Consider the following 72089-nt stretch of genomic DNA (forward strand, 5'->3'; position numbering starts at 1 on the left):
CAAAAAGCAGCATCTTGAGACTTCATTGCCTCTTCATAGGTGAGGGGATCAGACTCTATAGTAGGTGTGATCATGGTCTGTTTTGATTGTGAGTCTCTTGTCCCTTCAACTAAATAGACTATAAAATCTTGTCCAAAAGATTTTATAGTCCTTATTCTTTTACTTCTTCTCAAATGATTTTGTTCATTATTAGCATCACGCTTTTGACCAATTTCTATTTGTTTATCATTCTCTTGAGAATCAATACTTTTTGGTATAGTGGAAAATCTATTTTCATAGAATATTGCATCTCTAGATTCCACTATATTATTGATCTCAACAAAGCTATTAGGTTCTGTTACAAGAAACCTTTAAGCTTTACTATGCTCTGCATATCCCAAGAATATGCATTCAATGCCCCTTTCTCCTAATTTCTTTATCTTAGGTTCTGGTAGTCTTACAATGGCTCGACAACCCCAAACTCTTAGATAAGAAAGATTAGGCTTTCACTTTTTCCATAATTCATATGGGGCCACCTTTGTTTTCTTATTAGGCACTCTATTTAAGATATGACATGTAGTTAAAATAGCTTCACCCCAAAAACCTTTACCAAGCCCAGCATTAAAAAGCATAGCATTAACCATTTCTATTAATGTCCTATTTTTCCTTTCAGCTACGCCATTTTGTTGTGGAGTATATGCAATGCTAGTTTCATGTACAATGCGAACAGATTCACAAAATTCAGAAAAAGCATATTCACCTCTTTTATTACTTCTAAGGCATTTAATTTTAGTGTCACAAAAATTCTCAACTTTATTTTTATAAGTTTAAAATTTTTCTAACACTTGATCTTTAGAATGTAATAAATACACATAGCAATATTTTGAAAAATCATCAATAAATGTTACAAAATATTTTTTACCACCTTTAAAAGGATTACTATGCATATCACACACATCGCTATGAATTAAATGCAATAAAGAAGATGTTTTTTCAATTTTTGAAAAAGGAGATCTTGTGATTTTAGTCTGTGCATATACTTTACATTTTTCATGCATATCATTTTCATGCTTAGGAATTAACTCTAAATTAGCCATATCATGCAATCTTTTAATATTCACATGTCCTAAACGATTATCCCACAAAGATAATGAATCAACCATATAAGCAGAAGAAACATTCATATTATTGATATTGAGTTTAAACATTCCTTCATACATGTATCATTTCCCAACAAAGGTACCACCCTTAGATAATATAAATTTGTTTGTCTCAAAAACAAGTTTGAAGCCAAACTTATTAAGGCTACCAAATACAAGGTTTTTCCTAACTTCAAGAACATGATAAACATCAGTAAGAGTTAAAGTTTTTCCAGAAGTAAACTCTAGTTGCACATTGCCTTTTCCTTTAACTATTACAGTGGAGGAATTTCTCATGTAAAGAACACTTCCATCATCCATTACTTTTTAAGATTTGAAAAGACTACGATCCTTGCATACATGCTTAGTTGCACCAGAATCTATCCACCATGCATTATCATCTTCAAGAGCATTAATCTCAGATATCATGGCCACAAAATTTGTGTTCGAAACTTCCTTTTGTTTCTTCAGAAGTCGACAATCTCTTTTGAAGTGGCCAGGCTTTCCGCAGTGGTGTCATGTACCTTTCTTTTTCTTCTTATTGTTTTGATTCTCTTTGGAATCAAACTTTCTCTTTTGATTATTCTTAGGGTGATTAGAATGTTTAAACTCCTTCCCTTCCTCTACGACATTAATTTTAGAGGACGTAGTAGTCTGATCCTTAAAACTATTAAGCTTAAGTTCCTCTTCAATACGAAGACTTTGGCCTAAGCCATCCAGACTAATTTCCTCTTTGTTATGTTTAAGACTTTTCTTATAGTCTTTCCAAGAGAGAGGAAGTTTATCAATAATTGAAGAGACAATAATAGACTCATCCATTTTCATGTTATGTTGGTTGAATTGATCAAGAATATGCAAAATCTTATTATATTGTTCAACCACAAGTCTATTATCAACCATTCTATAATTAAAAAATTTAAAAGCCAAGAATTTTTTACTTGTGGCATCTTCCATCATGTACTTAGCCTCTAATGAGTCCCATATCTCTTTTGATGTAGGTTTGTTGTGATATTGATCAAACAAAGTATCAGACATGGCATTGCAAATGTGTCCCTTACACACGTAGTCATCTTGCTCCCACTTATGTCGCACTCTGGTTTCCGCTAATGTCTCATTCTCACGTTCTTGAGGCTTTGGTGTTGTGAGAACATAGACTACATTGAGGCTTGTCAACAAGAAATGCAACTTTTTCTGCCAACGAATAAAGTTGCCACCATCGAACCGCTCTAATTTGACAAAATCTACTGCGAATTGTCGAAGAGATGAACTTGGTGCCATTGTTGTAGAAATAACGTCTTAAGAATGTTGGTGGTAAATTTGTGGGGAATGGCAAATGTAAAGAAATACAACAATAATGGTGGAACTTTATTATGTCTTGAGGGCCAAGTAATGATTGTATATTAATGCCTTACTCACTCTTAAAAACGGTCAACCTAAAATCATCTTATATGGGTTCTCTTCATCGACTACGATGAAATCCAGAATCATTGTCTTTTCAAATGGTGCAGAGCCTATTGTAATTGGCAGCTCGACCACGCCAAGGGGAGTTGTTTTTCCTCTACCGAACCCCTTTAAGGACATGCTAGTATGATCCATCCTCAGATATGCTATTCCAATTTCATTCAGAGTTGACTTGAACCGGACGTCAATTGAATTTTCGGTATCCATCAAGATTCAGTCAAATTTTTTGCTGGCGACAGTGGCCTTAATAACGAGGGCATCTTCATGCGGATACAACACTCCTTCTTCATCTTCATCTTCATCTGTCCATATAATGGGTACTTGTCTTGTCCTTGCTCGCTTGGTTGCCGGGGTGTTAAAGAATATTACTTTACTAGTGATAACATACCTTGCATAGTTCTTCCTTGATCTATTAGAATCTTCAGCCATCGTTAGGCCTTCAGCTATAACTCTGACAACGTGCTGCTTGTGACCGGCGTTTCTAGTATTTTGGTCTACTCCACATTGTGAGTCTGTAATCGGGAGGGCTCCTTTAATTAACTCATTTAAATAGTGATTCCTCACTAAGTCTTCCACCTTTATTTTTGAGTTCTCGACTTTGGGTTGTGGTGTGACCATAGGTGCTATGAAACTCCTAAAATTGGCCTTTATCTCGTCTGTTGGGTGTTTTTGCTATTGGAACTAGAGGATACAACAGACTACGATTCTTTATAGTGTGATGTGATTCGTCCAGGGATACATTCAAAGGAGAATACCGCCCATAGTCTGGCTCTAGTCAATCATATGCATTGCTTTTTCTTTGGGCACATTATTTTGTGCGGGAGTGGGGATTGATGGATCTGGCCTGCCGGCTCTCATAATCTGCTGGTGGTGTGTCATCGGGGCATAGTGATAAAGATGACTGTACATCTGGTCGGGCCCCCTCCACAAGTCTCTAGTCGGAGAATGAGGAGGTTGCATTCTGTTTCTTTGAAATTGGGGTGGCCTCTGATGATGTTGGTAAGAAGTGATTTGGTTTCCCACTCCGATACCCTGGGCATGGTGATCCTTCTGCTTAACTGGCCCGCTTCCTCCCAGGACTTTCTTTTCCTTCTTTCTCAGCCCCTCCAACTGCTCGCACTTAAACCTTGCTGTTTTTTCTTCTTCAATTTCTATATCCCTCTTGGCCTGGTCGTAGGCTATGGAATATGAATGCAGTGCAGGACTCTTCAAGTTGTACCATAGGCGCCCTATCCTCACTCCTTTCTTCAGCCCTCTTAGAGCTTGAAGATGGTTGAAGGCTTCAAGGTCAATGACAGCGTGATGGTACCTTTTAACAAACTTCAGAAGAGTCTTGTTTTCTCCTTACTTCATACTCATTAGCTCCATCATGTCAGCTTCTGGTTCTATTACTCCCCTAAACTGCTCTGTAAACTCCTGACACATCTACTCGAATGCCCTGATGCTTCCTCGAGGCAGCCTCTGGTACCACTCACATGCTCGTCCCTCTAAAGTTAACGGGAACACAATGTATCTCTGGGCTTGGAATAACCCCTGTACTCCGGTTATGTCATTAAAGCGCTCTATGTGCACTAAGGGATCAGTTCGTCCAGCATATTTGAGGTCGGGAAAGCAGAAGTCCCTCGAAACAACGGCACTCATGATCTCTGCTGAGAGGGGAGATTCGCTATTTAACATTATTCTTCTACATGACGCTCTATTATGCCCCTGCATATCATCTTCGTACTTCTCCCTCTAACTCCATGGCTCGACCAGGATCACGTGCAGCAACCTGATCTCGCTATTGTTTGACGTCATGTAAATGTTGTCGGAGCTTTCTTTCTTCAGCGTTTGCGCTTTTTCATTATTGCCCGTATTTTGCCTACCCTGAGGTTAATCCCCTACTCATGACTTCCCTCCCTTAAGGGTTGGTCATCGGCACCATCACCAAACTTCCTGGTAGTTCAACTTATCATCGAGGCGGTTTCTTCATCGTGGCTCCTCCTGTTAACAAGCCTAAGTGTAATTCTGTCGCTTCTTATTCCTCCTACGTGAATTCCTCTCTTCTCATTTCTTAGCTCGTGCAAGATGGTTGTTAAAGTCTCCATCTATTTCTCCATCCACTTCATCCATTCATGCATTGCCCTCTCTCGTACTTTATTCGCTATCTCCCTCAGTGTCATGGACTCATTGAGCCCCAGCTCCCCCCTGAACATACTCCCCCTACGTCCTAATCACCCACTTTCTCCTTCCCTTCATTCTTTCTATTGACGGCAGCTTTTTGTTTAGCTCCTCATAGACGGCGCCAAAATATTGATACAGGATTTTGAGCCTGCTCGTTCGTGACCAGAATCTTTCCTTAACAATTGAATTTGTAGTTGAATGGGGATAACTTCACGCTACTCTTTTTAGACGAGCAAGACTATAAGGCTTACCGCTTCTTCTTCGTGAACCCATACACACACAAAAATTGGTCAGAGAACGCCAGGAGTTTTCTCGACGTAAACCCTCTGATGCTCAAATCAGCAATCTGGGCTTACTTTGGAAAAAGCTTGCCACTGATCTTGTGGCTCTGTAATAATTTTTAAAACGTTGAAATCTCTTAGAATTTTCCTTGGGTCTCAAATAGAAATGCCCCAAGAATTTTTTAGGTCAATTTTTTAGTTTAAGTGTCTAACCAATTTTCCGTCATCGAAAGCCCTTTTTATAGCTTACTTGGGCGCTCAATCTCACTCTCCCACGTTCGTCACTAAGTAGGGTCTTCCGTTGTGGATGCCATAACCATTGCTTCGTGGGTTTCAAGTCCAGAACCTCTAGAACGGCAGTACGTGTTGATAACTACAATTGATTGGGTCCTTTGGCACTTGGATTCCTCAATGGGCCTTCTCGTACTTCGTCTATCAAGTGTGCAAGGTCACTCCTCAACTACGAGCAAGCGACCCTTTGCTCGCGACAATCCTGTAATTCCTCGCCTATGAGCACGCGACTCCTGCTGGGCTGCAACTGGTCGGGGTGTCATGCACCCCAAACACTTATGATAGTTAATAATGGTAATCTAAATATGAGTTGCTCAAAATTGTCAATTACAATGATTACAAAAATAATCAAATATCATGCCATTTTTTTTAGCTATAAAAATGGTGCCCCTGACTTTACTTGCACACTAAGACATATCACATAAACAGAAGGAACCTAAAATTTTTCAACTCCATACAACACAATATATGCGCAAATAAAACTGAAATTTTTAACATGAAGTTATACATGTATCAACTTCAAATATCTGAAACTATTGGTTATCTAAATTCAGTCTAAAACTTAAAATTAAATCAGTACCCATCAATCATTTTCCATACTAAAAAATAAAGCCAGCACTAGCATTCCTCTTATACAAGTCAGTCTGTAGGCAGAAATGTAGTTGTACATTGAACATAAGGCAATTTGCCGCTGCCGCGTGCTTCTCAGCCATTGTCATTATTGTCTCTGAAAAATCCTTTAAGCTCTAAACCCCCATTAATTTAAATTTAAAAAAATGTCATCAGACCGATCATTAGAATCCTTCAGGCCTTACACCTTAACCCAAACCCTAAACGGCCACCTACGCGCCGTCTCCTATGTCAAATTCTCCCACGATGGCCGCCTCCTTACCTCTTCCTCCGCCGAAAAAACCCTCCTCACCTATTCGCTCTCCAGTATTTCTAATTTCGATTCTACCCCTCCCTCTCCTCTCCAAAAATTCACCGGCCACGAACAAGGCATCTCTGACCTCGCAACCATCCGTCTATGGGACGTCCCCACCGCCACCAGTCTCAAAACCCTAATCGGCCACACCAATTACGTCTTCTGCATCAACTTCAACCCTCAATCCAATAGGATCGTCTCTGACACTTTTAACGAGACTATCAGGATTTGGGACATTAAGACCGGAAAATGTCTCAAGGTTTTGCCTGCCCACTCCGATCCTGTCACCGCCATTGACTTTAATCGCGACGGCACCATGATTGTCACGAGCAGTTATGATGGACTCTATAGGATTTTGGATGCCAGCACGCCAAATGGAAAGTTTATTCTTGTTGGAACTCTCGATAATACTTTGAGACTTTGGAACTATTCAACTCGCAAAATCCTGAAGACATACTCCGGCTATACCAATTCGAAGTACTGCATATCATCCACCTTCTCTGTGACAAATGGGAAGTATATTGTTAGTGTTTTGAGGATAGTTGTGTGTACTTATGGGAACTTCAGACCCGAAAAGTAGTTCATTAATTGGAAGGTCACAGAGATCCTGTCATATCAGTGGCATCTCACCCCGCAAAGAACATTATCGCATCTGGTGCACTTGACAATGACAGGACCATGAAGATTTGGACTCAGGAAAAGGAATGAATTGCTTCTCAGTTAAGAATTCTCTTAACATTATTGCATCTATCACACTAATGAAGAGCTGAGTTTCTCATCTGTGGTTCTTCTCAGCTTTATCTTTAGCTGAAATAGATTCTTATATTGTAGCTTAATACGTGAACTTCCCTTTTCGGTCAATGTATCTATGAACTTCCCTTCTTGGGACATCATATGGACACATATGCCAAGTATTTATATTTATGTAATCTTTCGGCAAATTGGAATCGGTAATATTGATACTGGGAAGCCAATCAAACCCAAACATTGTTAACCATGCTATTTTTATTGGACATGTCAAGGCCTGTAGCCGGCTTTTGCGTTCGTTTGAACAAGTTTAAATGTTCCATGTCCATGTTATAAACTTTTACTCATTCTATTCAATAGAATATTGCTCTGCGTGGTTTGGCCAAAAAATAAATAAATAAATAAAATCAGTCTGTAACCGTTTGTTGTGAGTGCTCTTTAATTCTAGCTGATAAAGCTTTAGTGATCCACTGCACTCCTCATTAGCCATTCTTAAGCAGTCACCTCGATCAAAACAATCAAAAGCATTATTAGATTTCAAATTAAGGTAGCCTAAGAGTGATGAAAAAGGTTGGAAAAATGAAGTCTCATGGATATTTTCCAGAAAATTTTGTCCAAGAAATTCTCTTTCAATGGCTGAGGTACTTGTCTCACTTTCACATTAAAGATAATATAGCTACGGTATTTGTCTCAAATCTTTAAGCACTTTTTCCGTCTTTTGCCCAACCTCTGTGTCACCATCATTGCTCATGTGTTTATCACATTTGACATTCCTCTCAACCGCCCAAGTTCCAGTTCCGGTGATTTTTTTGCATCCAATTGAATTATTTTGCTATGAAGCTCCTCCTTCTGTATCTGTATAAGATTAAAAGCTGCAATAATAGTTATATATTGTCTAGTTTCAGAGGAATTGATATGGATTCATTGTGGTCATGACCAAAGCATTAAAAAAGACAAACCTTGTCATTAGCCTTCTGTTGTTCCAGCGCAGCCAGTTGAAGTGAACTGTTCCTCATTGCATTCTTAAAAGAGCAATAAAGTTTATTTTGCAGCCACACCTTTGATCAGAGTCACAATATGAGAGTGACATAAGTAAGCTCATGAGAACCGTCATTAAATTCCCTCTCACTGGAGAAACAGAGTTACAGAGATCCACGAGAAACCAACCGAGGCCCTTAGCCGCTCCACCAAGCCTCAATGCAAAATCAAGAAAACCGTACAAATTACAATAGTAGCAACAATAATGATGACCGATATCATGATAATGATGACAGAAAAAAACAAAATTGACCTTGTATGAGGAATCTATGGCGAAGAACGTCATTGAACCGTCGATCAGAGCCATTACCAGCTTTGTTAGGGCTCAATTTCCCCTAACTGTCAAAGAAATAGCACTTGCAAAATGCACTTTGTGGAAACAGGTCGTAATGTGAAGCACCTACAACAACAATTATAATTACAACTGAAAATAAATGTATAAAGAGAAACTAAATAAATCGAGAACCTTCAGGTTCTCGAATTTCCTCTGAGTTTGAAAGCGTCCGATTCAGAAGATGAAGGCTCGGCATTTTAATATTAGCTGTGGAGAAAGTTTGATCGGAGACGAGAAATTGCGACGGCCGACAACGAGCTTTATGAATTCGTCGTTTTGTGCAGAAGAATTCGCGTTTTCCGTTTTGTGAATAAGAGAAATGGACAGAGGACAAGCAGATTGTTTATTTGTTTTATTTTTCACCTTTCCTTTAAGTAGTATTTTTTACTTAGGCCCCATTGAGGCTAAAATTTAACAAACTACTTATTTCATAATTTTTTTATAAAAATAGTGTTTGGTAAATTTTATAAAAGCAGTTTATTTTATAATTTTCTTTATTTTGTCAGCAGCATTTAAAAACAGGTGAGGGGTTGCTTTTCATAAGCAGCTTGTTCAATAAGCTACTATACCTTTTCTAAATTTCTATTATAATCTCAGTATTTTAATAAAGAGACAATTATATTTTAATTATCCATAACCCTAATATATAATTCATTAGATATCATATTACCGCCACAATTTAGTTACCATCATAACCACGTACGTTTTCTCCAATTTTGATCTAGTAAGTTCATATTCCAATTTCATAAATATGCTTCTATATATATTTATATTTATAAAGTTTAATCTATATATATTTATGTTGGAAAATTTTCAAAATAAATGCGTCTTATGGTAAAGACATGTCCTATTAATTGTGGCTTATAGAAAATGTACATTTCACTAAAGACATGTCTAATTAAATGATGTCTTGTTGTAAGGACATGTCCATTTAGTTGTGTCTTGTAGAAAAGGTATCTTTTTACTAAATGATATAACTTTTCATGGCAACATTTCACTTAGAGATGCATCATTTCATGGTGACATTTCATTTGAAATGGTGATGGTTCAATTTGGACCATTGATTAAAATTAAATCTAGATCCAATGGCCATGAATGAAGGGGTATCATGAAAGATGGTAACCCAAATGAGGAGGCACAAGTATATCTATAAATAGGGGTCATGTTTAAGCCATTTAGACATGAAATGAATGATCCTACACCACTCTTTTCTTAGCATTCCTTTCTAGTACGAATTTCAACACAAAACACCCATTTCTTTTGTGCATTCACATTCCAATATATTGTTTTCTGCAGGAACAATATATTGTTTCTTGGCAGGCTTGCAACATTCAAGAGTATTCTGGTTTGCTTTCGTCGATGCACAACTCAAGCAAACAAACAAGTGCTTCATTGTATCCTGGAGGCGTATTTGCTTAACCCATGTGCATCACTCAATTGGTGGGGGCAAATAACGTCTTAAGGAAAGCGACATTTGTAACGTGCCTTGAAGCACACAAAATTTCTGCAGTTTCTTCCTACATACAGAGTTAGTTGTAAATGGGGTAGTTGGCATAGTACACGGCGACCAGAGAATCACTCGAGGCTGCTACTCTACAACAGTAAAAGAGGCAATGCAAATTATCTCGCTTAATGCCCGAGCAGAACTTAGGAAGAGAAGACAGGAGCCAATTAAGGAGCTAGAAACTATTAGCTTAGAACAAGGCGGCTCAGGGAAAACCGTTAAGATTGGATCGAAATTGAAAGAAGAGCTGAAACGGGAGCTGGTGCATTACTTGCAAACTTGCTCTGATGTATTCGCTTGGATGCATGAGGACATGCCAGGAATCGGTCCCAAGGTGGCATGCCATAGTCTGGCGATAAAAAATGGTGCCTGACCTGTAAGGCAAAAGAGGAGATGTTTCAACCAGGAGAGATATGAGGCCATAAACAACGAGGTGGAGAAACTCTTGAAGGCAGGGTTTATCAGGAAAGTAAGTTACCCCGAAAGGATATCAAACGTCGTCCTAATAAGGAAGGCTAATGATAAATGGAGAATGTGCGTGGATTTTATTGACCTCAACAAGGCATGCCTAAAGGGTAGTTTTCCCTTGCCTAAGATTGACCAGTTAGTTGGCTCAACAGCCAAGCATAATTTGCTCAGCGTCATAGACGCATTCTAGGGATACAACTAAATTCCAATGTACGAGCAGGACGAGGAAAGCATGACGTTTTATCACTAACCAGGGTTTGTTTTATTACAGGGTAATTCCACTCAACCTTAAAAATACGGATGGGACATATCAAAGGTTAGTGAACAAGATTTTCAAGCCATTAATTGGGTGCACGATGGAGGTTTATGTTGAGGATATGATAACCAAGTCAAAAAAACCAACTGAACACACCAAACACCTCGAGGAGACATTCGGGCTTTTGAGGAAATATAAGATGAAGTTCAACCTAGAGAAGTGTGCTTTTGGAGTTGGATCAAGCAAATTCCTTGGATTCATGATTAATCATCGAGGAATTGAGCCGAATCCAGAAAAGATTCGAGCGATTGCGGGAATGAGATCTCCTTGTAATCTAAAGGAGACACAGAGCCTCATGGGGAAGTAGACAGTGCTGAGCCGATTCATATGCAAGGCAACATATAAATGTCACCCTTTTTTCCAAGAGATTCATAAGGGGAGAAAAACAGAATGGACCCTCGAGTGCTAGGAGGCCTTTAAGAACCTGAAACAGTACCTGCAACAAGCACCCTTGTTGTCCACACCACGAGAGGGGGATGTGCTGCTTCTATATTTAGCTGTATCTGATAACGCAACGAGCTCGATTCTGGTGCGAGAATAAAAATGAGTCCATTACCTATTGTACTACACCATCAAGGTCCTGCTCGATGCCGAGGCTAGGTACTCGACATTGGAGAAATGGGCGCTCGCCTTAGTTGTGGCTGCTCAGAAACTGAGGCCATATTTCCAGGCATTTCCAATTGTTGAAGTGATTGACCAACTGCTATGACAAACATTGCACAAACCAGAAGCCTCGGGTTAGCTAGTGAAATGGGCAATAGAGCTGAGCGAGTTCAATATAAACTACAAACCCCGAGCAGCGATCAGAGCCCAAGTAATGGCAGACTTTGTGGCAAAATTTACGGAACCCAAGGTGGACTCCAGCCAAGCTGATATTGCTACAAACAACAACAATGGTCAAGTCTGGCAAGTGATAATGGATGGATCTTTAGGCGAACATGGTGCTAGAGCAGGCATAGTCTTGGAGAGTCTGGGCGGGGAAGAAATCTCCTACGTTGTTAGATTGGAGAAGTTCCATATCAGTGAGAAGTTCCAACCATAGCAAGTCGCCAACTATATCAGTGAGAAGTTCCAGCCTAAAGGCGAGAAGATGGAACAGTACCTAAGAAAGGTAAGACAGATGACCGGGAACTTCAAATCGGTGGACGTAGTGCAAATTCCAAGGAGCGAAAATTATCGATAGACATCCTAGCTAGAATGGCTGCTACAGTGGACCCAAAAATGCCAAAGTTGGTCCCCATAAAGTGTTATGTGAATAGAACAGAAAGACTCGTGGATGGACCCAATAGTCTCATACATACGGGATGAAGTGTTATCAGCAGACAAGATGCTAGCACGAAAAATCATGTGCCAAATGTGTAGATACTCACTAATTGATGTTCTTGTGGTGTCTGGACGAAGATGACGCGAACTACGTATTAAGAGAAGTGCATGAAGGGGTTTGTAGAAATCACTCTGGAGCTCTTGCTTACAAGGTTTTAAGGCAAGGATTCTTCTGGCCAACGATGCACCAGGATGCCCAGGAGAAAACCAGGAGTAGCAAAAGTTGCCAAAGCTTCGCTAGCTTCCCCACGCAGCCGCAAGAAAAACTTACTACTATGACTTCACCGTGGCCGTTTGCTCAATAAAAAATCGACATGATCGGGCCTTTGCCAAAAAAAGGAGGAGCTACCACACATGCTATTATGGTAATAAACTATTTCACAAAGTGGGTCGAGGTAGAAGCACTCAGTAGGATCACGGAGAAAAAGACGACTGACTTTGTGTGGAGGAACTTAGTTTACCATTATGGAATCCCATACGCCTTGGTTGCAGACAATGGTAGACAATTCAACAATAATAACTTCAAGGAGTTTTATCAGAACCTCGGAATAGAACTGAAATTCTGCTCGCCTACACATCCTTAGTCCAATGGGCAAGTGGAAGCGGCCAACAAAGTTATAAATAAGCTTCTCAAGATCAGATTAGGAGAAAAGAATGGTGCATGGTTGACGAACTACTAGGAGTGCTGTGGGCATACAAGACTTCTCATAAAACTGCCACCGGACAAACCCCATTTGCTCTGGCCTTTGGGCATGAAGCAGTCGTGCCCGTAGAAATAAGAGTAACCACACACCAAATTGAGTACTTTGAGGAAAGTGAAAATAACGAGCAAATATGTTTGAACTTGGACTTGTTAGCCGAGAAGAGAGAGCTAACATCAAAAAAGGTAACCGCCTACTAGCAAAGGGTAAGGTAGTTCAGGGTGGGCGATTGGATACTCAGAAAGGTCAACCAGAACACTGGAAATCCAGCCCAAGGTGTGCTTAGTCTCAACTAGGAGGGCCATACAGAGTCCTGCGAGTTGCTGGATCGGGTGCTTATCGGGTTACCCGCGTAGATGGTCACGAGGTGAAGAGACCATAGAACGCTGAGCATCTTAAAAAATATTTTCGGTAAGGTCTATTTGTAATGAATCAAACTAGTAATATTTTATGTTTGCTTTGCTCTTTGTATTTGGATTTGCTTTTTGTATTTCAAAAATTATGCTTAATGAAGGTTTGAGGAAGTTCATCCAGAAAGTTTTATAAAATTGTCTAATTCATCCAGAAAGTCTCAAGGCCTACTCGAGGGCAAGACCAGAAGCCAAGTTTGCCAGAATCTTAACCACGCGATGGGGAGCAGACGACGAAATATTTAAAAAAATTTCTAAGGCAAAAAGGAGTCTCAAAACCTGCTCGATGGCGAGACTAGAAGCCAAGATTACTGAAGTCACAATGGCAAGTAGTCACAAAACTTGGCATACAATGTTCACAAAAGAAACTTGTGGTATATTCACGAGGATGGAGGATATGTGAGAAGAGCTGCTTTTGTTGGATTATCGGGTAGGGGAGCATGATGAGTCTCACCAGTTGTGCTCGAGGGAGTGCTTGCTTCTATATCATCAATGAAGGCAGGGGGAGGAGGAGAAGTTACCTCATCAACTGCTTTTGGCCCTGTTTCATCTCCACCTTCCTTGGCCGCCTCTTCGTTCATGTATTCAGTTACACCAGTAGCAAGTGTTGTGCAAATTTTATTGAACTCGCAAGTGCACGAATCTATTGTAGAATAGATCAATAGTGACCAGTGTCGATTCCACGAGAAGGTGAATTTTAATTGCGTGAAGAGTGAATTTTCTAAGCGGGTGGTTGAATTTATGGTGAAAGTGATTTAGATTTATCCTAAAATTTAAATTAGAATGACGGGAATAAATTAACATAATATCTATTGAAATGAAGCACTTGGATATCTGGATATGGATCAATATGGACCATGAGCTTAATATTCCTTATTAGTGCCAATTAAATCATGAAATGGGTTTCCACTCCTCATTAACCTTAGTCTACTCACTATGATGCTAAGGGCTTATCGTGCCAAATAGTAATAACTTTGCGCTAGACAAAATTATTACTATCTGTCGACGAAAAGTCAAAACATCTACAAAAATCAGAGGGGAAGAGAAAGTGAATTTACCAAATTAAGCTCATGGAACATGTTAAGACTTCACCTTCAACCCAAGCTTGAAAGAAAATTAGCTACTCATAATTGAACGAGGGATAAAATGGAAATTTATTAAAACGTAGAAAATACAAGATTGAGAAGAAATTACAAAAAATGGAGCTTAAAAATGAATTCAGGGGTGTCAAATTAGGGGGGAAGCCCCTTATTTATAGATACAATGAGTAAGTCATGGCCATCGGATTAAAAAAATTTGGACGCTCAGGGTTACGCCACGTGGCAAGTTCTGATTGGATATAACACATCATCAGGGTTGTCATTATGTCTATATGCATGTACTGTACGGACTTTTTTTTGTCAACTAACATACTGCCATGTTAGCGGTCAATGCCACATAAACAGTTAATGTCGCATCATTCATCCAATCGAATACTGCCACGTCATTGATTAATATCATGTCATCGATCAGTGTCACATCAGCGGTCAATGACATGTCATCGTACCGTATATGTGAACAATATCATGAATAGTGCCGTACATGTGAACAGTGTCGTTAATCCTTTTATTCTCCTTCTAAGGTTTTCGATTGTCTTGAGTTCAGAATTACTGTCTGTTTTGCCATTTGATCTCTCGTTCATTGTGAAATGACTATGATACCCCCTAAAATACATAAAATGCTTAATTATAATAAAACACACATAATTAAATCACAAGACTTAAATACATAAAAGTAGGGATGTTAGTGAGACTTGAAGTGTACAATGATGATTTTCTCTTTTATAAATATACACTTTCTATCACTCAACAACAAATTCGTCCATTTTCAAGTCGGGGTCTTTTCTCTTGAGAATAGCCATGATACACCGATAGGAGTGCCTGAGTCCTTCATTATAATTGTCATCGACCTCTTTCTCTAAGGTCTCAACTTGAGCTGAAACTCATAAGAAGCCCTTTGGGTCTCCAAGTCCTCCTTAGCCTTACTCAGCTCATTTTCAAGGGTGATTGCCTTGGCCTCCGCAAGAGATACTCGCTCCACTAGCTTTAGGTGCTCGAGGTTGAGGTCTCCTGCTTTCTTCTCAGTGGCTTCAGCTTTGTTTTAGCCGACTGAATATCCTTCTTCATCTTCCGGTCATAACGACCAACCTTCGCTTTTTAGTAGGTAGCATGCAGCCCAACTGAAAGGCACCAAATTGGATACCCTCAACCAACTCCCCAAGAGTAGTGCCATCAAAGTCCTCTAGATCTTTTTTCTTCATGAGCCTAGCAAATTTGCTGATATAAAGGACTACATACTATGGCCGATCATCGGGTGGACGAGGCTTGGATCCTGCTGGAGGAGGAGAGCTTGTAGGGCCAGCGTCGCCCACAGCTCCACTAGCTTCACCTGCTTTAAGAGGAGGAGGTGGCAACGTCTTCAGAGAGGCAGTTTTTTTATTAGTATTAAAAATTATTTAATTATTAAGCGATAATATGTTATTTTATGCTTATGTTATAATTTATATTTGTGTTTATGTAATATATTAGGAATTATTAATTATGTTTTAAATATATTTAATTTTGTGTATTTTTATGTGTTTATTAGGAAAAATATTAATTTATTAGGAAAAATATTAATTTCACGTAATTCGAGGCTCTAACAGATAAACAGAGGTCAAATTTGGATTTTAGAGGTCTGAAAACCTTAAGATCAGTCAAGATCAGCTTAAAATTGGGTTTGTATAAAAAGTGTTGACTTTTCCTGTTGACCGAGCACTGATTGGATGATGAAATGAGCTTACAATAGATATGAGTGCATGGGATAGCTGGCAATTTTGACTAAATCTCAACCGTTCATGATTCAATGGCCATGATTATGCCATGTGGCAATGGTTGGTAAAGCAAGTTGTAGGATCCGAATTTTGTATTTGGGTCGACCCGATCCACCCATTAACCCGCCAAATTTCAACCGTTCTTTGGCCAAATCGGACGAGTCAAACGATGCCACGCGTGATGTTGACTTTTGAAGTTTGACCAGCCGTTGGATATTGATCTAATAGTTGTGAGAAGCACATGCATGAAGCTTATGATGGACCGCAAAGCACTGGATTGTGAATTTATTTTTCTATAAATAGAGCCTCATTTTTATGTTTTTAGGGATCTCTCTACAACTCTCTTCTTCTCAAATTCTCTCAATCTCCTTGTAATCTTGATTTCCAGGTATATTTTTAATATTTTGTATAATTATTTTAATAAATAAAATTAGTTTTATTTCTAATTTTAGTTGTTTTTATTACTTTTAATTATAAGTAATTCAATTTTACTACTTCTTTTTATTTCAATTATGCTTAACTAAATAATATTAGTTAGGGGAAGGTGAAACTCTTAAGAAATAAATATGATTTAAGCAAATTCTATTTTTAATTTTATAAATTAAATTATTTTCTAGTTAATTTTGTACATATTTTATATTTTGAAATTTTGATTTATTGTAGACAAACAAATGAATTTGGCACAATAAATTCTTAAGATCTTAATGGTGAAATGGTATTTTGACTTATTGTAGACAAATTAAATTTTGACACAATAAATACTTAATCCATCATAAAATTAAAGGGAAAATAATAATAATTTATATAATTAATCTTTTGGGCAATAAATCTAAAAAAAGGTAAAAAGAATTTATTAAGTTTTATTTACTTCTAAGAGTGGATTCATAACCCTAACTAGTTCAATTTCATAGTTTCATTTAAATTAAGTTGTTTATATTTAAGTTTTAATTTCAATTTTTAGTTAAAATAAAATAAACAAATTAAATCTTTTCTCTGTGGATCGACTTCGAACTCACCGAGTTATAATACAACAAGATACTCTTATACTTGGGAGGTAAAAATTACTTTTAAGTTGTGTCATTTTCCCTACAGTGTTGACCCGCTTCTCAGGGGGAGCCTCTTTGTTGTGACCTCCCTTAGCACCACTAGAGCAAGGGTGTTTTCTGTTTAAATCCCCAATCACAGTATCCCCCATAGCATAGGCATTGGGTACTCAGCAAGAGTTAACCAAGCTGCGACTAGGCAGTAGATCTTTGTACAAGCAGGAATTTGCTAACGCATTCTCAACTTGCTTGAGTGATTCACACTTAACGTTGTAATGGACACTTTAAGAACTTGTAGCATAAGCAAAGACCCTATTAGAAATAATTCAGTCACTTGATCAGCTGGTGGTGCAATACATGTTAAGCGAGTAGGCAACCTGGAACTGAGAGATAGGAGGGGACGTGGACATTCCCACCATCAATCTGCACCACCTAACCCCAAGAACCCCCAGAAAAAAAAGAACTTGCTCTTCTAATTCCCACCAACTGTTTGGAGATTAGGTATAGGTTTCCTAGTCTTGGTACTTGACATGAAATAGTACCAACCGACGTCTTTAGGGCTGCTCTTTAACTGGTCCAGGTGTTTGACCTCATCAATTGTAGGTTCACTCTGACCACATATATCCCACAATATGAACAGGCTAGAGAGTACCCTCTATCCATTAGGGTTAAGTTGATCATGACCTATATGTAATCTACTAAGCATTTGGACAAAAAAGGCTGCAAGTGATCCGTCATTCCTAATTTAAAGCTCTTTAAAAACAAAGTAACAGACCCCTGGGAGGCCGACTAGGAGTATCCTTTTTCCTAGGGACTCTAAGGTCTATATAATCAGGGATCTTGTAAATGGTTTGAAGCTCTTTAAGGTCATTTACAGTGGTCATAAAAGTCATGAGGTCAATAGGGTAATTTTCGACCAGAGTTCTACCACTTAATTTCCTCTTCTTTTTCTAATCGTGCTACCTCTGGTGAGGATGCTTCACTAGCCTCGTCACCTAGGTACCCACTTAAGGTTTCCTCTAAGCTAAAAGATTCATCATCGTTACTTTTGCTAGATGAGGTAGAAACCTCAGGAGACATCCTCCTAGCACTACTCCTAACACTAGAATTGCCTACCGGTTCTAAGGGGATCTTGGAGTCGAAAATGGGCTCTATGAGCATTCTAAACAGGAAATCTGGTTCATCATCGTCAATCTCAATTACCTTTTCCTTGCCTTTTGACATTTCCTAAACGATATCCAGAATGATATAACCAAATTCTACTCAACCCAAGAAAAAAATGACAAATATCCAAGATTGAAGTAGAGAAGACAATACATGAAATAGTAGCACACCATAACAGAGATAGAAAAAGTGACTTGATCTTCAGTGAAAAAAGATCGCTCGATCACCGGAGGGTGAAAGGAAGATTAAATGAAGGAATTTTCTTGCGAGAGTTAGGGTTCTCAAAAGACGCGAAGACCTCTAGTTAATTGTCATTTAATGGCACGCGCCCCAAGAGTCTCATAACTGTCATTTTGAAATTTGAATAAATGAATGGATTCTTGCCACATCATCTACATTTAATGACGATGCGACTCTTCGAGTAAACGGCTGTTAGTAGCTTAAAGGGTCGAATGGACAAAACGAGCAGCTTCTTCTTTCAGCGCCATGAAGCCAAAGTATCCTGAACAAAACAAAACTACCGACTAGGTGTACCCCAGCAAAAGTTGCTTGCTCATAGGCGAGGAGCTACAAGATTGTCGCGAGTAGAGGGTCGCTTGCTCGTAGTTGAGGAGCTACTTGCACACCTGATAGACGAAGTACGAGAAGGCCCATAGAGGAATCCAGGTGCCAAAGGACGCAGGCAATGGCAGTTATCGACACGTACTGCGATTCCAGAGGTTTCGGACTTGAAACCCACGAAGCAACAGTTATGGCATCCACAACGGAAGACCCTACTTAGTGATGAATGTGGGAGAGTGAGATTGAGCACCTAGGTAAGCTATAAAAGGGACTTTCAATGATGTAAAAAAGGTTAGACACTTAAACTAAAAAATTGACCTAAAAGAATTCTTGGGGCATTTCTATTTGAAACCTTGGGAAAATTCTAAGAGATTTCAACATTTTAGAAATTATTACAGAGCCATGAGATCAGTGGCAAAGGTTTTTCAAAGTAAGCCTAGATTGCTAACTTGGGCGTCGGAGGGTTTATGCCGGGAAAACCTCCGGCGTTCTCTGACTAGTTCTTGTGTGTGCAGGGGTTCACGAAGGAGAAGCGACAAGCCTTATAATCTTGCTCGTCTCAAAAGAGCAGCGTGAAGTTATCCTCAATTAACTACAAATTCAAGTGTTGAGGAGAGATTCTGGTCGCGAACGAGCAGACTCAAAATCTTGTATCAATAATACGTATTTTGATAACTTTTTATTGTCATCAACCTTTGATTACTATTAAATGACAAAGGTAATTAATCGTTATAATAAATGTCAAATAAAGATATTTGACACGAAAATACTTTACGCTTTTAAATTGTCAAATATACTTTTATTAATAGTTTAAAACTATTAAATATATTCTATTTTCTTGTAGTGGACCCATTGCCATCCCTACTTAAGAGACATTTATTGCTCTTGAATTGGTAATAGATAAAAAGACTGATAAAATTGCTTCTCTATACAATACAAGAAAAGATGATGAATAGATTTGTTCATCTTGATGGGTTTTCCATGAAGCTAAACCCCAATGAATCATCACCACTAGGGGCATCGACCTGCAAACTAATATTTGAGAGGTATGCCGCATATTTTGGATAATAACTATAACTCAAATAACAACTGGTAAAGAAAACAAAAATCTTGAAAGTGTAGAGACGTAGGGTGCGTTTGGGATTGAACTTGAAAACTATGTTAATACGTTTTTTCACTTATATCATAGAAAATCTATTATATCTTTAATAATTTTATCAAAATGATTATTTAAAATTTATATTTATTATAAATTATTAACTTTTGTTTCATAATTGTAACTTTTTTTCTGTAGCAGTTGTAATTTAAAAGTGATAGTACCTCAATTCCAAATAGGACCATAATCAATTAAATATTACCTATTAGCTCCAACCCACTCTAATAAATACATAAATTTATAACACAGAGAAACATAAATTGGTTTCTGTGGATGCCAATTGATCTTGAACTTGCATTCTACACGCTTGAAAATGCCATTATGCTTGAGAAAATGATTATTAATACTAACAATCCAACTCGACTGTGATCCTCTTGGGAGTCTGAGGATCGATGATCAGCTTAAAATAGTTGCTAGTGTCTGGAGAACGTCCCCAAATTTATTATATGTTTTTAGGACTCCCATCTTCTTGAATTTCAAATAATTAAACAAATTGTGGGCATTTGTCATCTTTTATAGCATCAACTTATCGGTTGAAGTCAATTTTCAACATCTAAGCTCTAACATTGCAATATGTTCAATATATTGACATAAATTTTGGTCACTACCAATATTGAGAGTTCAAAGAAGCAAATGAACCTTTGATGTATAAGCACTTTTGAAGGACATGGGCGGGTCACACCTATCGGGTCTTCCATCAACCGGAAGTAACTACGTACTACTTGGTAGTTACCAAGTCTTGAACACCTAGGGAGCAGTTATGTTTTTAAAAGGAGAAGGTAATATGAAGTTAATAATTTCATTATAAGAAACTTCCTTGGCTCTCTCCTTTTTTTATGACTATTTACACAAAGCAGAAGCAGAGACAGGACGATGATAGCCCTTTAGAATGGAATCATTTTAGCCTATTTTTTGTTCTTACGCTGTGACAAGAGGGGAGCTTTTGGCTTTGCCGTAATTGTGTTCCGATCAGAAAAATAGTAATTTAATTCTATAGACGATCATAATTTTGCTTCCTTTCGGTGTGCAAGTAAGTATATTAATTGTTGCAATTAATTTTAACCTGCCTATTATTTATCAACAGCCTCAAAGGTAGTAGAGCAGCGGCACAGAATCCTGCATGCATGCTCTGTACATACAGAATGTGCTAAGAAGACTAAAGTGCCTTCAGTAAACCCAAGGGGACAGAAAATGTTCACAAAGTTCTATGTTTACGTCAATGGGTATCAAACTGTTGAAGCAAACTTGGATCAATTCAGATCCAATCAACCCCAGAATCAATCTATTAATGATAAACTGTTAACCCTTAATCAATATTAGACAAACAGAAGCAAGAAAAGAAACAAATCGTGAAATAGAATTAAATATTAAACCCACAGCAATAATCAGATCCATAACACACGCAACAAAGACTCGACACAGACCAACTTTGTTCGTGAACAAAGAACAAGCTTCAGAATCTAGATTACAAGGTCCTTTTACAACGTTTACAACAAGCTTTTATATGCTCACAAATAGTAAAAAGCTTTTACAAAAAAATGATAGGTAAATAAATAGTAAAAGGTTTTACAAAGAAATGAACAAGCGATACAAATCACCCGCTATGCAGCTTTTTTAAGCCTCCGTCGTTTAAAGTCCAAGCCATTATAACTAGCTCCACGTCAGCAAGGAAATATCAGACTTTCGCGCAAAATGAAATTTAATCAAAATCGATCCAAAACGGTCATTTCTTTATTTATTATTAGGTTAATGCTGCTTCACTTTTTTTTTTAAAGATTTGATTATTTCATTTTTTAATTGATGATGATTACGATGATAATCAAAATAATAATAATCATACAAAAGATAATAATAAAATGATGATGACAATAATAATACTAAAAATAATAATAATAATAATGGGAAAATGAGATACCTTTATGATATTTTTTAAATAAGTCCAAATATCTCCCTCTGGTTATAATAATGTTAATTTCATTGATCATTTTACTAATATACTTTTATTTTATTGATCATTTTATTAATATACCTTTTGTTTTTATGTTAGCAATGGAGCGTAAATATTTTTTGGAATATCAATTAAGTAAAATGACTTATATACACCTGCTGACTTCGATGTAATACTACTGTTTTTGCACGATTTTCAAAAAAGTCCAAATCAGACTTGTTCGCGTTTTTCACTTGATCCTTCCGATTTTTTATTTTCTTTCTTGTATGGGAATCTGTCTTTAAAGTACTTGATTGCGTTCTTAATGTGTCTTTGAATCAAATTTCGATTTAGGATGTCTCCTTTAGTTTTTATTTGATTTTCAGGATATCCTTTTATTGAACATACTACTACTATACATAACCTTCAATATGTCATCTTTGTTGGAAAAATATGCTCTTAAAAAACATATGTGTTTATTTAATTGTAATAAATAATTTTTCTAATTAATAAAATAAATAAAGTATTTTATTCAAGTATCTTAATTACATTAATATTTTGAGTAAAATCCATTTAATTATATTAAATGTATTTATGTAATCACCCTGTAGATTCACAGAAAACATAAAAATAAGATATCTTATGATTAAATAAATTAAATTCGCAGTTGATAAATAAAGTTGAGCACTTTATTAAGGTATGACTGTAATAAATTTATTGAATGATTTGTCTTAATCATGTATGAATTTATTAATGTAGTACGGCTACATTGAATAAGATCACATATGAGATTTAATTAACTTTGTAATAACTGTCAGACTTATTAAATCTCATAGGCATTGATTTTACTGTAATCTTAATCTTGAGTTAGTTATGATTTCATGATTGTAATTGATATTCCATTTGAGTTGCAAATGGACACGACACACGCTTGTAATCAAGATTACCTGGTATCTTGGTGGAAGCAATTATGAGTATTGGAGTAATAGATTAACAATATAAAATTTATACAACAAATCTCTTGATGGGTTTTCGGCACTTGATCTTAGAATTTTCTGGTCAGAGTGTGTCAAAATATTTAATATGTTGAAAATGATCATTAGAGAAAACTAGTAAGTATCAAGGAACAAAATGTAATTAAATTAATTGGACAGTTGAGATATCGATTTAATTAACAATGTGGTACAAAAAAATATGCAGTAAAGAAATCAATGTGGCATGGGTCGAATTATTATTTGAAAACACTGTTCTAGATAGTATACAATTATGGAGGTCAATTCTAATATTTTAGTGGAGTAGATTTGAAATTAAATAATTGGTCTAGTTTAATTACAAGTCTAATTATTGTAGCCACTGTTGTGTGGACCCATATGATCCCCGAGTTAGCTCATTTAATTGACTGCACCGTTATTGGATTGATAAGTAAGATAACTAGTTATTTGGATTAAAAGCCTAAATATATTATTTAGTGAGAGGCTTCATTTAATATACTTGTGTGTAAGGGGCCTTGTGTTATTTTATAAGGTGGGCCCCTATAACACAAAAACAAGTAACGCCACTCTTGATGTTATTGTTTTTTAATTTAAATCAAATGTGATTTAATATAATTAAAAAATTAATAAATATAGAGCCTAGGGTTTCCATCAAATAAAGATATAAAAGAGTTTATTTTCTCTAAAAGAAAGTAGAACCCACATTATACAGATGAGAGAAAAAAAAAATTTCTCTCTAATTTTGAGAGGAATATTTTCTCTTACTAGTTGCTTTTAGCGGTGATAAAGGCTCCCACACATCAAGTGCAAATCAATCTTGAGTCATAACCTGGAAGATCATTGGTGGCGGATCGTGAACTAACAAGATTGATGGTGACGGATCGTGATCAAACCGGAGTGGTGGTGATGGATCGTGATCTGGAAGCCTAGATTAATTCAGTAAAAAAGTCAAGTCGGATTATCAAGGTATGATTTTCTAGATTACGAATTTCTATGTATTGTATGAGATCGGTCCTAAATTGTTTTATAGAAAAACCGATTTTTTAACCAACAAGATTCACTATTTTGTCCCTAACAGCATTGTCAACAGTAATGCAAGTAATTTTTAACTTATTAAGAGCTTATTTGGTATTACTTTTGAAAGGCTTAGGAGTGATTTTGAAAAGTTAAAATTAATTACAATAATCTAAAATTATCCTTATTAATTGGAATATAAATTAATTATTTTAAAGAGATTATTATTATTATTATTATTACTACTACTACCACTACTACTATTACTACTACTACTACTACCATTCTTATTATTAATATTTTATAAATTAATAATATACAATATTTATTTTACGTATCAATTATTATATATATACAACAAAAAATATTTTAAATACGTAGTTATAGATATGTAAATAAATTTTATTCAATATTATGTATAATTCAGTTATTTACATTTTTACAATAATTTAACAATAAGATTTATTAAACAAATATATACGACTTCTTTTAAAACTCACAACACTTTTTAAAATAAATTTTACTAAATATTTAACTGATTCTCTTCATAACTAATTATTTCTATAATACAACTAACAACAATTATTTTAAAAACTACGGCATTATCAGACTGGCTATAAATAGCTTTCTTTTGCCATCAAGGTAAAAAATAAAATTAATTAATAATTGAGAAATTAATGACAAATCAAACTAGGTAGTTTTCAACAAATTTTCGAAGATTAATTTCTAAGATATTTACATAACTGTATTACAACTAACTACGAAAAATATGCCCGTTCTAATCATTACACACACTTTACACTTTTACAATTGATGTGCCAATTATTCTTACAATCGATGTGCCAATTATTCTAAGTAAATTATTTAGTGAGGGGTTTTCTTACGATACCAAACATCACATCAACTTATTTACAAAGATAGTTATTTGAAAATTTGGACTAAAATAGATTACTAAGGAAGGAACCCAATAGTGACAAATTTTGAAGTAGAATTTTTTTTTTTCCTCTTAACTTTTCGCGCATGGTTGTCCCGTTGTGTAGATGAAAAGTCTTCTTTTTCATCAATCACCAAAGTCAAAGTGGAACAATGATTTTACGCGCATTTGAAAGTCCAAGTGGACAGTGGACCCGAGATCTTCACCACTTATTGATTATCCAAAACCAAACTCATTCTTGATTAGGCAATTATGATTATAATATACACTGATAATAAGACAAAATGTGGATAAAAAACAACATCAGTCTGTGTCAGTTTATTCACTTAATTGAAAATATTGTAAACTAGTATCGGTTTATCGTTGTTTCGTCACCTCTATGGCATTTCAAATATAATTGAAGAGTTGCACCGTTTGCATCCATCCAAAAATTTCTCATAACTCATTTTCTTTATTTTCTGTATTTGAATAATTAAAAATAATATAATATTGTTATAACTTCTCCATTACTGATAAGAATAACCTTAATGAAAGATCCACATAAAATCCGGGTACTTCAATCTTCTTTATAATTCCTTAAACTCCATTTTAAAGTCTCTTTTTACTCTTGTTCAGATACATTTTTATCTTTTATTTTATTTTATTTTATTTTTTCTCGATACTCACTTAATCTCTTACTCTTTGTTAAACAAACTCTTATAGTTATTATTATTTGTTTCTCATGAAAAAGGGTTCATTAATATCATATGCCTTCGCTTGCAGGATTATTTTCTTCTCAATTTAAAACTCTTAACATATAAATTTTAGAAACATATAGGGGTATATGATACATGCGCATCAAAAGTTGTCAAAAAAAATACATAATACACGTAGTGGCAGACTCAGAAATTTTATCTAGGGGGGACTTAGTAAAATACAATTAAAAAAAATTCACTAACAAATGTGTATATCAGTTGGCATGGGGCTGTTTTAACTTAATCAAGGTACTCGGTTCGAGATTTAAGAATGCAACTACGTTAAATATTTGTTGGGAGAATTTTACCGTCCTAATGATCCTACCTGGCTCGAATCTGAATTAATCGGACTCAATGTGATCTTTAAATATCAGATGATTTAGTATACCCAAAAAAAAAAATTCAAACAAAAACAAGTGCCAAATTATTGAACTTCATTGAATTAATAATTTTCAATACATTTACGACTATTCTCGACTCATTTTCAGTTTTTAAAGAATTACATACCATAATAATTTCATTGTCAACTTAATCAACAATTTCAAATTTTGTTGTTTTCATGCAATGACTTAAATTAGAATAATTATTTGAGGCAAAAAAAAAAGGTTACCATAAATAGTAAGAAATTTAGTTGATCAAATAACTCTATTTCAATTAGTCGTGTTTAATTCATATGAGAAAATCTTAACACTTCCTTTGTTTTTTATTCGAATGTGATAAAAAGACCGTGCAATTTTATTTTTGAAAGAGTGATGAAACCAGTTGGCTAATTAAAAAGCTAAAAACCAATGACTTTTTCCTTGATATTTTTAAAAATTTAAAATTATAAGATGACAATTATGTCAATCAATTAAATCATCACTTAAACACTCCTTTCAAGTCTAGTACATATATAACAAACTAAAAAATGAGCCAAACATATAAAATATTTTCAAAGGAAATTTTGAAAGTCTGGAAGAAACTTTAAATTTTTAAATGGACCAATTATAATATATTCAAATAAATTTCAAAACTCAGAAGGGGCTTCAGCCCCTCCTGGGTCTACACTAGGTCCGCCCATGAATACATGTGAATGTAAAGAACTTTTAGGGAAAAAAGTTGTTTATCTATTTATCGTGGATTTAATTAGACATAATTTTGTCTTTGCATGTAATTTTAATGAAGATTAAATCTGTAAAATACCAAAAGAGAATTTAATCACGAGGTTTTTTGAAGGGCTGTCAATATTCCAACTCATAATCAAAATAAACATAACCTAAATACCCTTTTTGCAGTTTAATCACAAAAATATTCACTCTAAATATTTGATCTTCCAAATTTTTTTATTCTGCCTCCCTTCCTGATCCAAACCAATCCAAGCCTGTAAAGAGTCAGGTTGAGTTGGGTTGATTCGGTCAATTTGATTAAAATTAATATTCTTTGAAACCGATAATAAAATAATGAAAAAAAATCCAATAATGTAAACTATGCATGCATGCATTGATTGTTGTAATAAAATACGATCAACTCAAAATTAGAAAGAAACTGGAATTAAAATTTTCATCTTTTAATTTCATGTGATTTTAGTACAATTACGAAAATAAACTTGAAAACTCAAAATCAAATCCAAATAAATTTCCCTTATCAGTTTATTTGACTATAATATAAATAAAATTAATTAAAACACAAATTTTAAAGTTATAAGTTAAAAGTTCATTGATCATTTTGTTTCTTAAAAGGCACAATAAATTATTTTAAAAACTGTAAAAAATAATTCACCATTTCGTGAGATTCCACCTCATATAAAGTTAATCTTTTCAAAAAAATTTTAGAATATGTATTTTACTCATATCAATTTTGTATGTCTAAGTGAATGAAGAAATATGTTATTCTAAAAAAAAAGAAATATGTTAAAAATAAATAAATAAATTATTAAACTATTAATTGTCAAAGGAATCTTCGTTTGTTCTTCCCGTGACTCATTCATCCCACTGCCACCGAACATACCTAGGAAGCGAGTCAACTGACAGAACAAGTGGATTACATCAGACAAGTCAATTGCAATAGGTCCAGTTAATTTACCAACCCCTGGGGTTCACTGCTGTTGAGAAAGCACCCAAAAAAGAAAATAATTGAAACGTTCATTTCGTGGAAATAGCTATTGATTGATTAAATTATCTTTTGCTTAACTACTAATTATTTCTTTAATCATTGTGATGTTACCTTTCACAAAAGAAAAAAAAAATCATTGTGGTGTTAGTTTCAAGATAAAATATGCTATAATACAATCATTATGGTTTTTATTCGATTACAATATTCTACTATGACTTAACTTTTTTTTAAAATAATTTTACTGATACTATAATTAAAAATCTATGGTGACCTGTGTTGATACAGTGGTTTGAAGTTCTAAAATCTGCTCCAACATTATAAAAGCATACTCCCAAATCATAAGAAAATTGTATATTAAAAGTTTGGTCCACTAAGAATTAGTAATCTATATAATGAAAAATTTTAGAATAATTTGATTTTTGCGGTTTCATGTCAATTATATGATAAATAAATAATACTATGATAATATACTTGTGTTTATGTTAAAAACCAAATATTTAAATAGTGATTATATAAAATTCAACTATATATGTTACACACACATTAATTGATTATATTATCGTTAACGTATTTTAATATTTTTCTTAAATAATTGGTTGTCAAAGACTTCATCAATTCTTTATATATATAAATAGTAGCAGAAAGTCTACCGTACAATTACTAATCCAGAAAAATTCTCTCAAACAAAAAAAAGTACTACGTACGTACCCCCCAGCCAAAATCATACTGCATTCCAACTCATCTCCCACAAACTTCTCAATTTCTAGGCTCTAGCTGTGATCTACTCGAGGCTTTTTGTAGCCGGCTTTGCTTACTTCTCCACACAGTTTTGACTAAATGTCAGTATAAATATATCTCACTTATCACATCTACAAAATCACAACGGGCTCTACAGTTTCTATTGCTACCTAGCTAATAATTTGAATTCATACAGTACATTAAAGATTATAATGGAGGGTGCTTTTGCAGTACTAGTACTTTTTGTTGCCATGGCTGTGACATCAGTTCATTGCCAAGCAGGGACTCGTGTTGGATTTTATTCAAGGTCATGTCCTCGAGCTGAGTCCATAGTTAGGTCTACGGTTCAGGCTCATTTCAGGTCTGATCCCACAATTGCTCCTGGGTTACTGAGGATGCATTTTCATGACTGTTTTGTCCACGGTTGTGATGCTTCCATTCTCACTAATGGCCCCAACACTGAGAAAACTGCACCACCCAATCGTCTGTTGAGAGGATATGATGTAATTGATGATGCCAAATCCCAGATTGAGGCTGCATGTCCTGGCATCGTCTCTTGCGCTGACATTCTTGCCCTCGCCGCCCGTGATTCTGTCGTCGTGGTAACAATAATTCTCCACTCTCATCATCATTATTGTTAATAGTTGCCTTAAATACTATTGTTGGGCTTTACTTATCCGCTTAAAATTTTAAGTCAAATAATTTTTGTAAACAATATCAGAGCCAAATTCTCAAGTTTGATTCACTTTACGTACAAACTAACATATTTTGTTGGACATGCATTGCAGACAAGAGGAATAAGTTGGCAAGTGCCCACAGGACGCAGAGATGGCAGGATATCATTGGCATCCGATACTGCCAATCTTCCAGGTTTCACCGAGTCTGTTGAAGCGCAAAAGCAAAAGTTTCTTGACAAGGGTTTGAACACTCAGGATCTTGTTACTCTTGTTGGTAAGCACCAAATCAAATTAACTCATTTATATAGTGATTATCAAGTGCGGGCACCCATAACTTATAAAGCATGGATTTGAACCGATGGACATTTTTCTACGACCTCATAGTTCAAATCCGTACTTTATAAGATAGAAGAACTAATAAATAAAAAATTCCTTTATGATCTGAGCTACTAAATTAAATTTATATGGATGATTGGTGGTTAAAAAATTTAACTTTTACCTCTATTTGTTACCAGGAGCACATACAATCGGTACTACAGCTTGCCAAATATTTAAGTACAGACTTTATAACTTCACTACAACAACAGCAACAGGAGCTGATCCAACCATAGACGCTACGTTCATTCCTCAACTCCGAGCACTCTGTCCGGAGAACGGTGACGGAGCAAGGCGCGTTGCACTTGACACCGGTAGCCCTAATAGATTCGACACGTCCTTCTTCTCGAATTTGAGAAACGGGCGGGGAGTGCTAGAGTCTGATCAGAAGCTATGGAGTGATGCTTCTACTAAAGCGGTCGTGCAAAGGTTCTTGGGTGTGAGAGGATTGCTAGGGCTGACCTTCAATGTGGAGTTTGGAAGATCCATGGTTAAAATGAGTAACATTGGCGTCAAGACTGGCACTGATGGTGAAATTCGCAAAATATGTTCCGCAATTAACTAAAAACTACGTAGTTCGGTAATTTAATCATTTGTCGTTGGCTTGTATTTAAAAAAAAAGTTTCATTTTCCGTTGAATAGATTTCAAGCTGGCTAGGTATATAGATTGACTTTTGCGGATTGGTGGAAATGTAATTTGATCTTTTGTGGAAATAATTAACTATTGCGCTGCTCTTTTTCTCTCATTGTGGCTTATGTATGAAGATGTTGTCTTCAATTTGAATTTGTGTAACTAACGTAATAATGAATGAAAGTAAAACGTACTGTTTGGGGGGAAAAGCAAAAAATTGCTTAAAGTTAAATGACAGAAAATAATTATTTGGCAGCGGAGAAAGTTAAATAAAATGAGCTGAATCTGAAATTGCAACTTTATTCAACGTGCTTCTAGAATAAATCTGTACATTTAACAAGTTAAACATACTCACACACACACACATACAAATGCAGCAACTCAGCTAATTTTAACAAAAAATTAATTAATCACAATTTGCTTAACAAACTATCACGCGTACAAACAGCCACATAACCATCTGGTACCAGCTGGAAGTACAAGTCATCAATTTGTAACTGACTGTAGAAACTGTTGTGATCCTTTGCTTTGTTGGTTACTTTGCTGACATTGTTGTGATTCTCTGTTATACTGCATAAGTAAGCTTCCTTAACATCCCCTCTCAAGCTTAAGGGTCTACTAACGAGATTGAGGTTGGACACGAGGTAGCTGAATTTTGGAAGTGACAAAAGCTTTTGTGAGGATGTCAACAACCTGACCACTAATTGCTGCCCAAGCACTTTATCTCCAATATAGTGAATGTCTAGTTCAATGGATTTGGATGAATGAAATTTGATTATCACTCCAAAGCATTGGTGTTGGCAGCTTAACAGTGTTGAGCTCAGAGAATAGAGATTCCAGCCATGAAATTTTAGAAACTTGCTGAGGGTAAAGCTCTCTACTCACTCTTAGCGCTGGACTTAGCTACTACAGCCTGACATTTAGTTATTATTAATATTAAATGCAATAAGCTCCAATAGACTTTCTATCATCAGCATCACATGCTCAATTAGCTTTTGAGTAACCAGTCAAACCTATAACTTCAAGCTCTCATTCCATCAAAACTATTCACACTAACTGGGGTGGAGAATTCAAAACCTTTTTTTCTTTACTTATTGCCTTTGGGATACATTTCAGACATCCTTGCTCATATATCCATCATCAAAATGGAAAATTGAGAGAAAATACAGACATATAGTTGACGATGGCTTAATCTTACTAGCACATGCACGTCTGCTTCTAAAGTTCTGGTAGAATGCATTCCACACTATTGTTTATTTGACAAATAGACTTTCCACTCTTGTTTGAATAACATTTCTCCATTTCAAAAGCTTTTTAAACAAAAACTAGGTTATTTGCTTCTTAAAACTTTTGCATGTGCTTGTTACCTTCTCTCAGACCATGTAATAGACATAAGTTTGATTTCAAAATTGGTAGACATATATTCATTGGTTACAGCTCTCATCATAGGGGTTATCAATGCCTTCATTCCTTAGGAATGGTTTAAATTTCAAATCATGTTAGCTTCTATGAACATTATTTTCCTTATGTCTTTTGTTTATATTTTTCTTCAATTTCTATAAATTATCAGTCATATTCATCTTGTGATTCTGTTTTAGAGTCATATGTTCCTTCTTTTGTTCATTTTCCAATTCCTTTGGCAACACCTCTAATAAATGTTTATGCCATCTAATAACCTAACACAAATCATCACTCTCTAATAAATTCAGTTTCTCATTACTCTTCTACTTTATCCTCACATCCTTCACAATCATATACTTTCCAATCACATACGCAATTAAACACCACATAATTCCCATCTCATCTACTACCTCAACCTCTACTTGCTGGTCATCTAATGGAGACTAGATCCAAAATAGGTAATTTTAAACCCGGAACCTATTTGTCAGTACTAATGTCATAGCCCTCAGAACTTACTTCAGTTCTTTGAGTGTTGTCAGATCCTATGCGGTTTAAAGCTATGTAAAAAGAGTTTCAAGCTCTTTAACTAATCAAACTTAGGATTTAGTCTTGCTTATTACTCTTGTCAAAATAGTTGGAAATAAAAGGGTTTTTAGAATCAAATACAACTCTGGTGGCTCTATTTCGAGATACAAAGTCATGCTTGTTGCCAAGAAGTTTTATCAAATCCATGGGGTTGATTACATTGAAATCTTTAATCCAGTGGTTAAAGCCTTAACAGTTATGGTGCGTTTACTTCATGAAAATGGGAATGGGCTGGGAATGGGAATAAGCTGGAATGAGAATGAGATTTCAATGTTTACTTGACAAAAATAAATGGGAATGAGAATGTGCTAGAGCGTCATTAATGTGTTTATTTGGCAAAATAAATGGGAATGAGAATCAATTTATCAAAATATCCATAGTATTAACAATTAATAAAAATAATTAATTTATCATTATTAACAATATTATCATTATTATTGCTGTTGTTGTTGTTGTTGTTGTTGTTGTTATTATTATTATTAAAATTAATATTATCATTATTAACATTTATTATTAATATTATTATTATTATATTTTATTAACTTTATTATTTTAGTTACTATTAATTATTGTTATTATTATATTTTATTAAGTTTATTATTTTAGTTATTATTAATTACTATTAATATTATCATTATTAACATTTATTATTATTATTAAATTTTATTAACTTTATTATTTTAGTTACTATTAATTATTGTTATTATTATTTTTATTAATATTATCATTATTAACATTCATTATTATTATTATTATTTTAATTAATATCATTTTTATAATAATAGTTATACATGTATCTAGAAAATGAAAATTACATTATTATTTTTATTATTAAATTTTATTATTTTAGTTATTATTAATTATTATTATTTTTATTTTTATTAATAATATAATAATAACAACAACAACAACAACAATAATGATAATATTGTTAATAATGATAAATTAATTATTTTTATTAATTATTATTTTTATCATTATTTTATTGTTAATAATGATAATAATAATAATAATAATAACTAAACTAATAAAGTTAATAAAATTTAATAATAATAATTATTATTATTATTAATGAAATTTAAAATAATAAAATTAATTGTGATTTGAATGAGGGTAATTTGGGAAATATGAAAAAAGTAGAGGGATACAAAAGTAAACATATATTCTATTCTCATTCCCTCATTTTCATAACCCCCACGGGAATGAGATTCCCATTTCTTATTTCCAAATTGTGTGGGACCCACACATTTTATTCTCATTCCCAAATTACATTTTGTCAAGTAAACACACTACTAGAAAAATAGGCTTTACTGACACTAAATTAGTGTCAGTAATTACTTTTCCTGACACTTGTTAATTGTGTCAGTAATGCTCCAGCCAGAACACACTGACACTAATTTTTAGTGTCAGCGATTTTTGTGTTAGTAATTCATGTCATTATGGTATCACTAAAATAATGACACGATAGCATTAGTATTTAATGATACTATTTAGATGTCAGTAATTTATGAGACTACAGTATCAAGAGCACACTGACTCAATAACTTCAAAAATTATTACTGTCATTTTAAACATTTAGTGTCAGTATTTAGTGATGTTATGATTCTTTTGGTTAATAGTATACTTTGATTTTAATTATATTTTCCTATTTGTTTTACAACTGAAAGAAAACTCAAAATATATTAAATATACAAAATCTCACAACACAATTGCATAAGAAACATCTCAAATACATCACTTAAATTCATATAATTCAACTACATCATTGTTTGGAAAAGAAAAATATAAGTACTAAATTAAGTCTTGACAAGCTCTTAACAACCAAGTACTAAGTTAAGATTCAACAAATATTAACCAACAGAAAGAAGCACATAATGTCATTGAACATCCACAAGCAGCTTCATTTTTCTTTTCCCACCTACAAGTACATAAAATCAATTAGTACACCACAAAAAATAATTCTTGGATTTTTGGGAGAAAAAACAATCAGGCCAATTTCAGTGTTCAAAGAGACTAACAAAGAATGGGGCAAAAACAATACATAGCTCTCTTAGTGCAAGCTAATTGTAATAGGTAGTATTGTGAAGAATATTTATCTGCTAAGAATTGAATTTGAGTGGATTTTCCTACAGATCTATAAACAACTAAACTTAAGAAGAATACAAAAATAAAAAATAAAAAATCCTAAGGATTAAGAAAGATAAATGGAGATTTATTAGTATACATCCAAAATTAGAAACTCATTAAACAATCCAGGGGTAAAAATTGAGGAATAAGAATATATGCTGCGTTTACTTTTTGGATTGGAGTGGGAATCTTTGGATTAGGAGTGTGGAGTGGGAGTGAGAGTAGGGTGTTTACTTAGACTAAATAAAAGTATGGATTGTCAATCAGAATCCTAATTATTTGTTTACTTTGTCTTGGATTGGGAATAAATTGATTTAAATTACAATTTTATCCTTATGTACAGAATTATAATTTGTAATTAAAAAATTAATAAAAAATATATTTGGAAAATAAAATAAATATTTTATTATATTTATAAATTAATAATAATTACTAATATTCTTAATTATGTAAATCATAATTTTTTATTAATTTTAATTTAAATTATGTGAATAAAAATTATTAATAATAGCAACACAAATGAAATATTATTATTGATAATATAGTACAAAATTAATATTTTTTTAGAATAAAATATTTATTATTATTAAATAATTAATTAATATTTATTAAAATTAATGTTTAATATTATTAATTTAAATATAATATTTATTTATTTTTATTTTATTAAATTTAATAAAATAAAAATGATATAATTATTATTTTTAATAAATATGATATTATTTATTTTATTAAATATTATTTATTTATTTTATTTTTATAAGGATAAAATGGGAAGAGGGGGGAGTGGGAATCCCACTCTCCACTCCAAAATTAAGTGGGACCCACGGATTCCCACTCCCACTCCCCCCTTTTTTAAGGTAAGTAAACACTGGAGTGGGAGGAATCCACACTCCACACTCCCACTCCAGAAAGTAAACACTACCATAGCGTATCTCAGGATAAGACCAAAGACATAATAACAGAAACATTTGAGGCAAACCACTACAAAGTTTTTACATAATAACCCAAAGCAAAGCAAACCATTATAAAATTTTTACATAATAACCTAGAAACAAAACAGACGAAAATTGGGCAAGTCCATATCCCAAACCTCTGTTAGGAAAAATGCGTTCAGCAGACTCATGGCTCCAACAATAGAAATTAACCCGCACACAATGAAACAAATTAATTGATATAAAAAACAGTCAAAGACAAAGCCAACTAAGAAGATTAACTAATTTGGAGATTGAATTACATAGTTATTTTTACAAAAATATAGCATAAGCCCATTGTACATCATAGTAAGCAACTGCAAAAATGCCTAGAGGCAAATTCATAAAGGAATAGTAGATAGAAGAAAAAAAAGACGAGGAAATAAACAGCATGAAACAAACAAATCACCTAACACATCATGGGAATTGACTTGTTAACGTTAAAGAGCAAAATAAAACTTGGCACCTTCATCCGAACAAGAACAGACGCTTACCCCTTACAGAGAATGGCTTAGGTTTTTCGTTAGAGTTTGAGGCTGATTTATAAGAATATGAAGAAGAAATGATTGTGGAAGTTTGATAGTGATCAAGGATTGAGTATTGGGCTTAAAATACAAATTGGCAGTGAGGGCTAGTTTTCGATCATAATGTTGAGAGACCACTAATCCCCAATACTTGTACCGTCTCATATAAAAATCCACATTTAATAAACATGAACTAAATCCAGTGTATTGAGTGTTATTATTTAATGGAACATAAAATCTCTGGGTCAAATAATTCTAAAGTTAAACCAACAATAATCCCAAAAGCTAAAGTTGATAAGAAAGGCCCAACAGTATACTTCTATCACACAAAATTTGAAGATAGAAAAAAGAAGGGCCTTTTTTTTTTTTAATTGAAACTGAAAAAAGATTCAGTATTAACAATTCAATAATTTTAACACTGAAAACTTGGTGTTTATATATCCGAATATAATTAAGCCAAAAATTTTAATTTATCACTAAATAGGAAAACAACTAAATAAGCTGCATAGTTTTATTTTCCAATAAATGCTTATAATATTTATACCTATCCTTCATTATTTATTTATTTTTTATAGGAAACAGAGAAATTAGTATTAATAAGAACAATAATTACAAAATGTCAAAAAGGAGTCCACAAAAAAAAGGCTATTGAAGTATCACACACCAAGAGAAGAATAAATAGAAAAATAGAAAACACTGAGGCATTCAAACCCTCAACAATAAACTCAACATATCAACTTTAAACAAATAGATTCTTGGCTGTTCTTAGTGACATTAAGAAACAAATCAAAAGAAGGAAACTCCCCAGAAGAACTATAATAAGTGAGAAGACATATTGTAATTCTATCATCAAAGAAAGATAAGCTTAATCATTTTTAATTTTTTTCTCAAATATCCAGTAGTACCTTAAGGTAATAGGACAAGATCGCTGAAGTTGTCATGAAGAGTGTAAAGCACTAAATAACAAAAATTATGCTAATAAATAAAACTCAATTTATTTTCTCCCTCAATCAATTGCTTTGAGCTTACTATGAATTCAACTATGAATTTGAGGAAAAAATATAGACCGCAGTTTGCCAACTTCTTGTTCATGAGATTCAGCCGCAGTAAATGCAAACCTCCATTTCTCGTCAAGCATTGTTAACCTCTACGACAAATTGAAGGTAAGAAGATGAACAAAATAAGTGTAATGTGCAGGAAAAAAAATGAAGTCTATGGGTACAACAACACTTCAAGATTTTTCAAGTTCTAGTTCATTTAAATAGACATTCCTTGAGCTTCAGCAGCAAAGAAAGTACATTATAGCAACAATTTCAATTCATTTCAATCTTTAGAATTTTTTATTTTAAAAAAATAAATTCCTTCAAACTAGTGAAAGGAAAATAAAAGTGTGTTTACAGAAGAAAAATTATGGAATGAATTAATGACCATGCAAGTGAGGAAACACATAAATTTCTGAATAAGAGCGAAACTAACCGTGCAAATGAACAAAGAAAATGTAAGTCTTCAAGTGCTACAACAAGCAAAACTACCTAAAAACAAGCATTTTCTTCTTGAATTAAAGACAAATCATGAACTTTGTGCAATCTCAAAACATTCAGACAAGCATGAACTTAGTTAATTCATATCATAGTCATTGTCTCTATTAAAAATCTTCCAACTGAAAAAAATAAAAAAAATAAACATGTTGGTTTCTATAACATAATTTCCTATCTTTACATGAAACAGAGCAATAAATAACACGTAATAATTATGAAATACACAGCCATTCAATCTATATAATATAGAAATATAGGAAAAAAAAGAAAAAAATTCAAATTACAATTAAATAAACAAAAAATAGATATGGAAAAGAAATCCCACCAAGACTGCACTACTGGGAGAATTTCTCAACATCTGCAACAACCCAGAAAATTAAAATTAACAAAAAACCCCAATAATCATAAGCTAAAATAAAACAAATCTATTAATTAATTTGACAAAGAAAATAAAATATTAAGCCATTACTAGCAGTTAAAGCCTTAATCAAGGCAACCTGTTTGCCCTTAAAGTCATTGAAAATCTCCTTCACAGGTCTACGTATAAGGTGTGGTATCCCTTCCATAGCAAGAAAATTAACTAATTTCTCAATAATTTTATTCAAATTCAAGAAAATGGGTTTTGAATATTGAACAAAAAAAAGAGAAATTTGACCATAAAAAGAAAAAAAATTGATGAAAGAAGCCTCGATTACGGTTTTGGTCCGTTTTTCAATTTGGGAAAAAAAAGGAAAAAGGGAATAAAAGCCTCACTTAGGGTTTTAGCTTTATATCATCTATTTGAGTTAAATGAACGAATTTGTGAATGGACAGAAAAAAAAGGAAAGAGATCGAGAAGAGAAAAAGGAAAGAGAAAGAGAAAGAGAAAGGCAAGAGACAGTTTTGGGTTTGAGTTTGGGTTAGAGATTTGTGTGTGTAAAAGATAGGGAGACGGGGACAATTGCTAAGTTTGGGATATGTTTTACTTTCGTTTTACATGTTTTAAATTCTTAATTTAGTACCTGCAGTGTCGAACCACTTGAACGGAAGTGACAGTGGCAACGGCGTGGGGGTGGGCGCAGCCGTGGGGGTTGGGCGCGGCCGTGGACGTGGGCGTTTGGGCCTTGTCATTCTGCATCTTTCACAATAGAGAAGAAGAAGTCAAGAAAGGCAAGGATATTACGCAGCAGCTGCGGCATGGGCTCTATTGCACAATGGAAAAGGGGAATTAGGGTTTGGTTTTTTATATGTTAATATTTTATATAACATTATAATTCTAACTCAATTTTATGGGGTCCAGTGGTTTGCAATCTAAACGTAAAAGTTTTGAGTTTTAGAAGTCGCAGGTTCGAGTTAAAATCAAAACAAATTTTAATGATTTTTTTTAGATCTCTGATGCTGAAGTATCAGTGATCTCTAATATTTAATTTACTGATACATTAGTATTAATAATTTGTGACATCTATTTGTTAAAAGCGGAAATGGTGCATAGTTAGGTAATTACTGACACTTTTTTCAAAGTGTTAGAAACAAAGTGTCAGTAAAAGTCATTTTTGTAGTAGTGACATGAGTTTCATTCTCATTCCTTCATTCTCATTTCTTGTTCCATGAAGTAAACACACCATTAGAGTAATACTCAGCTTGGTAGTGTTAAAACAATGGGTGATTAAGCAGGTGGATATCAACAATGCTTTTCTTAATGGCATATTAGTTGAAAACTATATATGGCACAACCTAACGCCTTTGTAGATCCTAGTACTAGAGCTCGGTTTAAAGGTTCAAACTTGCAATGCTCTCTCAATGGCACTTTTAGAATTCCAAACCAAATAGCTCTCTCTTCTACAAATGGACTAATGGCCATTTGGTTGTAATTTTGGATTGTGTAGATGATATAATAATCACTAGTTCTAGGTTAAAAGACTTTAGGGAACTTCATTATTTTCTGGGAATTGAAGTCAATAAGTCTGCAAATAGGTTTCACTTGTTATAAGCCCAATATAATGCTGATATTTTGGCCAAAAAAGACATGATCAACTGCAGGCCAGTGCGTACACCTAGGTCTACAAGCCATTTTCTCACTAATGACTCAAGTGATGTCATTGATAATGTGTCTTAACACAAACGTATTATAGCAGCCTTGTAATATGTCACACTTACAAGGCCTGAAATATCTTCTTAGTAAACAAGCTCAGTCAAGTTTTGTCCAGCCAAGAATTCAACACTAGGAAGCTTGCAAGAGGTTGTTAAGGCATTTGAAAGGCACCATACACTTTGGAGTGCAATTCTACACCAATGGAATTATGCAAATACATTGTTTCATGAACTCAGATTGGGCTTGTAATCGAGATGATAGGAAGTCAGTGGCTGATTTTACAATCTATCTAGGTCCCAACTTGGTTTCATGGTCATCCAAGAAGCAATCTGTAGTTTCTAGATCAAGCTCTAGCTCATGCTACTTCATAAGTTGTTTGGATACAATCTTTACTTGGTGAGTTACGCATCCAACTAAGTACAGTACCAATGATATGGTGTGACAATCTAATAGCCATTGTTTTAGCTTATTATCCAGTGTACCATGCTAAACTAAGCATGTTGAGCTGGATATACATTTGATCAAACATAAAGTTGCTGCCAAGAGAATATAAGTTTGCTTTGTGCCAAGTGAGGATCAGACAACTAGTATTCCAAATAAGCCTCTCACTTTCAAGCAATCTCATTACTTGCGTAGCAAGCTAGATGTTCATCTTGGACATTTCGGCTTAAGAGGGCTTGTTAGTGATTCAAGTGTTACAAACAAAGCAAAGCACACTGGTATCATGTGACTGGAGTAGAAAAGCTCACAGAGCTGACTTGGCAAAATTAAATACATAACTTGGCTGATATTAAGCAAAATGCTCGTATGTATAACTAATCAGCATCAATCATTTGGCTATATAAATATGTACATTGTATTCATTTTAGTTAGTTAATAAAAGAATATTCTACAAATTTCTACTCAGAACTTTCTCTCAATTTGCTTGTGTTTTCTTACTTCCCAAATAATATTGTTCAAGTTTCTTGCAGCAATTCTCAAAACTTACTCTCTTTTTTATTTGAACATGGTTGTTTTACCTTTAATTCCGGTCTCAATCGTACTGGGGACGGACCACTCATAATATGACCAGAGAGGAAAAAGACATAAAGATTTCATTTCCTTCATCAACAATCAATTAATTATGTTCCTCCACGATTTATCTTTTGACGATCTCAATTGCTTGAAATTTTGATATTCGTGGAACCATGAAATGCAAATAATATTTCATTGATAAATGCAAAAAAAAAAATGATGTTGAGGCTTTCTTATAGAGAAAGCAATAGAAAAAATTAATAACATAACTTCGTTTGGGAACAAATATAAGAAATCAGAGCCCTTATAATGTCACATTGATACTCCAAATTCTTAGTCTTTTGGCGAAGAGATGAAGCTCTTTTTGGTGCCACTTTCAATTGATTTCCTACAGATTCAGCCTCTTCGAAAGCAAGCGAAGCTTGAACTTGCAATGCAGGGTAGTTTCCAGATTCTAAGTGAGTACCAGCATTGTAAAGAGCATCGACAGCAAACTTATAATTTTCGAGACAAATCATGTACAAATGTTGCACTTCTGTGTCATTCTCGGTCTTGATGGATAAACTTACCTCTCCGTGGAGATCATTGGCATACTTTTTTGCCAATTCAATCGAACTTTGAGCAAGCTGGTAAATTTTTGTTGTGCCAATGTGGGTGCGATTTGTCAGATATCTCAAGCAAAAGGAAGGATTTTGGGTTTGTTTGCAAATATTTTTAAGTGCTTCGGTTGTCAAAATTATCTCTTGATCGTTATCGGGAGGAAAGATCTTCAATGGCATTGCATTCAATGCAAATGAAGTATCAACAAAAAGAAAAAACACAAGGAAAAGTGAAAAAAGGAAGGTGGAATTTTTCATAGATGAGGCCATTTTGATTTAATATGGTAATTGTATGATCACTTTGTGTGAAAAGCTTACTGTTGTTATTTAAGAAGAAATATGGTAACAGTTTCAAGCTTGTTTTTGTGAAACTGATATTTGCAACTAATTAAAACAATTAATTAAAGTTGAAAAAAATAAATATTACGTTATGAAGCTGATAAATAATATTTATTAGGTTGTGGTAAATAAAATGTTCCATTAAAGAAAAGTTTCGTGGTAAATTAATTGCTTGTCTGATAGGCAATGAAAGATGCACGGGTTTAATTTGCGATTTGAGAATTGATGGTTTTTTTTCTCTAAGTAGAATCTAATTGGCGGTTTTAATAAGAAAAAAAATTGAATATTTGTAAATGAATAGAGATGTATGAATTTGACATGACATAAGGAGATTTAAAGATTTTAAATTTCGAAGAGCGAAAAATATTACGTGAAGTTTACAAGTGCTCTTTCTGAGCTTTGAAATTGTCTAAGAATGATTGATTTTAATTTGTTAACCCATTTTATATTTTTCAATTTTTAAAAATAAAAAATTTACAATTATCATTTAATTAATTGATAAAATAATATTGAAAAATTAGATGTGTGAGTACCACTAATTAATTGATAAAATATTCTTGATCTTTTTGACCTAAAAATGTGTAATAATCATCTCAAATATTTTTCTTTTTTTATCAATCATACAATTACAATTTTCAAAAAATTTTGGTTGTTTAAATTAATTACCAAAATAATAGCCTAAACAAACTTTGAATAATAAAAAAAAATTATAATTAAAAAAATTATCGTTTAAAATTTTAATTATAAAAATTAACATCTTTTATTTTGAGATTTATTTGTTTTATTAAATTTAGAGGTATTCTTGTAATTATAATTTTTTATTTTTAAAAAGTTTGTAAGATATAAGTGTCTTTTAATTTATTTAAGGCAAAATAGTCATATTATCTAAATTCTTAGTGTTAAAATAGTTGATCGATACAAGTTTAGAAACAAAAGTGTTACAAAGATAATTTCTTTTATTTTAATTTGTTAACCTATTTTATATTTTGAATTTGAGCACAACTATTAGTACCTCTCTAACACCTTCTAAAATTTATTTGCTTTAATTACCACATTAAAATATTTGAAATAATATGAAATTTCTTATAACTCATTCTAAGTCATACATGATTGAATTGTGAAAACTTTTGGATTTACAAAAATAATATAAATTTCTTACTTTTTCTCTCTTGATTTGTCAAAAGGCATTCTTATTGTCGCTAGTTATATGTTATTTTCTCCTCAATTAAGTCGTTCATAAACTGTAAAATAGTTTACACAGTAGATATTTTGAACCTCTACGTGATTTATAAATTCATTTTAACTTCTATATTCAATACGAATAATGTTAGATTTTTGTTAGGTATCCTATACATATTCGGTTGTTCTTCACCCAGTTTCTGCTTTCCATTGGTGAATACAATTAAAAATAAATATTGGTTTGCTTTCACGCTTTCCATTGGGTGCTTCGTAGCCCATTTTAAATTATGCCGTACTTCCGCCTGGAGAAGGAATAAAAACTATTTCAACGTGTTCTTAATGTAAAAAGTAAATAAACTTATTTAATAAAAGAAAAAGAGTGTGTATGATGGATTATTAAAAATTGCTAAGAATAATGGGAAATGAATATAACAAGGAGTGAAGAATTTTTAGTAAAAGAAAAAATATCGGTGATTAACAAGTAGATTTAATTAATTTGGAGTGGTGCCAGTTGTTGAATAAATAGAGATAAAAAAAAACTATAATTATCGAAAGAAATTAAGAACACATTTTAAAGAGAACTCACGAAACACTCTTAAAACAAACCAAGACACAATGGCTAATTGTATTATTTGTTTTCTTATTTCTGTTGAGAATGTCAAATAAAACGGCATTGAAGAAAGCTTTCAAAGACATAATCCGCACTTGTCAAAGGGATGATCTGCACTTGTCAAAAACACGATCCGCGCCGAATGGATCAACACATTTCCTTTCGTATTCACATATGTAATTTTTGAAAAAATGTAGCTTCTGCATCTATAAATAACACTCAGTGTATAATGTTTTATTTAAGAAATGAAAACAAGTTTCTACATGGTATCAGAGCCATGAATACGCTCAAGTTTCTTTAAGTTTCGCTGCTCTGTTTGTAACAAAAACAGAGGAAACCAAATTCTTCCCACAACCATTTTTTCCACCATTTTTCTTCCTTAAAATCATTCCTACCATTACAAAAATCCATGCCGATAAAAAAACAAGCCACCCATACGTAAAAAACTTGAGTTTACAAATTTATCAACAATCCCATAAATTTTTCAAGAGAATGTTCCTCAAAAACCAAGAATACCATCAAATTTATCAGTTTCTAGTAAGCAAACTGTAAAAATTTTGCATTTAAACACAGTCCCACCAGCCACCAGAAATCACGGCCAACCAACACGCGCCAACCACGCGCTTCTGTCATCTTTCACTCGCTCTAGAGGTTGAAGAAGACTCCAACCGACATGTCTTTTTTTTTTCTCCAGAGTGCGGCAGTCTTAAAACGACATGTCATTTTGTATTACATTAAAACCAACATATCGTTGGTAAAGTAGAGACAAAACGATGTGACATTTAATCTCCAGAAGTACAGTAGTCTTAAAACGATATGTCGTTTCTATTCCATCAAAACCGACATATAGTTTCTTCACCTTAAAAAAAAAAAAGAATTCTTCCCCAACGTTAAAATAGAGGTATCCCTAAATCCACATATGAGCTTGACCTCTCTAGTAGAGTTAAATAACCTATGAGTCATTTTGTGTCTAACCATCGCTTGTCATAATCAAATTAGTCATTTGTAAATCAATTATCTACTGTATCTATTCCTAACAGTGTGCAGGAAGCCTTAAAAGACCCAAAGTGGAAAGCTGCTATGAATGACGAAATGAGATCTCTTTAAAAAAATCAAACATGGGAATTAGTTGATCTTCCACCAGGAAAGAAACCAATGGGTTGCCGATGGATCTACACTATAAAGTACAAAGCAGATGACTCTATTGAACGATACAAAGCAAGGCTCGTAGTTAAGGGTTACACCCAAACCTGCGGGATAGATTATACTGATATGTTTGCACCAATAGCAAAAATTAATACTATTCATATCTTATTATTATTAGCAATCAACTTGGATTGGCCAGTGCAACAGTTCGATGTAAAGAGTGTTTTCCTCCATGGAGACCTATCTAAAGAAATTTATATGGATCTACCACCAGGATGCAGTGGACCAGAACGACTCAATCAGAAAGTATACAAATTGAAGAAATCATTGTACGGGTTGAAGCAATCCCCAAGAGCATGGTTTGGGAAATTCACAAAGGATATGATTCTTTTTAGGTATAATCAAAGCAATTCAGATTATACCTTGTTCATTAAAAAACGACAAGGTAAAATTACTGCTCTTATTGTCTATGTGGATGATATGGTAGTTACAAGCAACGACGAGGAAGAAAGAGAGGCTCTTCAGAAGTACTTGTTAAGATAGTTTGAGATGGAGGATTTAGGAGCCTTAAAATACTTTCTTGGAATTGAGGTTTCTCGATCTAAGGGAGAAATATTCTTGTCTCAAAGGAAATATCCCTTAGATCTATTGCACGAAACGGGAATGATAGCTTGTCAGCCTATTGACACCCTAATAGAAGAAGGACTGAAGTTTTTTATTACCTCAGAACAAGTTCTAGCAGACAAATGAAGATATCAAAGGCTGATTGGAAGATTGATGTACTTATCCCATATAAGGCCAGATCTTGCTTATGCATTGAGTGTTGTAAGTCAGTTTATGCATAATCTCGGAGAACAACACATGAAAGCAGTAATGCGGATCCTGAGGTACCTGAAGTCAAATTCAGGAAAAAGAATCCTATTTTCCAAAAATGAAGATTACAACAACATAGAAGTTTATACTGATGCAAATTGGGCCGAGTCAGCTAGTGATAGAGGTGGCAAAAATACCCGCCTGGTCCGGACCCGGACCGTACCCGGGCATTGCGGGCCGGGTATGAAGCCGGGTCGGTCTTGGTCATCACTTGATAAACCCGGAACCCGGATTTTATTAAAAAAAATTATAAAATATATATTATTTTAAATATTTTATATTTATTTGACTTATTTATTATACATATATAAAGTTTTAAACACTTAAAATTTATATTTTCATGTCAAATTTTATTGAAATAAATTTAAAACTTATAAAATTACCAAAAAATAAAAAATATATACACATAAATATTAAAAAATATAAAATCCGGGTACCCGGATTAAACCCCGGTCCGGACCCGAACCCGGACCGGTTGCATCCGGGCAGGGTCCGGTCATGGCAATACCCGGACCCGGCCCGGGTTTTGCCATCTCTAGCTAGTGATAGACGCTCTACCTCAGGATACTTTACCTTTGTGGGAGGCAACCTTGTCACATGGAGAAGCAAGAAACAACATGTTGTTGCCCGTTCGAGCGCTGAAGCAAGATAACGAGGCATGGCCCTTGGGGTATGTGAAGGGCTATGGATAAGCTTTATCTTAAATAATTTGGGCTATCAATCACAACAACCAATACAACTATATTGTGACAACAAAGCTGCATGAGATATTGCTCATAACCTAGTTCAACACGATCGAACAAAACATGTCGAGGTAGATAGATTTTTCATCAAGGAGAAATTAGATGAAAAAACCTTAGAACTACCGAAAATTTGATCAGAAGATCAACTTGCAGATATTTTAGCAAAGGCCATTTCAAGCAGAGCACTTACAAAATTCCTAGACAAGCTGGGTATGCAAGACATTTATGCACCAGCTTGAGGGGGAGTGTTGATAATGTCAAATAAAATGGCATTGAAGGAAGTTTTCAAAGGCATAATCCGCACTTGTCAAAGGGATGATTTGCACTTGTCAAAGACATGATCCGCGCCAAACGAATTGACACATTTCCTTCCGTATTCACATATGTAATCTTTGAAAAAATGTAGTCTCGACATCTATAAATAATGCTCAGTGTATAATGTTTTATTCAAGAAATGAAAACAAGTTTCTTCAATTTCTTCTCAGATAATTATACAAACAAGCACAACATGTATTTATAGTTTGGCAAATACATTTCAGGCCACACATTAAAAAAACAAAGAAAAAAATTACAATCATGCACAACATTGTCTTACACATATGCTTTCTATTGCCCACATTAAAAACCTATAGAGCTTACTTTTTTTTTTTTTTGGGCACACTCCATTATTTCCACTCACATTAAAAAAATTATATAGCTTATTACTTCACATGTTTGCACTCCATTATTGTTATTTAGTTTATCACAACCTAATTTAGAAGCTTCTCATGCTTGGAATTGGACTTCAAATTATTTCTAACACACTTGGATCTTGATATTGGGCTGGTATTGTTTGATTTTTAATACCAGTAGCAACTCTTTGAAGTCTTATAGACTTTCTAAAGTCAAGCCAAATTTTCATGATTGATTGGGTAGGTGGAGCTTTTAGGCCGCAGATTTTGCAATGTTATATATATACAGTCTGCATATCTATGTTTGAAAACAAAGAGAATATAAATAATCCATCTAATAGTTTTACAACATTTAATTCTTACTCTTAATTACATCAATTTTGCAGTCTAACTCGTTAGATTCTCATAATTGGAAAATTGGTGTACGGCGTAAGACCAAAAATCGTCTATAATATTGGCCAAGAGGCAAAAACAAGCATTGAATTACTTCTCAATGCTTATAAAAATTTTAAGCAACTCAGTAGAAGGTGTTAGAAATTAATAACCTAAAAGAATTTTAGTTTGTTCGTTTGCACTCTAGTTGAACTAGATGATTATTTTTTTATTAGTTTTGCGAAAAAAGAAAAAGAAAGAAAGAAAAGAATATAAAACAAGATCATGCGGATCTTACAAGATGAACATGTTTAGATCAGACGATTAGCAACAACCTTGAAGATACTACAAAGATACAGAAAATTCCTATTCTTTTCTCGAAGAATTGAAAATTCTGCGGGTACATGTTTCAGTTTATTTCCTCAAGTTTTAGCCTCTTCTTCTGCAGAAACAATTTCGAATCTCTTTTGAGTAACCAATGCTGCACCATAAGCTTCACGAAGAGCATTAATTGCATTGTTAGAGTTTTGCATACAGACGAAGAATAATTCGTCTGTTGGCCAGAGACCCCCTTCTTTAATTTCTTCCAATATATTATTAGCCTTGTTATTTATCAAACCAAGTGTAATATTCATGAGCTGGCTTATGTCTGTCGTGTCAAAATGTGTGTGATTTTTTAAAGTTGTCAAGCAGAAATTTGAGTCTTCGGTTTGATTGCAAATGAGGTTGAGCAAATCAACGGTCACATTTTGATTTTTGGGAGGCGTAGGTGGCAAATTGAAAGTAACCGTTCTAAAACTGTGTGAAGGTGGTGGGAGGTTAAGAAATAGAATTACAACGAGGAAAATGAAAGAAGGTGGAGTTTCTTAGAGCTGAATCCATTGATTTTTATTTCATATGAGAGACTTTCTTTCTGATGTGTCTGTTGATATTTACTTGATGGTAGTATTATATAAGAAGAGTGGCTAACGGTTTAATAAACTTAAATTAATGCTGTTTTAGTGAAACTGATCAGAAATTAATTGGTATTAGATCACAAAAATGAATTGGGGAAGTTAATTTTATTAGAAAATTTATTAGTTATTAATATAAACTGTTGACATAAATATATCTTAAGAAAACTTTTACGAGAAATTGTATGGGTGGTGGGATTCGACTAATTGTTTAATTTACTTGTATTTGTTCTTACTAATTGATGTAGATTAGACTTAATATTCCTTGTCTTATATTTAGATTACTATTATTTTCATAGTTTTGATAGGATTATTAGTTCTGATCGTAGAATTTCCATGCGTTCGGTATTGTTTTCAAATCCCATTTTCTATTTTTTCAATTCAAAAAATGCTAAATATGTGTTCGGTAGATCATTTTTTAAAATATTTTTGAAAATGTAAAATTCATTCTACACTTTTAACAAATAAAATAAGAAAAATAACTTTTTCTTGTTTTCCACACAGTATTAAGTTTTAAAATGAACAATTTTCTTCCATCAACTCACAAAATAATAATAATACCAACAACATTATTATTATTACTATTATTATTTCAAAAAATCAATTTCCCCCACAATAATCTTTTCTTTTTATATACATTATAATATTTATGTTTTTATATATTAATTAAATCAAATGTGTAAAGTTTATCATTTTTCTTTAAACAAAAAAAATTAACGAGATCACCTAATTTATTCTTCAAATAAAATAATCAAACTGATTAAATCATAAAAATAATTATTCATTACTTAATTTTAAGTTTATGAAAATTATTCCAATGATAATTCTTTAAAATATTCCTACCGAATGTATTTTACTTTTTTTCATTTTCAAGATTAGTTTGGAAATTGATACCAAACACATTTTTAAATTTTAAAAATAAATTTGAAAATAACATTTTCATTCACATTTTTATTTCATAAAAACAGAATTTGGAAAACAATACCGAACAAAATTAGTTTCTTTTCTTTCTTTCTTTTTTTTGTTGAAATCATGTCAAATCAATGAGAATTTTGTTAACAAAAATAAAAAAAAAATGCTAAAGAAGGTAAATGTTGATAGAATGCTGACAAGAACAAGGGTGCGCCAAGTTTATTTTATCATCTTAATTCAAAATAATTGAAAATTTTAATAAAATAGGGTGAAACCTAGTACTGTTGTTTTCTTCGGCATTCTATCAGTTTTTTTTTTATATATTTTTTTTGTCTAATTATCATTGCTCATAGGAAAAAAAAAAAGAGCAAATCTAGTGTAAGGCATAAAGAGCGTTACCTTTCATCAAATATACTTAAAACAAAAAGAAAATCTTAAAACAAAGAGAAAAAAGAAAAACATGAATTACAACGCTTGAAAGAAAACGATAATCTGAGAATCATTCTCTTCGATATTTTCCTTAAAAAGTATATTTTTCGTGTTTATTCTATTCGAATATTTTAAGAGTGGAATTATTTGTATGTATAAAAGTATTCTTCAAATTAAGAAACTGAAAAGTAAATTTAAGACTTCATGTCATCTATACAACATGTAAATTTAAAGAAATTATAAAGTGTATTTACATTGAAAATTAAAAATAAACGTTAATTATTTTTTAAAATAGGAAATTACCAATCTTTCGCCTGCTAAAATTGACAAAAGTATAAAACTACTTGAAAATATTAAAACTTACTATTTTTCCACATTTTCGTTATTAGAGTTAGAATCTACAGGGAATATGAGCAATTTTTTCAATATATATATATATATTCTCAGGTCTAGACACTATTTTTTTTAATGCAGACACGCGATTAAGTTGTGCAGTTTAATAGAGCTAATTTAGTACATTGTATAGTTCTACGGTTTAATAGGGTTAAAAACTGACTCTAATTAAACCACACGGCTTAAAGGTGCGTCTGTTTGGAAAAAAATGAGAACACTCGCACTAGAAAACGAATATGTATACACATACACATTAGAGACTTTTTTTTTTTTTTAGTGTTGAAATTTATATCTTTTTGTCTGTTAGTGGAAAATTCACTTGATTAAAATGAAGATGTCCTCATTAGAGAATTATTATTATTATCATTATCCTCCTCCTCCCTCTTCCTCCTCTTCTAATGACAAAATCCTCATTTTAATTAAGTAAGAATACCGCTAAAATACATTTAAAAAAATAGATTTCGATATATTGAAAATTATATTATTTTGTTTGTTAATGCATTAAAAAAGTATATGTTATTTATTTGCTAATAGCATCCTCACATTATTTTAATGAGATTGTCCTCATTAGGAAATTTTTTTTCTTTTGTGTGTGTGTGCGCGTAATTTTCTTTTGTGAGAAAGGAGAAGAAAGAAATCAATACAAAATAGGGTAATTTTTAAAAACCTCCCATGAGGTTTAGACTTGTTGCAAGTAGATGGCGAGAATCCATTTATTTGTAAAATACCCCCTACCGTCAGTTAATTTTTACATTGACCGTTAGTTGACTGTGCAAAGACAATATTACCCTTAACAACAGTTTGTAAACTGACAATTAAAAAAAAATTGAAATTGTTGGCGCGAAAAGGACAAATCCTATTTTTTGACAATTTTATCCTTATCAATTCCAAAGATTTACAATATCATAGGTAATGATTATGACTATTTTACCCTCTTTAAATTATTAATATTTCCTTAAAGTTCCTACAAGAAAGATAAAATTAAAAAATTGAAAAAAAATAAAGAGGGTGTTGGTTTGTAACGGTCATAATGTGACACCCTCTTTATTTTTTTTCAAGTTTTTAATTTTATCTTTCTTGTAGGAACTTTAAGGAAATATCAATAATTTAAAAGGGGTAAAATAGTCATAATTCTTACCTATAATATTGTAAATCTTTGGAATTGACACGGATAAAATTGTAAAAAAATATGGTTTGTCCTTTTCGCGCTAACAATTTTAGTTTTTTTTAGTTGTATCAGACTACAAACTGTTGTTAAGGGCAATATTGTCTTTGCACAGTCAACTAACGGTCAATATAAAAATTAACTGACGGTAGATGATATTTTATAAATAAACAGATTCTCGCCATCTACTTGCAACAAGCCCAAACCTCAGGGGAGGCTTTTAAAAATTACCCATACAAAATAATAACCTCACTCGGGTGGGTCAAGTTTAGGAGAAATGCTTGTATATGATTATCTTGCCATGCTGAGCTGGTGAGACAGTACAATGATGCTCTGTCATGTGGCAGACAAATGAGTCTTAAAATGAAACCATCAATAGAATTTTCTATGGGACCCAATAAGTTTACTATAAAAATATTAGTGGGACTCGCTATTCTGCAATATGGTAAACCGTCGTTGAAAATTAGCGAGTGTATTAAAAAATAAAATAAAATTTTCATGTTAATAACCTCACTTGGGGCAGTCAAGTTTAGGAGAAATATTTGTATATGGCTGTCCGGGCATGTTGATGTGGTGAGACAATCGAATGGTGCTATGTCGTATGGTAGGGCACTAGGTCTTAAAATCGGACCATTAATAGACCCCTCCATAGGATTCAGTAAAATTTAATATAAAAATATTATTAGGATTCACTTTTCTGCCATATGGAAGGCACTGATTAGGGATGGCAAAATCCGGGTCTGGATCCGGGTTTAGGCTTTTCAGTTCCGGACCCGGATGGTAATTTGAAATACCGGACCCGGATGGTAATTTGAAATACCGGACCCGGATATAAACCCGGATATTTTTACTCCGGATCCGGTCCGGGTTCAACCCTGAAAAATCCGGGTTTCCGGATTCCAGGTTTAGAACCCCGGATGCTTGCTAAACAGATACGATTTTCTCTCTCTCTCTACTGTGAATTCCTCCTTACAACTTTAACCTATTGCCAACACCAATGGAAAATAATGCAAAATCAAATAACTAGAAATAAATTCAAAGGCAATAGAGCATACAAAATTCAATTTTCAAACATAATGATGACAAATTTTGCGATGATGATGACAAATTGGGCTTTGTGGGGTTAAGCCAAGAAAAGCCGAAAAGGGGAGGAATGGGTTTTGGTCTTCAAAATCACGTATGCTGTTCAAGCCATTGTTCTCATCTCCACTCTTGCTTTCTTCTTCCTTTGCTGCGGCTGCACTTCTAATCTCCTTTTCTTCTTCCTTTGGTGCTCTTTTTCCTTTGTTGTTTGGTTTTTTATTTTGTATTCTTTAATTAATTTTTTATTCTTTCTTCATCGATCTTCATCGCCTTTGATGATGATGAACATGAACACAGCAAAGTAGCGAAGCAATGGTGAGTGGCGACGATGATTTGATGAAGAGAATGGCTGAACGGAGAGAAAATGGTTTGGCTTGATGATGATTTGATGAAGAGAAGGGAGAGAGTGGAAATGTTTGGTAGCGGCGGTGAATTAGGGCAAGGCTAAATTTTTTTTTTAATTTTTCAATTTATATTAAATACAGATGTCCGGGTCCGGGTTCTGGATTTACGGGTTCACCCAAACCCAGAACCGGACCCGGATACATCCAGGTTGATAAAATTCAATCCGGATTCCGGATTTAATTTGTTTCGGTACGGGTTGAATCCGGACCGGATTTTCCGGGTTCGTCCGAGTCCGATCCGGGTCCGGGTTAAATTGTCATCCCTAGCGCTGATGAACAATCCTAGCATGAAACAACCCTACGGAAGTTTTTTCCCCAATTCAGGCTAAACTTTCCATATATGCCCTAGCTCGTACTTGAACATCTAAGGGATGTTTGGTTAACAGTAATCATGGTGGACAAATTATGTTGCAATAAAGTAGGATTTTTTTAACATTATTGGTGTTTTGATTAAACAGGAATTGGAATAATAAAATATACGGCACCATACGATTTCAATTCTAGATATCGATTTGGCAAGTGAATATTGTTAATAATTCCGATCTCGAATTCTAATTCTCCAATCCGGATTGTGTGTGTATATCATTTTTTTTTTTTGGTTTATAACTTATTTCTCATCATATATCATTCCAAGTGTAACGTTACTGTATGACTAAAATATGTGAGATATAAAACTGACTTTCCCATTTAGATCCAGCTTTTAAAAGGATCCTGGCTGTTATATTTGTTTACAAAATGAAACACTTAAAAGGCCAACAACGATGGTGCAGTTAAGGCCTTTTATTGTCGCTTTTTATGAATTTATTTTTGAAATTACCATACCACTCATTTGAGGCATTGTTGGAGCAGCTAAGCATGCGAACACGTATAAGTTACATTTATCATAATTGTCTATAAATGGTTAGTAGATTTAGACACTGTTCATCCCCGTATAGGATAAATAGTCCTGTAATGCTAGGATCTGGGGTTTACAAAACTCACAGATAAATCATGAACTCACTATATGAATAAACAATAAATGCTTCATTATAAGAAGATTATTTTGATATCAAGAAACAATTTTTTGAAATTAATTTTTTTTATTACTATATAGTTTAAATTGTGAGGCAACACTTGTGAGTGTTTAAGAAATGAGTTACAAAAAGGGAATGTAGAAAACGCGTAGAAATGACATGATAAATTTTGTCGATTTTCAAATTTAAATCTAGAATTTTAATTTTTTTCGTATTTTATCATCTGTTAATGTATAAGATATACGTAACCTTGTGAATAGCAAAAAACCACGTGAAATACATGGTATATATTTTGTCAACTTTTAAATTTTAATTTTAAATATCAGTATTTTCTTTTATCCATTTTTTTATTACATATCCAAACCCTAATATTTGACTAGGGAGAGCAATAAACATTTAAATTAAGTGAAAAAAAAAGTGGTTCACCCTCAGTGAGAGAGTTGTGTGACCTGTGTCTACATTGAGCCGTTGCTAGGTTCAACATAACGAAGAGAAGAGAGACAATACAATATAATCAAAGGAATTGTTAGTTGTTAAGGCAATTGACAGTCAACGGTTTGACAAGGGCAAATAGGTGGCTTTAGTTGAAAATGGGCTGGGCTTTACTCAAGCTGTTGAAAGCTACAGAGAGAAAGGAATTATTTTAAAGGAAGCCAAAACGAGAAGGGCAGATATTGGATTGGAAGATCCAGATAAATCAGAGGAAGATGTGAACTATATGGTGGTGGATCCAAAAAAGGGGCTAGTGGTGAGACCTGTATTCCAAGCCCACCGAGATCAATGAGTACCTTGAGTTAGAAATGTTGAGAATTGGGCCAGCCACGAATAGTTCGAATGTTAGTTGAATTGGTCTGTAGTAGGAAACCCTCTTTTATTTTCCTTATTGAAACATTATGTAGCAGAAGTAAATTAGAGAGTATTAAAGTGCAATTGGGCTATGATGGGTTGTTTGTTGTTGAAAGAATGGTTCGGAGTGGTGGGCTTGCGCTTTTATGGAAGGAAACGAATTCAGTTAGTCTTCTCAAGTTTTCTTCTAATTTTATCGATGCTGAGGTTAAAGTGCCGGAGCTAGGGAAGTGGAGGTTGACTGGTTTTTACGGCTACCCTGAGACTAGCCGGCGCTGGGAATCGTGGGATTTGCTCCGTTTTCTTTCTTCTTCATCCTCACTTCCATGGGTGTATATAGGTGATTTTAACGATTTACTGGTAGCAAATGAGAATAGGGGTAATATTGCGCAACCTAAATGGAAGCTGGTGGGATTTCAGAGCGCTATTGCATATTGTAACTTGGTTGATCTTGGCACTGATGGGTATCAGTATACTTGGGAGAGGGCTAGGGGAACTGATAAATGGGTTGAAGAAAGAATGGACATAGCCTTTGCTTTTGAGGAGTGGTTCCAGCGGTTTAACAGAGCGAAAGTATATAGCTTAGAATCTTCTTGTTCTGATCACCTTCCTATCCTTTTGGATCTTAATCCAATCCAACCTGTGCTGAGACATACACGTTTTCGATTTAAAAATACTTGGTTGCGTGAGGCTGATTGTGGTGATGTTATTTAGGATAGCTGGCTCTCTTCTGCTGGAAAATCTATTCAGAATAAAATTATGGCGTGTGGGTTTGCTTTATTAGAGTAGGAAGGGCATTTAGCCTGAGATTTTTGTAAATGACTCCTAGAGTGTAAAAACTATATGGCTGATTTGCGGGGTCGTCGAGATAGCGAGGGTGTGGCTGAATTCACGAAGGCTAGAAATCGGTACAACGAGCTACTGAATAGCCATGAGGCATTTTGGAAACAACGGGCAAAGTCTCTTTGGCTAAAAGAAGGGGACCAGAATACTTGATACTTTCATGCGTTGGCCTCAACGCGGAAAAAACAGAACTTTCATGCGTTAGCCTCAGCAATGTTCTATATAAGATTATTTCTAAAATGTTAGCTAACCGCATGAAATTAGTTCTTGATTTGATTATTTCAGATTCTCAAAGCGCCTTTATTCCGGGTCGAGCCATCACTGACAAGGTAATCATTTCAGTTGAAATCATTCACTTTTTAAAGCGAAAGAGGCAAGGAAAATATAGAGTAATTGCTTTGAAAATTGATATGTGTAAGGCATATGACAGGATTGAGTGGAGCTTTCTTCAAGCTATGATGATCAAATTGGGGTTTGATGTGAAGTGGGTGGAGTTAATTATGCGTTGTGTTTCTACTGTCCAGTATAATGTACTCCGTGAAGGTAAGGTGATTGGGCCGATTATTCCTTGCAGAGGTCTTCGCCAAGAGGATCCACTATCCCCGTATTTATTTATCCTTTGTGCAGAAGGTTTAAGCTCTTTAATTCGAAGGAAAAAAAGAGATGGTTTGCTTCCTGGAGTCAAAATTACGAGAGGGGCTCTGACGGTATCTCACCTGTTTTTTGCAGATGATAACTTCTTCTTCTTTCGAGCAAATATCAACGAAGCCTCCTTGATAAAGCACTTGCTGGCTGTGTATTGTCAAGCCTTTGGCCAAGTGGTTAACTTCAATAAGTCTTCAATTTCATTTAGTGCTAATGTGTTGGATGGTGTAATTCGACAAGTATGTGATACTCTTATGGTTACTGACACCACTAATCATGGAGCTTATCATGGCCTACCATCTTACATTGGCAGGAAAAAAAAAAGAAAGTCTTCAGCTATATTCGGGATAAGCTCTGGCAAAGACTTCAAGGGTGGAGTTCGCGGATGCTCTCTCGGGCTAGTAAAGAGATTTTACAAAAGACAGTGGCTCTTGATATGCCTAATTATGCTATGAGTATATACTTGTTGCCAAAAGAATTGTGTAGAGAATTAGAAGTGATGATGAACTCCTTCTGGTGGCGTAGCAATCACAGTGGATGGAAAGGGATTAATTGGGTTAAATGGGAATATTTGTGTAAACCTAAAGGATGTGGTGGCATTGGCTTTAAACAGTTGCATTCATTTAACATTGCGATGCTAGGAAAACAGCTGTGGAGATTACTAACATGTCTTGATTCTCTTATGGCCAAAATTCTCAAAGCTCGGTACTATCCTCGAAATTCTGTTATTCAAGCATCTTTGGGTCACAACCCCAGCTATGTGTGGCGTTCCATTTAAGCTGCAAAGGCTGTGGTGAGGAAAGGGAGTAAAGTGCAAGTTGGCAGTGGACATACATTTTCCATCAGTAAGGATCCTTGGCTTTCAGATCACACGGATGGATTTGTTTCTTTTAATCTTAATGAGGAGCTTGCTATAGAATTAGTGAGTAGTTTAATGTTGCCGAACCAACGAGTATGAGATTATGATGTGGTTTCGGACATTTTCAACTCAAGAGACAAAGCATTAATTCTGCAGATTCCTCTTAGTTCCTGCCGAGATGAAGATGTGTGGTATTGGTTGGCTGACTCTTAAGGTTGTTATTCAGTTCGCAGCTGTTATAAACTTTTAACTTCTACTACCCCTGATTCCTTTGCGGGTGTATGGTGAAAGCTGTGGAAATTGAATGTGCTGAATAAAGTTAAGAATTTCATCTGGAGAGCTGCGATGTGCTGCTTACTACAACTAATTTGAATTCTAAAAGGGTGGATATTCCCTCTACTTGTGTTGTATGTAATGCTCATGAGGAGACAGTTACACATGCTTTGATCGAGTGCAGCTTTGCTAAGTCTTGCTGGGTCTCTTCCCCTGTGGGCTTTGTTGGCCATTGTTCTTCTTTCTTGGGGTGGCTGGATCACATCTTTACGCGTTGTGATAACGATGAGTGCAATGTTGCTATAATGCTTTGCTGGAGAATTTGGATAAATTGCAATAACAGAGTATGGAATAACAAGACTTGCTCAGCTTATCAAGTACTTTACTCAACTAGGTAGCTACTTTATCAGTGGCAGGCAGCAAAGAAGCAACTATATGATGTGAATGATGATGTTCACGGGCCAGTTCATGGGGCATTGGGAGAAGCGTAAGTTTGGATGGGTTAAGTGTAATGTGGACGCGGCTGTTTTTGCTTCTCAGGGAAGGATTGGGTTTGGTTGTGTGCTTCGCAATTTAGAAGGTTGTTTTTTCGCAGCTAGGTGTGCTGGTATGGCAGGAAGTTTTGGAGCACGGGAGGCAGAAGCACTTGGCATCCGTGAAGCTCTCAGTTGGATTAAAGAGATGTAGTTTCCTTGTGTTATTTTATAAATGAATTGTTTACAATTGTTCTGAGCTTTGGCTGAGGAGTTTGCAGGTCCAAATGGGTTTGGATTAATTATCGAAGATTGTCGGGCTCTTATCAAATCTATAAGAGAAGTGCAATTCTCATTTGTGCGTCGGTTTATGAACTTTGCTGCTTACTCTATTGCAAGAGCAGCAAGTTCTTTGTCAGGTCCCCAGGAGTGGAATATCGTTCCACTTCTGTGGTTATTGAATAATCTGTAATTCCTTTTGTTTAATGAAAGTTCTTCAATTTCAAAAAAAAAAAAAAAAACTCACGCGGCTCCCTAATCATTTTTGTGTAATAGGATGGCTTCTGTAATTCATTGCAAATAATCCTAAATCTTAGTTAAGTTTATTTTAATTTTAAGGAAAATTCTATATCTATATCTATATACATATATATAAAGTTGGGACTTGAGGCAGTGATGTGACATCACCATTTCTCATCTTTGTATATTCTCTATTATCTAATAAATAGATAAATTTTTTTTTAGATTTGGCTTTTCATCTTCTCATAATTAATTTGATTGTTATTACACAATAACAATTATGTAAAGATTTTAATGAGGCATATTCTTTGTAATGAACATCCAAGGGGGAGTGTTATGAATTTATTAAAATAAATGTAAATGTTCATAACATATATCTCTTAGTTTCCTCACTATCTCCCATTAGCAACATTTAGCTTCCCTATAACTCCCATTATCTCACAAGGAATTATGATCCATAATTTTTCGTTAATTTCATGGAGTGATTATGTAACTATAAAAGGAGAGCTCATCTTTTTGTTTTGTACACATACAATTGGAATGAATAAAATCACTCTATAATATATTCTCTCATTTTATTGTTTATCTTGCGTTGCTTCTTTATTTGTATTGCTGGCTAATAGCTTTTTTTATTTTTTATAAGACTGCCTCACCTTAAAAAAAAATCAATTCATATTTTTTATTAGTTCCATCAAGTGTAAAGTAAAAAAAATGATAATACTAAATTATTTTTTCAAAGCCGCATGAAGCGCGGTTCTATTTTTTAGTTTATATTATATATAAGAGACATGTCATGGGAACTAAGTATTAGCACGTGACATCACGTGATTCTGCTTTCAGATGGTTCAAAATTTATCATTTTCTACTTTTGTTTGGTAATTAATGCATGTAATTATATGTGTCATAGTATACACTTTATTTTATTGTATTTAACAGTTGGTGCTTGGCTAATGACTTACTTTGAATTTGAGAGATAATGTAAGCATTGTAGATGTGGAAGTTGAAGGATGAAAAAGTGGCTATTTAGAAAGTGCTCATTACCATGAGAGTTTAAAACTTATTTTGTGATATGTAGTTGATTTTTAGATGATTTTTTGGACTTTAGTATGTTGTTTATTGTCTATCAATTTATAAACTCAAGGTTATTGCTATAGTAGTGTTGTATTACTATTACATCATTTTTATTGAATAATGAATATATAGGATAAAACCATACAAAACTAAATTGATGTGGTTAGGTTCAGTTCATTTCCATAGCTTGGTTTGTATTTGGTTCACAAATTCATGGACCATTTGCTTTCAGTTTGGTTCAGTTCAGACTTTGAATTGAACCAAACCTAATAGCGCCCACCTCTTACAAAGCGATGGCCGTGGCCACCGCATCAAAACAAACCAAAAATTAAAAAAAAAAGTTTAAAAAAGAGGCTAGTTTAGGATTGGGGATGGGCTGACGCGACCAGGTCTAGCCCTAACCAGTCAATAGTTGACAATTGGCTTTGACTTCGACCTAAATTTTTTAAAGAGTAATTTTAAGTGCAACTTTAAATTCAAATATTAGTACTTTTATATATTTTTTGAAATGAATTAATTGAAGCAGCATATCACCAATTTAACCTCTCTTGTGGAAAATAATTTCAGAATACGAACAATTATATGTACATAATTTTATGTAAATATTGATTGTCCCGAGTGAAAGTCCATTTTTTTGCATAATTGCTTGTGCACCTATGGCAATAAACACGTGATCATTAATCAGTTTTATATATAGACAATAAATTAGCCTAAAAGAAGATTTTTTATTTGACATATTTTTATTGTTAGTGTTTAATTATTATACCAAGACATCACTTATAAGTTAATATATTGTCCAAAGATGAAATATTAATGGAGTGTCCAATATTTTGAGATGGCGTTTACTTTTATTTAATTTCATTTTTTTATAGACTTATATGAGCTTATATTGTTTGTTTGTTGTTCTCTACTTTATTTGTGACTCTTGTTAATATTACTGTCAATATCAATTTTATTCCTATGCTAAATTGCTCTAACTTTAAGTCATGGCAAGAGAACCTCTTGATATTTCTCGTAGCCATGGATCTCAACCTTGCATTAAGGGTTGATTGTTTCCCATCTTTAACGGACGAAAGTATTCTTAATGACAAGAGGAATATAAAATGGTGGGAGAAATCAAATCACATGTATATGATGATCATGAAAAAGTTATTTTGAAAGCATCCAGGAGCTCTATGCTTGGAAAGATAACTTTGGGTAAGCAGACATTGAAAAGAGATTTATCACGAATGAAGGGCTAAAATAGGTACATTATTGACCAGTTTAATTTCAATGAAGTATATGATCAACGACAATATCAAAGAGTACATCATAAGGATGTCTCATCTTGCTTCTAAAATGAGAGCACTTAAGCTTAAACTCTCTGAGGACTTGATAGTGCATCTAGCTTTGATATCCTTATTGATACAGTTTAACCAGCTTAAGATGAGCTACAACTGTCAGAAAAAGATTTCTTTTTGAATGAGCTCATATCACATTGTAGCTACAAAGAAGATAGGTTGAAAAAAGATAAGATAGAAAGTGCCACCTGGCTTGGACCTCTTAGAACAATGACAAGGGCAGGAAAAAGAAAAAGAATAAGGAAGCTGCATATATAGCACCTCAAAACAAACAACGAGAGAAATTAAGAGATATGAAAGATATTGATAGTTTCTTTTGTGGGACTGAAGGGCATAAGAAGAATCATTGCATCTACTATGATGCATGTTGTGCTAAGAAGAGTATGCTATTTAGTTTGGTTTGTTCTAAGGTTAACTTAAATTCAGTACCTAAACACACATGGCAGATAGATTCCAGTGTAACTACTCACATTAGTATGTCTATGCAGGGTTGCCTGAGGTGCCAAAAACCATCTGGTGGTAAAAGATACATCTCTCTAGGAAATGACAAGATGGTTGAAGTTAAAGCAATTAGGCAAATTTAGATTATTATTAAATATTGGATCTTATTTGGATATTAATGAAACCTTTATAATACTATCTTTTAGAAGGAACTTGATTTCTATTCGTACTTTGGACTTGATTTCTATTCCTACTTTGGACAAATCTAATTTTTCTTTTTTATTTGGGAATAGAAAATTTGCTTTATTTCATGATTCAAAATTGGTTAGTTCCGACTATTCGTGAGGTTATAATGATATTTATTTCATTGGTAAAATTTCTTCAATTCATGAATCCCTACAACCCAACACATTAGGCATAAAGAAAAAATTAATCAATGAGACTTGTCATAGGCAAAATTCTCTACTCTTTAGATTTTATAGATTTTGATTTTTGTGTTGGCTATATAAAGGGAAAACATACCAATAAAAAAGTGATTTGAATCCAGTAGGACTTCAAATGTCTTTAAACTCATACATGTGGATATTTTTGAGCCTTTCCATGTAGCTTCTTTAAAGAGTAAACAATATTTTATGATGTCCATAAATTTTTTTTCTAGATATGGTTGCATATATCTCCTCTATGAAAAATCACATTCATTTGACTTGTTCTTCCACTGTAGGGTCCACTAAGCTTTCGCTACAGTCCAGAGTTGCCACTTGTTGGCGTGCAAAATTTTAAGGCTAAAGTTAAGAACTGACTTAGCAAAATCATCAAAAGAACTAAATTTAAAAATTCAAAACAATTTCTTTTGTTGGACAAATTTTGGAAGATATGGCCCAGCAAAATAAATTTTAACCACACACCAAATACAAACTTTAATTCCTAATTCAATCAAAAGAATGGAAATAGTTATTCCTTTTATTGTTCATTTGAATACAATAACAAATATTTCATTTTTTGGTTTTCACGTCAAATTCACATAGTTATTTTTTATAGCACCCTTTCTACGGTTTAGTGATATGGGTCATTAGAACCAAAAAAAAGCCTGACTGGGTACTGACCAGGCCAGGCCGTAGAAGTGGAAATAAAAAAAGACACGTTGAACAAAATTAAAAAGATATTTGTTTCTTTATTGTTTTCTATTTTATCTCTTTCAAATGCTTTCTTTATTTTAAATTTCTAGAAATGATAGAAATGAAATTGCTAATAAAAGTTATATCTATTTATATAATAAAATATAAAAGACAAAAAAAAAGAAGAAACTCTATAAGCTATATTTTCTACGAGCTATATAATCAATTTACTCTCTATATTCTCTTCTACATTCTCTTCGTCAAATTTGACCATGATGGTGAATATTATAGCATAGATGATAGTTCCCATAAACAAAATCTAGGATCATTTGTGAAGTTCTTAGAGGAATGCTGTATCATCCTATAGTATACTGTGGGTGTCATGTTATTAAATGATATTTAGTTTTAGTAGGAGTTTGTAATTTTAGATGCTCTTAAATTACATGACTCTCACTATAAAAAAACTAGCAATAGATGACTACTACTTTATGAAAAAAATCATTTTATAACCTAAGTATGATAAAGTCATGATAGAATTTTTGTATGTCAGACTATTAATGATGTACTTGTGATAAAATATTTATCCATCAATAGTTTATGATATGCATATGATAAAAATTAACTCAGTCACAAACATTGTGATAGAAATTTGATATTGACAATGTAACATTTTTTTAAATGATTTTTTTAAAAAAATATAAAACGAAATGTTGTGTTTCAAGCAAATTTAAACAAAAACAAAAATCTTCTAAGTCCTAAATTGAGACTCAACACTCTATACTCGTCGTCACTCTCACTCTAACACAACATTTAAACCACAGCCTAAATACTCATGGTCACTCTCAATCAATTAGCCACTACCACTACCTAAACCTTAGTTGATGGACTGTTTCCTACTCTTAGTTTTCTAAACACATCGATCACTACCACCATAGATCAAACGGAAAAACAATACCTAAGTCATAGACCTATTGATTGAACTCAAGCTAACTACCATAACTACCAATGGGGATGGCGATGTCATGTGAACTGGCCACCCCTTGAGGTCGTCATGCAAACCAAAGGATTGTAGCATTAAAACTTTAATTCCAGGTTTTGTTCTTTTTTTTTTTATCTAATTTTGTTTAAGGCTCCAAATGGTTGAGCGAAATTTTGTATTTTGGAGAGTTTTGTAGTGAGTGACTAACTGAATGACTGGTTGAGATGATGGGTTTGGTTAAGAAGTTACATTAGATGATAGAGATAAAGAGAGAATTTTGTTTTATTTTTTATTTTTCTAAATATGTGATTTGTAAATGTTGAATTTAATGGATCTAGAGATGGAGAAAGAAAGTTGAGACTATGTAAGACAACTGATGAGGTTGCTCTGTGTCTGTATTTGTGACTTTGTTTATGAGGAGGTGGGGGGTAAGATAGTTGCCACCCATGCTTCCTTATTTTTGTATAAATGTGGAAACTTACATAAAAAGAAAATGCAAAACAAAAGTAGTCATCTATATTTCATCTTTTTATTTGACAAGCAAACTTTTGCCTGGGCAAGGCAAGAACAATAGTAAAGATTTGTGATTTGTTATTATCATAGCTTGAAATGAGGCTGTCTGGTTATACTTTTGATGGTTATAATTACATTTCATTACCTCACAAACCAACTTCTACTTTTTAGATTTTCTTTCTTGTTTATAGAGTTACCGTTTTTATTGTTTCATATTGTATTTCAATGATATGGATTTATATATTCATAAATGTTATCTTGATTTGTATCTTATGAACATGTTGCTTAGGCAGAGATTATCTTTTTTTGCGAAAAAAAGAGATGTGGGGCAACAATGATTTTCATTATGTTATAATAAAGTAATAATAACATGTGCATGTGAGGCAATCAAGTTTGTCACATATGTTCCTAAATATGTTTATATGAATTCTTTAAGCGAAGTAATTTGTTATTATCAATTGTTGATATGCTTTTTTGGAATTTTTGTTTCAGTTTTGGATTATTTTCTTCCATTTCTTTCAAATCCACGCTTTGCTGCTAAGTTCCAAGTTTTCTAAGCTTTTTGTGCATGCAATTAATACCAAGGGATTTTAATTGTTTAATATGCATTTACAGACAATAAACTTAGTAAATTAACCCAAATGCCTTTACGGTTTGTTTATGTTTATTGTTTTGGATATTTGAGTTAGTCTTGTTTAAATGTTTTTTATTTGTTTTTGTATTGCACTGTTGATTGCTTTTTTAATATGCATGTATTGGCTAGTATGTGAGGCCGACATATTTTGATCTTTTTTTTTTGTCCACGGGTGTCTAAGTCAATATTAATTTTTTATTTTTTTTTATGAAAGAACAAATTAGAAAACTAAGAAATTCTCATTTCATGTTTGCCCTCTTTTATGTGTCAATGTCAACACTCATTGAAACAAAAATGGATAATTCTTGGATTGATTATAGTAGAATGTCACTTGAGTATGAAAAAGGGGTTGTCAAATTGTGAACTTTGCTATTGAAAATGTCAAAATTGCTAACCTCATTAGATGTTCGTGTTATAAATTTAAGAATTTAGCATTTTGCACACCTAAAATTGTAACCAAGCATCTGTATTGGCATGATTGAATACAGTCTTACAAAACTTGGAAGTGGCATGGGAAAGATGGCCATACCATGCCATCTTATAATGCAGATGATCCATTCGAGTCAATAGACTTCAACTATAGTAATATAATGGATATGGTCAATGATGCTTACAAGGATTGTGATGGACATCCTAAGGCGTTTAGAAAACTATTAGAACAAGCCGAGAAACTTGTGTTTCTAGGATTTACAAAATTCACTGAGCTACTTTGGTGAAGTTGTTCAATATAAAGGGTAAATTTAGATGGTCTAATAGTAGTTTTGCTGCACTGTTCAGTTTTTTAAAAGAATTGTTCCTTAAAAAAATGAAATTCTAGAGTTTATATATCAAGCTAAAAAAATAATTTCTCCTTTAGGCTTAGAGTATATGAAAGTACATGCTTGCTTAAATGACTATATAGAAAAAGTATGAAGGGCTTTCTGAATGTCTTACTTGTGGTTTGTCTATATGGAAGAAAAAGGATGGTAGTATTGACAAATATAGGTTAGGTATTCTGACGAAAGTTTTCTGGTACTTTCCTCCCATTCCTAGATTTAGGCGTATGTTTCACTCATTGCAAACTACCAAGGATTTGACTCGGCATGAGGGTAGTTAGTAGATGAGAAATTGCCTACCTTTGCATCGAATCTTAGAATTCTCCATCTTGCCTTATCGGTTAATAGAATCGATCCATATAGCTCTTTTAGTAGTACATACAGTTGTTGGCCGGTTGTTCTTACAACATGCAATCATCCGCTGTGGCTATGTATGAAATGGAAGTTTATGATGCGGTCATTATTGATTTTTAGTCCCCGACAACCGGGCAATGACATTGATAAAATTATAATTACAAAAATTTAACATGATATTTTTTAAATTAAATTATATTTATAATTAACATATTAGATTTGAAATTTATTTATTTTATTAAATTTAGGAGTATTTCTGTAATTATATTTTTTTAATTTTTTTAAAATTATACAGAATAAAAATCATCTTTTAATTCATTTAGGGTAAAATGGTGATTTTCTAGTGTCTACGTAATTTATTAATACAAACTTAAAAATAAAGGTGGTGCAAAAAATATGTCAAAATTTTGAGGTGGTTAGATGTACATATGACAAAAAAAGATGGTGTAGAAATAATTTCCTTTATCTTTTACAAAAAATTCCGCTCACTGTAGGTTTTGACAATGACCAAATTCACCTGCAATTCTAATTTAAAATCACAAATATTAAAAATTTTTAATAACACATAAAAGCATGAATTATATAATTCAAGTTATAATTTTATAACAATAGCTAAAAAAATCCTCATATAATACTCAATTCTAGATTTTATCAATATAAATAAAAAAAATTAAAATTGCAACATTAAAACAAATTTACAAACTATATTAATCTAACTCAAAATATTTCTATTGTAAACAAACTCATCATTATTAAGATCAATGTCTTGCTCCATCTTTTAGTCAATATATAAGTATTATCAACAATATTAACAAGTAAATTTTATACAACTATCGTTAATAACTAATTAAACAAATAAAACAGCTTTAATATGTAATCAATAGGTTCAAATCATTAAAGCAAAACAAAAAAAATCAATCAAATTAAAATAAAATATTGGTAATATTAAAATTGAAAATTATAAAATTTCTACCTATTAAAAGCTTATTCTATCTATTCTTAACACACACACACATGTTGTAGTGAGATAGGTTAGATTTAGGAATTTAAAACTTTAGCTTACATAATTTTATGACTAAATTTTCTGATATAATTTTTATGATTAAATTTAAAATATAAATAATTAAAATAAAGAATGCAAGTTGGTGGATACACGTGCTAGTATTCAACATATTGTTTTCTCCACACAAAGCTCACATGCAACCCATAGTGGGTTTAAGTTTGAAATAATAAACTAGCCTGAAACTCGCAAAATTACTCGCAACGGGCTGGCTAGCAAGTAATTTTGTCATCTCTAAATATACCAGAGAAAATCACACCATTTATGCCATAAAAGTGGCTTAATTCTACTAATATGATATCATACTTGGTAATTCTACTAATATGACAATTTCTCAAGGGAAAATTTTAAATATCCTCAAAAAGAGTATATTAATTTACTCTCCATTTTTTTACCTAGCCATCACTTTATCTAAAATTACACGGCCTTTTATCTTATTCTTATGACACTTATACTCATACTCTATTTATACTTAACTATGGTCATGTAATTTTCTAGTTACTTGACTATTACCCAACAAGTAATTAGAAAGTTACTCAACTGTTGCCTGATTTTTACTTGACCAAAATCGAGCAATTTTTCAAATACTCTATATTTTTCAACTTGCAATGATCATGGCCAAATAATTATTCAGTTACTTGGCTATTACTTGATTTGTCGATGAATGTAGTTGGATATATTTTTAACTGTCCGACCTTTACTCGACCATACTTGACGAATAATTTTTATATGGGCTATGACAATTAAAAACATAATATTAAGACCCATGAAATTGATTTTTTAAGAAACCAAAATAAATATTAGAAAAGTCTAACCTATATGATCACCTTCACTTTATTACATAGAAAAAAAATAAAGCCTAAACATTGAGAAAGTGAGTGGAAAATTTTGGAGTCGAAATGAAAATTGTGGAACTTGAATTCACAAATGATGTTATTTCAGTCTTTGTTTAGGGAATTTGTCATAAAAGTGAATAAACGGATGGGAGGGCATATAATTATAAATTATGCACATTTGTAGCATATATAAACAATAAACACTTTAAGAACAACATTTCCAAACAACTCAGATGTGTAGTGATAATAAATCCTAGTTATGTATAGATACAAAACGTGAAAATTGTTTTGTTGCTCTTATTTTTGCTGAAGCAACTAATAACTCACTGTTATCGCTTTCTAGTAGTAATTAAACTCTACTTTACCTTCTAACTTATATTCTCCAATGTTAGATAAAACAAGGTGTTCAATAAAATGCACACTTGGTCGACATATAATGTCTCAATGAACAGTCCTTCATCAAGCATTGCCATTGAGGGGAATGAGTTAATCAGTCTGTGATATGGCATGACCATTCAAATGATTGAGGACATGGTATATAACTCAACTGTTGATATCCTTAAGGATATAAGCTCAAACATGAACATATGATCACATACTCTAGTGCATAAATTTCTCATTTATTAAAACATAATTTTAATTCAACTACAATTGATTGTTATTACAGTACTACTACAATATTAGAGAATTAACTAATTAACAAAATCAACGGCATCCTTCCCTGGCCAATGGTAGGTATAGTAAATGTGAGCTTTACTATGCTTGTCGATTAGTCAGGGACTCTTTACTTGTAAGCAATCAATCTTCACTATTAGGAGATGGTGCAGGATTAAAATGTGAAGCATTTAGATTAGAATTATTGACCAATACTAGTGATTGAAATAAACATGCTTTCATTGACAAGCAAAGCCAAAATGATGAAATCGAGACACTTGGACATTTTTGAATTTCAGATAAGGACAATGCAAGTTGCTAGTTCCTCCTAAGATTTCTCATTTCCCCTTCTTAATGATTAATTCTATTATTTGGAATATTCGAGGGATTAATAAGGCCCACACGGTTCATAGGTTGCGAAAACAGATTCGAATGCATTGGGTATTACTAGTTTGTATTTTAGAGCCGTTTTAGGAAACCTATTAAATGGCTTCTACTAGGATTCATCTGAGGATGGAAAGCATCGTCTCTTCTTAGTCTTGGAAGGTTTGGGTGTTCTTGTCTTCCCCATTTTTAATGGAGGTGATTTAAGATGCGAGTCTGGTGATTTATGGCCAGATTAGTTATCCGTTTTTCCCCAATCTTGTTTTGATTTCTAATGTCTATGTTAGTTATTCTATTCATGTGTGGGAGGATTTATAGGACGCTATTGTGGCATTTGCTGACACTCATAATAATCCTTTGATGGTTAAAAGTGATTTTAACATTCAGTCAGTGTTGGAGTTTTTTATGGTCATGTACAACCTTAGGCTACTTTGAATGCATGTAACCTGGCTTTATTAGATTATGGTTTGGAGGATGTTCGCTTTATTGGCAAGTACTTTCTCTTAGACTAATAAGAATAATCGGACGCTCCTTAACAGGGTGGTGTGTAACGCGCTTTGGTCTAGTTTAGTTTTGGCTTTTGAAGTTTCTCAACTAAACACCACTGCTTCCGATCATTATCTGTTGTTGTGGCCTGCAATAGGGAATCAGCCTGAAGATTGGCTAGGTTTAAGTTTATTCATGCTTAGCTTAAGTACTCTGGTTCTCTCGAAGTGGTTAGACGGTCTTAGTCTGCTCTAACAGTGGGTTATAGGATGTTGGCTTTTCAACAGAACCTTCTTTGCCTAAAGCTTTGCTTAAAAACTCAAAATAAAAATTGTTTTAGTAATGTTTTCCAATAGGTTAAAATGGTTGAAGAATATGTGGCACAGAAAAAGAGGCAATATGAATTAGTGTTTAGTGAGTGTGAAAAGCGGATGTCAATACTCCTTTTTTTCATGTGATGATCCAAATGAAGCATTAGTTGTTCTATGTTCATTGCATCCAGGATGCTTCTTTGTTGTCGCTTTCTGAGCCTTCTACAGTTGCTAATTATGTCGTACAATTTTTTCAAGGGTTTTTAGCCGATGGTGGCAGCTGGTTTCAATTAACTTATTTTAGTTTTATTCTTTTTTTGTTACAAAGGAGGATGATCTAGGCTTTACGCAGGGTGCCTGACATAGAAGATGTTTGCCAAGTGGTTTTTTATTCACCCTAGCAATGCTCTCAGTCTTGATGGTTCTTAGAGGTGGCAAAAATACCCGCCTGGTCCGGACCCGGACCGTACCCGGGTGTTGCGGGCCGGGTAATACCCGGCCCGGGTATGAAGCCGGGTCGGTCTTGGGCATCACTTGATAAACCCGGAACCCAGATTTTATTAAAAAAAATTATAAAATATATATTATTTTAAATATTTTATATTTATTTGACTTATTTATTATACATATATAAAGTTTTAAACACTTAAAGTTTATATTTTCATGTCAAATTTTATTGAAATAAATTTAAAACTTATAAAATTATCAAAAAATAAAAAATATATACACATAAAATATTAAAAAATATAAAATCCAGGTACCCGGATTAAAACCCAACCCGGACCCGAACCCGGACCGGTTGCATCCGGGCAGGGTCCGGTCATGGCAATACCCGGACCCGGCCCGGGGTTTTGCCATCTCTAATGGTTCTTGTAGCAAACTTTATTAGATGTATTGGGATATCATTGGGACTTATAAGACCGCTACGGTTTTGGATTATTTTATGCTATGCCTAAGGCCTTTTAAAGTGCTTTATTGGTTTTTTTTGCCTAAGAAAGACTCCCGTGTTACTTGGGAAGATTTTTGGCACTACTTTATAATGTAATGTAAGTAATAATGTACTAACTAAGTTGTTAGTTTTGAGATTTTTTGCTCTACTTCCTCATCTTATATTGCCAAACTAGAATGAATTTTTTCTTAGTTTGGGGTTGTATGATATCGTCTTGTTAGTTTAGGGGCTAGTTTTTTGTGTAAACCACCGTACTGAGGTAGTAATATAGTTTTTAAGCTGGATATGGTTAAGGCTTATAATAGGATGTCCTGTCCTTATTTCTTCAGATGCTCTAATGCTTTGGATTTTCTAATCGTTGGGTGTCTTTAATTAGGCGAGCGATTTTATTATTGGTGTTGTTTTTATTTTAAAGATTAGACCACTTATAATCCCAGTATATTTTCTTGAGGTACACTATAATCGCTCCTATAAATATTTCCCTTTTGAGTTTTGTGGATGACTTTGTTATCCTTGTGAATGGGAGTTGATGTAGTCTTAAGTGCCTTATGACCATTTTGCACCATTATGACGCTATTTTGATTCAGCTTATCAGTTGGGCCAAGAGCAGCTTTTATGTAAGTGTTGGGCCTTAACTTCTCATTAGGCTATAGTTCAGTCTGTGATTGGCTTTTAGTAACAGTAGTTTCTTTTTACTTATCTGAGTTGCCCGATGTTTGTGGGTTGCATGAAGATTCAATATTTTGATAATATGGTTGTTCTCAAGTCAAGGATTGGATCTTAAAGTGCGAATCGACTACTTTCTTTTAGTGATAAATTTGTGCTTATTCAACACGTGCTTTCTCCCATGCCTTTTGATCTTTTCCATGTTCTTTGGCTGCCTCTTGCAGTTATCTCACTTCTCGATTAGTTTTTCACTAGATTCTTATGAGATACGAATTCTAGGTGACATATTCACTAGTGTAGATGGCCATTTGTTTGCTTTCCTTTGGTGGTTGGTGGTTTGGGGGTTCATTCTTTTTCTGATATAGTTGATGCTTGTGAGCTGAAGCTTTAGTGGTGGTTTCGAGATCAATATTCTATTAATCCTAGCATCCAGGAATGGTTCGGCTCCGATATACTACTTCTCCACTTTAAATATTTTTATGCTTTATTCGTTATAGTACTGAGCTTCATCTACATTAGCTAGTTAGATTTAGTGGTAATAGTTTTTTGTATGAATGTTGATTTAGCTTTATGTCTCTTTCTTTTACAACTTTACTGTTCATTCTATGGTACTTGTGTCCTATTTTTGGAATAATGTTGTTTAGGATAGGGCAAGCCTTTTATTAGTCTTCATTTTTTATATTGGCCGGATATGCTTCATTGGACTTTATCTAAGGATAGTGACATTTATCTATGCGGTCAACTTAGAAGATTGTTCGCGAATCTTGGACCTTGACTGAGGTGACATATCCTTTCAGTGTCTAGTTTTTCTTTTAATACGTGGGTTTTTTTGCCACGGATGACATTTATTCTTGAGGGGCATCTACATGGTTTCTCAGTGTCATTGCAGTTGGGTTGTTGAGACTGTCAGGCATTCATTTTTGGATTACCTATTGGTTAATAGATCTGGCAACAGTTTTTTTTTTTATAACTTCAATTTTTTCTTCTCCCTATGCTTTGCTTGTTCATTAGCGATGATGCGTCCATTCTTCTTAACATGTTTGAGTCCTCATTCCATGCTTCATTATATACAGATCTGGAGGGCTCAAAATGATTTCAAGTTCAATTTTTTTGCCTTTCATACGGATGTTATTGCTTTTCAGGTGGATTCTGAAATTAGACTCGCTCGCTATACTTTTAGCTTTAAACCTTCTCAATTGAGGGGAGTTTTTTATACTTAGATTACGAATGGTTTGTAAATTATTCTGCCTCTTTATAAGCTGGTTTATTGGGTTTTTTAGTTGTAGCCACCGCATAAGAAGGTGAAGTTGAGTAAGGATACTTGTTCTCGAGGCAATCCTGGCATGTTTGTTGCTAGTAGTTTTATACGCGACCACTGAATAGTGATGTTAACTACTTTTGGTTCTTTGTCTGGACACCAACCTATTATGTTTGCTGAATTGATGGCTAGAGGGTTTGGATATTGCTACTCAATTTGGATTTTTTGTCTTAAGATGGAGTCTAATAAGCAACTATGGTTTCTTGGGTTATTTTTCATGGCTCCATACAATGGGATTTTGCTTATCTCCTTGGTAGGATTCGATCATAATCAGGCATGTCTTTCAGGAGGCTACATATTTTTCTTGTTGGAACAAGAAAATCTTTGGTCAAAATCATCACTTATAATGTAGGAACATTCATGTTGTATCACCAAGAATCAATTAATGAATTATGCGGAAGCGTACCTGAATCAATAATACTGAATTGCTCTCCAAGGATATGTGGTTAGCCTTCCAGATCTACACGTTCTTCTAGAGAATCCCTTAAGTTTTTTACTGCTCTCTCTCTGATGATGGGATGCCAATAAAGAATAAAAAGATACGTGTAACCTGGGGACCATAACCACTTAGATAGACAATTTGTTTCTGTTGCCATTAAGTATTCCTAATTTTGCCCAT

General features: G+C 33.6%; 4 protein-coding genes and 1 pseudogene across 4 annotated transcripts; 4 read left to right on the forward strand and 1 right to left on the reverse strand.

Annotated features, from left to right (window-relative positions):
• Window positions 1-6090: 6090 nt before the first annotated feature.
• LOC18045011 lies at window positions 6091-6947 on the forward strand (annotated as a pseudogene).
• Window positions 6948-19644: 12697 nt separating this feature from the next.
• On the forward strand, window positions 19645-30083 carry LOC112099043 (peroxidase N1-like). Its single transcript, XM_024186144.1, has 4 exons — window positions 19645-19745; window positions 28443-28887; window positions 29074-29236; window positions 29478-30083. The coding sequence occupies exons 1-4, from the start codon at window positions 19645-19647 to the stop codon at window positions 29900-29902; spliced, it is 1134 nt and encodes a 377-aa protein (XP_024041912.1). The 3' UTR covers window positions 29903-30083.
• Window positions 30084-40459: 10376 nt separating this feature from the next.
• Window positions 40460-41071, reverse strand: LOC18045012 (pectinesterase inhibitor). The gene has a single exon (XM_024186145.1). The coding sequence runs from the start codon at window positions 41069-41071 to the stop codon at window positions 40460-40462; it is 612 nt and encodes a 203-aa protein (XP_024041913.1).
• A 13704-nt stretch (window positions 41072-54775) lies between these two features.
• LOC112099044 lies at window positions 54776-56198 on the forward strand. Its single transcript, XM_024186146.1, has 4 exons — window positions 54776-54868; window positions 55061-55104; window positions 55206-55659; window positions 55734-56198. Exons 1-4 carry the CDS (start codon window positions 54776-54778, stop codon window positions 56196-56198), a joined length of 1056 nt encoding a protein of 351 aa, XP_024041914.1.
• Window positions 56199-57020: 822 nt separating this feature from the next.
• On the forward strand, window positions 57021-57497 carry LOC112099045. The gene is made up of 2 exons (XM_024186147.1): window positions 57021-57219; window positions 57307-57497. Exons 1-2 carry the CDS (start codon window positions 57021-57023, stop codon window positions 57495-57497), a joined length of 390 nt encoding a protein of 129 aa, XP_024041915.1.
• The last annotated feature ends 14592 nt before the right edge of the window (window positions 57498-72089 follow it).

This window comes from Citrus clementina, unplaced genomic scaffold (genome assembly GCF_000493195.1).
Source record: "Citrus clementina cultivar Clemenules unplaced genomic scaffold, Citrus_clementina_v1.0 scaffold_4, whole genome shotgun sequence".
Lineage (NCBI taxonomy): Eukaryota > Viridiplantae > Streptophyta > Magnoliopsida > Sapindales > Rutaceae > Citrus > Citrus x clementina.

Excerpts from the sequence above, each read along its gene's own strand:
- LOC112099043 (XM_024186144.1), top strand. The coding sequence starts at position 19,645 with ATGATGAATAGATTTGTTCATCTTGATGGGTTTTCCATGAAGCTAAAC. Across the intron at positions 19,746-28,442 it reads TGCAAACTAATATTTGAGAG|TTTCTATTGCTACCTAGCTA; the intron begins GTATGCCGCATA and ends CGGGCTCTACAG. Across the intron at positions 28,888-29,073 it reads CCCGTGATTCTGTCGTCGTG|ACAAGAGGAATAAGTTGGCA; the intron begins GTAACAATAATT and ends CATGCATTGCAG.
- LOC18045012 (XM_024186145.1), bottom strand. The coding sequence starts at position 41,071 with ATGGCCTCATCTATGAAAAATTCCACCTTCCTTTTTTCACTTTTCCTT.
- LOC112099044 (XM_024186146.1), top strand. The coding sequence starts at position 54,776 with ATGGCTGATTTGCGGGGTCGTCGAGATAGCGAGGGTGTGGCTGAATTC. Across the intron at positions 54,869-55,060 it reads AGCTACTGAATAGCCATGAG|ATTCTCAAAGCGCCTTTATT; the intron begins GCATTTTGGAAA and ends TGATTATTTCAG. Across the intron at positions 55,105-55,205 it reads GTCGAGCCATCACTGACAAG|GATTGAGTGGAGCTTTCTTC; the intron begins GTAATCATTTCA and ends GGCATATGACAG.
- LOC112099045 (XM_024186147.1), top strand. The coding sequence starts at position 57,021 with ATGGGGCATTGGGAGAAGCGTAAGTTTGGATGGGTTAAGTGTAATGTG. Across the intron at positions 57,220-57,306 it reads TGGCATCCGTGAAGCTCTCA|GTCCAAATGGGTTTGGATTA; the intron begins GTTGGATTAAAG and ends AGGAGTTTGCAG.